Source organism: Phyllobates terribilis, unplaced genomic scaffold (genome assembly GCF_046119375.1).
Source record: "Phyllobates terribilis strain yellow unplaced genomic scaffold, ASM4611937v1 Scaffold_6__1_contigs__length_29720123, whole genome shotgun sequence".
NCBI classification, from domain to species: domain Eukaryota; kingdom Metazoa; phylum Chordata; class Amphibia; order Anura; family Dendrobatidae; genus Phyllobates; species Phyllobates terribilis.
Window position 1 is genome coordinate 22,078,228 of NW_027362766.1, and position 72,089 is coordinate 22,150,316.

The 72,089-nt window shown below is 48.3% G+C and overlaps 4 pseudogenes; all 4 read left to right on the forward strand.

Annotated features, from left to right (window-relative positions):
• The first annotated feature begins 8,940 nt into the window (after nt 1-8,940).
• Nucleotides 8,941-9,141, forward strand: LOC141152792 (U2 spliceosomal RNA; annotated as a pseudogene).
• A 297-nt stretch (nt 9,142-9,438) lies between these two features.
• Nucleotides 9,439-9,644, forward strand: LOC141152797 (U2 spliceosomal RNA; annotated as a pseudogene).
• A 27,549-nt stretch (nt 9,645-37,193) lies between these two features.
• On the forward strand, nt 37,194-37,394 carry LOC141152794 (U2 spliceosomal RNA; annotated as a pseudogene).
• A 298-nt stretch (nt 37,395-37,692) lies between these two features.
• LOC141152799 (U2 spliceosomal RNA) lies at nt 37,693-37,898 on the forward strand (annotated as a pseudogene).
• The last annotated feature ends 34,191 nt before the right edge of the window (nt 37,899-72,089 follow it).

Sequence of the window (72,089 nt, forward strand, 5' to 3'; positions counted from 1 at the left end):
TCCTCATTGTCACCCAATCCACATGGGATGAGATGAGGCTGGGCTGTGTGTAATCACTCTGTATGGTTCCTTGCTCCATCTCATCGTGCTCTGCCTGCAATGCATCCTCTTTAATTGTGAGCAGAAAGCGTTTCAGAAGACAGAGAAGCAGGATGGTGATGTTAATTATGGCATCATCGCCGCTCACCATCCTGGTGGAGTCCTCAAAGTTTTGGAGGACAACACAGATGTCTGACATCCATGTCCACTCCTGAGGTCTTATGTGTGGAGTCTGACCTGAATACTGACGGCCTTGTTGATGCTGGTAGTCAACAACTGCCCTCTTCTGCTCAGAAATCCTTCCCAACATCTGCAATGTAGAGTTCCAATGCATCGGGACATCGCAGATCAGTCTATGAGCTGGAAGCTGCAAATGCTGCTGAAGGACGGTAAGGGCGGCAGAAGATGTAGCTGACTTTCTAAACAAGACACAGAGGTGACGTACTTTGACAAGCAGATCCGGTAGATCAGGAAAGGATTTTAGAAACTGCTGAACCACGAGGTTAGTACATGGGCCAGGCATGGTACGTGTGTGAGCTTGCCTCGCCTCAGAGCCGCTACCAGGTTCCGGCCATTGTCACACATGACCATGCCTGGCTATAGCGTCAGCGGTGTAAGCCACAGATCTGGCTACTCTTTAAAAGCTGTCCACAACTCTTCAGCGTTGTGCCATTTGTCACCTAAGCATATTAGTTTCAGCACAGCTTATTGCCGCTTTGCCGAGGCAGTGCTGCAGTGCTGGCAGCTTGCGACTGATGTGGTAATTTCGAAAATGGAGGCTGAAGAGGAGGAGGTTCAGAAGCTGTAGAATGTGGGGGCAACCCTGATTGACCCAGGGCCCGCAATCCTCGGCAACGGGAGGACGTGTTCTGTCCCAAGGTCCAACTGGGTCCCGGCTTCCACTATATTAACCCAGTGTGCCGTCATCAAGATGTACCGTCCCTGCCCACAAGCACTTGTCCACGTGTCCCTGGTTAGATGGACTTTCCCAGTAGATTCATTGTGGAGGATACGACTAAGGTTGTGGAACATGTGCTCGTGTAATATGGGGACGACACACCGAGAGAAATAGTGGTGGCTGGGGACCGAGTACCGAGGTACGGCCGCCACCATCAGGTTGCAGAAGGCCTCCGTCTCCACGAGCCTAAAAGGCAACATTTTGAGCGCAAGCATTCGGGAAATGTGTGAATTTAGTAGTGTGGCCTGTGAGGATTTGGCTGCGTATTTGCGCTTGCGTTCCAAGGACTGGGGTAGGAGCAACTGAGCTCTGCTTTGGGACAAGGGCGTGACAGTGCGTGCTGATGGTTCTAGTTGAGAGTGTGCAATGACAGGTGCTGGGTGGGAGGCATCTTCCCATGCGCCATGGACAGGGGATTGGCGTGCACGCACAACAGCGAAACAAACAGAGGTGTCACCCGCAGACCCTGTTTCTGGACCCTGGGTTTTGGCCCACTTAGTAGGGTGCATTGCTGCCATGTGCCTGATCATGCTGATGGTGGTAGTCTCCTAGTTTTGCTACCCCTGCTGATGCTGCCCTGGCAGGTGGTGCAAAAGGCCTTTTTAGGGTTTCTGCAGAGTATTTATAAAAACAAGCAGACTCGAGAAGACCTAAAAGTTCTACTGGCAACTTTCGTCGTGTTGGTATTACAGGTAATGCTTTCCCACCTTTTATCTGCGGCCACCACACTGCTTCTTCCTGCCTGTTGTGGTGCTACGCCTCCCTCCCCCTGTGTGCTGCTGTCCTCGCTCTGCATGTCCCCCTGCCAGGATGGGTCAGTTACTATATCATCCACCACCTCGTCTTCCATATGACCGCGTGGAAGACAGGGTGGTAGTGGTGGTGGCAAAGTGACTGGAAGTATTCTATGCTATCAAACCAACAACCTTTTGACACTGCTCTGGGTTCAATAGTTGTGTACTACAGTCCCCTAGTAATTGAGACAGGAAGGTTGATCGACAAGATGTGGGTGTTTGTTGTGGCACAATTTCAGCTTGCCCATGGCAACGTCCTCAGTCTCAGGCTCTGCATGCACCATCACCATCACGGCCACTTCCCCATCCCTTGCCACGCACCTTGCCCATTTTAAATGGAGGACAATATTTTCCACGTTCACGAGAAATGGCAGATTTTGGAACGCAGTTATATGTGATACATCTGACAGCAGGCCTGTAATTTACTAATATTATTCTTCACAGAGAACTAGTGTGAATAGCTTGACCGACACACTGCAAAGTAAGGTAAGGCAGAAATGGCTGATTTTGGAACACTGTTATATGTGACTAGCTATTGAACCCGTTCTATGCCCGGGTGACGAGCAATTTTATTGGTATATGCTCCCTCATCCTCTTACGTGCCACCCCCATCCTGTTACGTGCCGCCCCATCCTGTTACGTGCAGCCTACATCATGTTACGTGCAGCCCCCATCCTGTTACGTGCAGCCCCTATCCTGTTACGTGCAGCCCCCATCCTGTTATGTGCAGACGCCATCTTGAGCTCCCATCCTGTTATGTACAGCCCCCATCCTGTTATGTGCAGCCCCAATCCTGTTATGTGCAGCCCCATCCGGAAGCGGGGGGAGGAGTGTGGCGCCAGAGTACGGGTGAGCCCATACCACGCTTTCCAGCGCTAGCGTGTCTTCACAAAAATGGCACCAGATAGCACGCTATGCGCATGTGCCGATTCCGACGCCGCACTCCTCCCCCGGACTCTCGCCAAAACAGAGGAACCGCGGCAACATTCCTTCGGGTCAGGTATGTACTTAAGGCGCCGGAGCTCGCAGTATGCATTCAGTGTCTATGCATACTGCGATCTCCGGCGCCATATACTTCTCTTACCTGTAACGGCTGGATGCATTCTTCTGTCTGGAGCCAGACTGCGCAGTCGCGTCACGCATGTGCATATAGATGCTTCGGACAGAAGGACACACCCCTGGTTATATTATAGAAGTCCCCCAATTCTGTTAATACTCCCCATACTGGTATATGACACCCCTCCATCCCAGCATGCATGGCACCCCTCCATCCCAGTATGCATGGCACCCCTCCATCCTGGTATGCATGGCACCCCTTATCCCCATCCAGGTTTGCAAGTTACCCCTAATCCTTACATACAAGGCCCCCATCATCCTTGTATGAAAGGCCCACATCATCATCCCTATCCTGGTATGCAAGGCCTCCCTCATCCCTATCCTCTTATGCATGGCACCCCTCATCCTTATCCTGGTATGCATGGCACCCCTCATCCTTATCCTGGTATGCATGGCACCCCTCATTCTTATCCTGGTATGCATGGCACCCCTAATCCTTATCCTGGTATGCATGGCACCACTCTTCCCCAATCCTGGTATGCATGTCACCCCTTTTGCTGGTATGCATGGCACCCCTCATCCCTATCCTGGTATACATGGCACCCCTTATCCCCATCCTGGTATGCAAGTTACCCCTAATTCTTATATACAAGGTCCCCATCATCCTTATATGAAAGGCCCCCATCATCCCCATACTGGTATGCAAGGCCCCCCTCATCCCTATCCTCGTATGCATGGCACCCCTCATCGTTATCCTGGCATGCATGGCACCCCTCATCCCTATCCTGGTATGCATGGAACCCCTCATCCCTATCCTCATAAGCATGGCACCCCTCATCCCTATCCTTGTATGCATGGCACTCCTCATCCTTATCCTGGTATGCATGGCATCCCTCATCCCTATCGTGGTATGCATGGTACCCCCTCATCTCTATCTTGATTAGGCATGAGCGAACATTTGAAAAATTAGTGGCAGACGCCACCAAAGTGGCATCAATTTCACTTCTGTAGAAAGAGTGTAAATAAGACCCACACCTCTTCCAGTACAGCCAACTCAGAAGATGGAGACCTAACCAGGAGTGTTCACATTGCCCTAAATGAGGGCCTAACACCACCAAACTGACATACCTGTCCCACTACAGCCAACCCAGGAGATGCAGACTCAATCGGAAGTGTTTACATTTAAAAAAAAATAGGGCCTAAGACCACCATTTCCATGGCAAACAGATTGGAGATGGTGGAGTTCAACCTTTTAGGTTTGTCATGTGTAGGATGAAACAATCTTTTACGTGATCACAACAGCGGGACTGAGGGCTGGCTAAGGTGCTGAGAGAGGGCAGAGCATGGTGAAACGGAAAAACTGGTGGAGCGTGAGTGAGGTGCAGATGTTACGGTGGATTGAGAAACATGCGGTGTGCTCGGTGAAACAAACACAGCAGGCTTGTCCGCTTCACTTACAGCTGACGGACTGTCACTCAGCCTGACTGGAGCGGGTAAAGAACCAAAGTTTCTGCGATGGGAGACCCGCGTGACAATACTCGGCACAGTAACAGAGGAGGAGGAAGAAGCAGTGGGTGCGTTTGATGGGGCAGCTAATGGTTGTTGAGGTGCGCTGGTCCGCATTTCAGCGCGGTAAGATTCCCAGCGTAAAGAATGTTGTTTGAGCATGTGAACGTTCATGCATGTAGTAGTCAAATTATTGCAGTTTTTCCCTCTACTGAGTTTTTTTATCACAAAGTTTGCAGATAACGTGAGTTGGCTCATCCTTTGCAGTGACAAAAAGGGCCCATGCTAGGCAATCCTTGCTGCCCCTAAAAGCTGCAGACCCAAGACCGCTGCTGGCCACAGCCACGTTTGTGGCTAAGGATGCAGTGCTCATCGTCCTTGCATCACTCCGTGTCTGCGCCGTAGTGCGAAACGTAACCTCCTCGTCTTCTTCCTCCACCTCCTCAGATTAGCTACTCGGCTGCGTGACTCAGGGTTCACACCAAGTAGGATCTTCAACCTCATCATCATCCAATGTGTTATCCCATTCCTCGCCCTCAGAGTGACCCCTCTCCTCTTGTTGCCCTGACAGCACAGTACAGTCCGCAGGAGCCTCAGATATCTGAGTCTCATCGGGATCACCTCTCTCCCCTGCGGTTAATGTCTGGTGATGTGGGTCAGGAACCAGCTCGGACCCTACCTCGCCATGCCCCGAATCCAAGCTAGAAAAATTTGGGCATCGGTGCAGATGCTTTCCTCCCCTTGACTCTGTGACTGTTTGGAGTACACTTCTGAAGCCCATGGTGTAGAATGGGTGAAGAGTTCTACAGAGAGGGCACTGGAAGCAGAGCTTGCCATCCACTGGAGCACCTGATCTTTCTAGGCCTTATCAACAAGGCGTATCGCTGTGCGGCTGCCAAAGGAATGGAGTGCAGTAGGCCGTCCACTAACATAAGTTGTCAGTTGTCTTTGGATAGGACCTGTTTGTGTTTGTTCACTAGTGCTTTCACTAACATTACCATGTACCCCATGTACACCTTGAACACCAAGCTTATTCCCCCTTCCACCACGCTCTCTCTTTTTCCCATGCAAGTTGGTCAGATACAGTGGTAGGAGCACGCAATTAACTAAAGAAAAATATGTTTTTTTCCTATGCAATAGCTTAGCATACACCTGAATTTCAGCGACACTAAATGACAAGGTAAGATATGGCCTGCCGTATAACGTTACTAACAGACAAAAGAAATTTGTTAGTGTGCATGAGGCCGATAAAACCTACGAGATATTCTCCAAACAATTTCAAACTGAGATGTCCCCTGCCGTATTACTTTATTAACAGAAGAAATGTTTTTTTTGAATGTGGATGAGGCCAGTATGACATAGAATATATGCTCCAAAATATTCCAAACTCAGATCTAGCCAGCTGTATCACTTTACTTAGAGCAAAAATATTTTTGGGTTACTCTGCAGGTTACTCTGCATAAGCTCTGCGTCCAGCTGACTTTGACCGCCACTGACGTAGTAGCTGGCTTATAGCACTGTATGACTTTTGGCACAGGAAAAAATATTTTTTTGGACTGGGCGCAGCAAGAGAAAAAATGTATTTTTTTACTCTGAAACCACCTGAAGTTCAACTTCACTAAAATAGTATCTGACACTAAAAAAAAAGTGCACACAGCTTTCAATATCACAATAGCAACAGAAGAAAAACTGATTTTGTACTCTGCAATAAGAAGCTCTGCAGACTGTGCAGAGCACAATTTCAACCCCACTAAATGAAAAGGTGCACTGCGCTTGATCACATTAGCAAGTGCAAAAAAAGATTCAAGGTATAATGAGACATGGAGCTCTATACCAGCGGTGCACAGCACTATTGTATGGCACGGGCCCTCTGTTTCTGTCAGAATCTCCGTACTTGCACAAGAACATCAAAAATATGCTGCACCAGCGGTTGCAGAGGTATACAGGCCAGGAATTATCTACACTATCTGACCACCACACAAGCGCCCATCTATCTAGCGAATATCTCTCATTACACAGGAGAACACTGAGCTGCGTCTATCTCCAGCAGTGACATGGATATAATGGCACTGAGGGAACATGGCCGCTTTTTATATTGAGAGTACATGTGATTTCGGCAGCCAATTGCAGAAGCCCATATGTCTGAATAGTGTAGATGCTTCCTGTGCTATGATTGGCTGGCCGAGCTTTCCTCAGTTAAAGTTACCGCGCACAGGAATAAAAAAACAGTGCACCGCTGATCTGACCTGTTCTAAGCTCTCCACAGCCCCACACTCACCTGGCACGTGTCACCACTCATCATACTATGCTAAAAAAACTGTTCAAAATGCCGTGATTGCCCTATATTCGCTGTCCCGCGCAAATCCGTCAAACTTTTCCGATTTTAAGATTTTTGTTATTGGTGCCTATACATAAAGATCAATCTTTTCACATATTGAATCCAGAGAGCATTATAAGGTGAATAATAAAAAATTCTCCAGCTAGATATGATGTTTATATAAAAAATTCTTCATGAAACAATCGTGGTTTGCGATGTTGCAATTGAGATATAATTATATATGACATGATTTTATTATTGGTACTGTTTTAAAGATTAGTGTCAATACGTGGGGGCTACTAATTATGTGGAGTGAGCATTATGAAATTTTATAATAAAAATTATAAAATTAATAATAAAAAATTATAATAAGTTTTTTATATACAAAAATTATAATAAGTGATGTTCAAAAAATATTCTATAAAATTATATCATATGTGGATGTTCCATTCATACAGTTTAATTAGGTGTATTTGATAATTTAAAATGTTGATAAATGAAAACATTTGGGTTTCTGTTTTTGTAGTGATATGGAGATATTATTTGTTTTCTATAATGTTTCATTATTATTTCATACATCTTGTATTTTGTGTTATATTCTGTTGTAGTCTTTGTATCTTTACAATATTTTTTGTAATATTTTTTTTGTAAAGTTTGTATGATGTCATTTGCTTTAAATTCCTTTATATATGTGTGAAAGTTGTCTTGTTATCCACAATTGAAAAAAGCCTGCAAGGGGCTGAAACGTCTTGTTGTAGTCTTCCTACATGTGAAATAAATGAACTGATCGTATAGACGTGAGTGTATGCTCCCTACAGACTGAAGCTGGCTGCTGCAGCACAGCTAGATAAAAGCAAGGAGCCCATTGTGACACATGCAATGTCTGTTCTGTGGCACCCCAGGGGTCCGGTTGCCACAGTGGCATTGCCTCCCTCACAGGGGGTGATGCCATGCCTGGAAGCAAGGAGGGGTGCCCTAATCAGGTTCACCAGCATACAACACTTTCCTGGCTCCAGACCAGAGAGGGAAGCTACTCCCCTTAGCAACTGGAATCTGGAGGTGGGGTTAGTAAGAGTGAGGAGTTGAAGACAAGGCAGAGAAGAGGAAGGACCTGGGGAAGGGAGCTGTGTACAAGCTCGCCACAGAGGAGAGAAGCGCAAGTGAACCGGACACCGGAGTCCGTGGCTGTGGGGCACTGAAGGCCCAGCAGTAGAATCCCGAGGGCAGGAGACTGGAGGTCTCCTGGCCCAACCAGATGCCCGGCGGCACAGCAGCACCATAGGGCCCAGCACCACCACGGCGTGGGAGCGACACTTGAGGAAGGCTCAAGCTGCCTGCCATATGGGTGAGGAAAAAGACATTTTACTCAGGGACGAGGGCCGCAGCATAGCTTCAAACAGCAGGGCCAAAGAGAATAGTGCAGAGGGAAGACCTACAACTCCACCTGGCGAGGTGGATCCCCAACTTGCTTCCAGGCTGCCCGGACCTCCACTACCAGATAGTACCCGTGCCCCGGTCTGCTCTGCCAAAAAGCAAGTAAAGCTAAGAGGAAAACGCCATTAATGTGCTGTCTGTTCATTACCTGCGCCCTCAGCCCTGCATGACACAGTCCCAGCCGACAGCTTCTACTCTTCAAATCATCTACACTGCCCCGGAGCTTAGTTCTGCTTGTGGAGAGCTGAACCAATTCTGCTGCGTCACCATCACCTCCAGGGGATCTGCACTGCAGCGGCGGCCCCATATAGCCGCATACCACAGGTGGTGTCACGAACATTATCTCTAAAAACTTTTTTCCCCTTTAATTTATCCTTTAATTGACTGCCCTGGGTCAAGGACCGGGTCACTGACACCGTGACATCCCCCAGCATTGACCAACCCGGCTACCGAGTACCCCACGGCCCAGGGGCCGCGTCATGTTCCATTTTTCATTCTTGCATTATTCCATTGTCCCATTGTTAGGGAGCAATGAAACAATGGGACAATGGAATAATGCAAGAATAGAACAGACATTGCACGTTTCATAATGGGCTCCTGGATTTTATCTGGCAGTGCTGCAGCAGCCAGCTTTAGTCTGTAGGGAGCCTACAGACTGCTAAGCAGGGGCACCGCTACTCGTTTGTTCATTAATTAGTTTTATTAGTATAGTTGTGGGTTTTAAGGTGTCTATTGATGAACAACATGTCTTCCTAAGGGGAATCTTTGTCCCTATCCTCACAATGGGTGCCTTCTTGGGGCCAAGGTGCAGCCACAGGCCAAAATCAATTCAGGTAATCGCTTCTCCACCTTTTGGCTATGATCAAGTGTACTATCTTTTCTTATCAGTTTAATACCTGATATGTCCCCTATACGTCCACCTACTTTCACACATTTTCCTTTCCCTCCTAATGTCCCACGTGCTTCAAGACCGGGAAGAGTGGGGGGAAGAGAGGGTAACTAATTATTGAACAAACGAGCAGCGGTCCCCCCTGCTTCCCAGTCTGTAGGCTCTCTACCACTGCTCGTTTGTTCATTAATTAGTTATCCTCTCTACCCCCCCGGTCTTGAGGGGCGTGAGACATTGGCGGGGGGGGGGGGAATGTGTGAAAATAGGTGGACCTATGCAGATTAAAAACATGTGGGGTGCATCTGCAACAAGCAGTATAGTTGTGGGTTTTAAGGTGTCTATTGATGAACAACTTGTCTTCCTAAGGGGAGCCTTTGTCCCTATCCCTACAATTGGTGCCTTCTTGGGGCCAGGGTGCAGCCATAGGCCAAAACCAATTCAGGTAATTGCTTCTCGGCTTTTTGGCTAAGATAAAGTGTAGTATCTTTTCTCATCAGTTTAATACCTTACACGTCCCTAATATTTCCACCTATTTTCACACATTTTCCTCTCCTCTCCCCCCTAATGTCCCACGTGCCCCAAGACCGGGAAGGGTGGGAGGTAGAGAGGGTAACTAATTATTGAACAAAAGAGCAGCGGTCCCCCCTGCTTCCCAGTCTGTATGCTCCCTACAGACTGAAGTTGGCTGCTGCAGCACAGCTAGATAAAAGCCAGGAGCCCATTATGACACGTGCAATGTCTGTTCTATTCTTACATTCTTACACTATTCCACTGTCCCATGGAACAATGGCACAATGGAATAATGCAAGAATGGAAAAATGGAACAGACATTGCAAGCGTCATAATGGGCTCCTGTCTTTTATCTGGTAGTGCTGCAGCAGCCGGCTTCAGTCTGTAGGGAGCCTACAGACTGGGAAGCAGGGGGGACCACTGCTAGTTTGCTCATTAATTAGTTATCCTCTCTAGCCCCCCCCCCCGGGTCTTGGGGCGCGTGGGACATTGGCCTGGTAATGTGTGAAATTAGGTGGACTTATGGGGATTAAAAACGTGTGGGGTGCATCTGCAACAAGCAGTATAGTTGTGGGTTTTAAGATGTCTATTAATGAACAACATGTCTTCTTACGGGGAGTCTTTGTCCCTATCCCTATCCCCTATACGTCTACCTATTTTCACATATTCTCTTCTCCTCTCCCGCCTAATGTCCCACGAGCCTCAAGACAGGGAAAGGTGGAGGGTAGAGAGGGTAACTAATTATTGAACAAACGAGCAGCTGTCCCCCCTTCTTCCCAGTCTGTATGCTCCCTACTGACTGAAGCTGGCTGCTGCAGCACAGCTAGATAAAAGCCAAGAGACCATTATGACACGTGCAATGTCTGTTCCATTCTTCCATTCTTGCATTATTCCATTGTCCCATTGTTAGAGGGCAATGGTACAATGGGACAATGGAATAATGCAACGTTCACACGTAGAGTTTTTGATGCGTTTCTGCACTTTTGCATTGCTTTCAACCAAGAAAAATGCATTCACTGGGAAATGTCATTTTAATATTTTACAACCTTAGCTGACCATGTGGTGTTTGACACATCATCAGACACATGCATACAGTGCTGAAAAGACATGGGATAGCCTGAGGAAGACCCCTGGATGCATCTCTGACTCCCAGGTAACTGCCTAAAAGTGTGCCCATCATAAGTGTTCCTTGGCGCATGCGAAGATGCCTCCCGCCCACTTGTCGTTGCAGACTTGCAACAATCACCGTCCACGTACTTGTCCCAGTAGAGGTGGAAGCTTTACACAATCTTATGCCAGCGGCGGTCGGGTGTCCATACTCGGTCCCCAGCAGCCACTATTTCTCCCAAGATCGTCTCCGCCTTCCACAAGCACGGGTCCCACAACATTATCCATGCCCTCCCCAGAGCACTTACTGGGAAGGACCGCCTAAACACAAACACGTGGACAGGTGAATGTGGCCAGGTGAATGTGGCCAGGGACGGTACAGAGCCAGTCCACAGCTTTTTTTACTGAGAGTTATATTTCACCACAGCCATATTCTTTACCTCGGTGAAAGGACTGGCACAGAGGGAAACCGTATCTACTTCGGCTGTCATTTCTCCATCACCAGGTTCCGCCCATTGTCACACACGACCATGCCTGGCTGTATGTTCAGCGGTGAGAGACACAGATCAGGCTGCTGTGTTACATCTTTCAACAACTCTGCAGCGCTGGGCAGTTTGTCACCTAAGCATTAAGCATGTTATCTCCAGCACAGCCTGCTGCCGCTTCGCCAAGGCAGTGCTGCAGTGCTTTCAGCTTGTGACTGATGTGGTCATTTCGGAGATGGAAGAGGAAGTGCAGGAGATGAATAATGTGATCACATTGCAGTTACATTGGCGACTCTGTTTTTTATACTAAAGAAAGATCCTACTGTGTTTTTTTTTTACGTTATTTTTTAAGACAAATGGATTCACCTGGAAATGTCATTTTAACATTTTACAACCTTATCTGGCAGTGTGGTGTGTGAGACATCATCAGACACATCCTGTTTCATCTATGATGGAGGGACTCTGAAAGTCACAAAGCCTATTTTGATAGGGCCATCAGGCGGCCCTTACTATTCTTAAAAGGCCAGTAGTCGGCCCTTGGTATTGTTAGAGAGCCATCAGCCGGCAATGCTTTGTTTTTCCCATTATTAACGAGTGGGTCTCCTATACTCTTATTGTGTATGCAGTGACTTCAAGGGCTGCCAAACATTCGAACGCAACTCAATACCCCTTTGAAGAGACATAGAGGAGGGTCTCAGTAAAAAAAATGTTCCCATTATAAAGGAGTGGGTCTCCTTTAGTGGTAATGCCCATGCTGTGACTGCAAGGGCTGCTAAAATTTGGGAAAAACCCCACTAAGAATTTAAAGACACATACATCAGGGCCACAATAACGAGTACGACATGTTCCCATTAGAAAGGAGAGAGTCTGCTATACAGTTATAGGGTATGCAGTGAGTCCAACGGCTGACTAAATTTAGGAAAAAACCCACTAACAATTTAAAGACACATAGAGCAGGGCCACAGTAATGACATGTTCCCATTAGAAAGGAGAGAGTCTGCTCTACAGTTATAGTGTATGCAGTGAGTCAAACGGCTGACCAAATTTAGGAAAAACCCCAGAATTTAAAGACACATAGAGCAGGGCCACAGTAACAAGTACGACATGTTCCCATTAGAAAGGAGAGGGTCTGCTATACAGTTATAGGGTATGCAGTGAGTCAAACGGCTGACCAAATTTAGGAAAAACCCTACTAACAATTTAAAGACACATAGAGCAGGGCCACAGTAACGAGTACGACATGTTCCCATTAGAAAGGAGAGAGTCTGCTCTACAGTTATAGGGTATGCAGTGAGTCCAACAGCTGACCAAATTTAGGAAAAATCCCACTAAGAATTTAAAGACACACAGAGCAGGGCCACAGTAAAGAGTAAGACATGTTCCCATTAGAAAGGAGAGAGTCTTCTATACAGTTATAGGGTATGCAGTGAGTCCAACGGCTGACCAAATTTAGGAAAAACCCCACTAACAATTTAAAGACACATAGAGCAGGGCCACAGTAACGACAAATTCCCATTAGAAAGGAGAGGGTCTCCCATAGTGTTGGTCTTTGCAGTGAATGCAAGGGCTGCCAAAAATTGGGAGGCACTCCAATGCCCCTTGGAAAAGACTTAGAGGGCCTCATAAAAAAATGTTCCCATTAGTAAGGAGCGGGTCTCCTATACTTGTAATGCCCATGCACTAAGTGTATGGGCTGACAAACATTTACCCCTGGGGGGTATTCATGAACATACTGTATAAAAAAAAAAAATTATGTGGGTGTTGCATCACGGACCATGGACACCCTGGTGATATGGTGGTGGAGGATGAGGATGACGAGAAGGAGGAGAACAAGAGCAAGTAGCCAAAATCAGGAAGCGTATACCCATGTGTGAGTGTAAAAAGGTGCATGGGAATACACCTCCCAAAAAAAGACACTGGATTGGAGTTTATGGTACGCTGCTATCATTCGGTGGTGTTGAGAAATCTGGCCCAATCCAGCCCTTGTTCATTTTTATAATAGTCAGCCTGTCAGCATTTTCAGTTGACAGGTGAATGCGCCTATCGGTTATAATTCCACCAGCAGCACTAAAAACCCGCTCTGGGGGGAAGTGGCCTGCTACTGAGGGAGAGAGTCACACTTCATAGAAGGTTCCTGAATTAGGCTGATTTTAGCCCATTTAAAGGCTTTTTTTTCCCCCATCTTAATTGCTCAGGGTCACAGTAGAGGTCCCCGGACCCCTCGGTTGCAGATCGGTGCACAGAAGAGGCAGCCTCACTACCCAGTGAACCCGGGCCTACATGGAGGCCCGAAGCCGCGGCCTCTACTCCCTGTGGGATCTGTGGCGTGCCCTGCTTTGACGGCGGAGGAGCGCTTGTGGCGAACTGCGGGGGTCTCGATCTGGATCACCTGCGGCTGCGGACTGAGATGGCAGCATAGAGACAAACGGTGTGAGTCACCGCCACCTCCGTACCGAGGAGACCAGAAACAATGGAGATACAGGTACTGGTGCGGCAGAGTGAAGGGCCAGTTGTGGTCACACACAGACACAAAGAGCTTACCGGCCTGGATTCAGTGCTCACCGTCTGCTGCATGGCTGATGGTGGGACAGCTGTCTTCTCTGGAGGGTGCCGCGGAGGTCCTGAGAGGCGCTGGGCCCTTGTCTTGGAGAGTCCTGCTGGAGCCGCCTCGGCCGCCCTGTCCCTGCCACCAGGGGCTTTCCCGCCACTAGAACAGCCGCCATCTTGCTAAACCTGCACTTCGAAAATAGAGACACTGAAGCAGGAGCTTCAAAAAGACTGCATCTCTACTAAATCTACTCAAAACAAGATAAACACTTCTCCCTTCCTCTGTATTTTTATGGATCACCTATTGAAAGTCACAGATCTCTAACCCCATAGAAAATCACTTGTTTTTCCGCTGATTCACAGCAATTGACAAAAATCTCTTTTGACATTTAAAGTCCCCAATGTGAACTTTTCGTCCTTATTAACAAGAAATAATAGGAGCAACTTATCATAAAAAAGGGGATTTACCTATAGTTGAAAAGCAATTCCTAATTTTACACTTAAACTTGGACATTTGTAATAAAATAGCTACTTTTCACTATTCACTAGAGATGAGCGTTGTTCTACTCGAACTGTTCGCCAATCTCAAATTCGAGCTGTTTTGGGCGGTGTTCGAGCCGGTCGGCGAACACGAACAATTTGAGAAAAATTCGGCTGTTCGAGGTTATGTTCGATAACTGTTCGTGCACCAAAATCATAACTGGATTTTTTCTCAGTAATGATGAAAATTAATGTTAATACGCAGTTTGAGTGTACAGCGGGGCGGGGGGAGGGGCAGGGGATGGATCTCTGCAGGAACAATGAAGATCTCCATTTTTTTTTCTCTTTCCCGCATTTGCAGTGGGGAGGTGCAATCTGTCAGCCTATCAGCAGCGCACACACGGAGCGAAGTGCTTTTTTTCACACAAGCAAGGGCATGTGTGATTGGCAGTGTATGTCACATGTCCTTGCCCTATAAGACCAAGCCATTTTCCCCGTCGCCACCATTTTCTCACTGCTGCAGCTGCGTGTTAGACGGCACCGCTGTTGCTGTGTGCGCTATACCTTGTTAATTTCAAGCCAATTTTCGCACAAATATACAGATAGCTTGGGAGTAGGGAATAGTTGTGATTGCAGTCCTTTTAAGGACTAGGTTACAGCATTTCCTACGACTTTTATCAGGCAGGTCTGTGCTCTTAAATAGATAGATTGTGGGAGTAAAGACTAATTGTAATTGGAGTCCTTTTCAGAACTAGGTTACATCAGTTCCTATCAGTTTTTGCCAGGCAGGTCTGTGCCAGTGCTGTGCAAGTTTTTTTCACAGCATTTGGCTGAATCTAGCAAAGCTAATCCTTTTTGGCCTATTGCAGAGTGTGTTAGTCAGTGGAGTAGCCTATCTGTGTTGCAAGATATACCACCTGTGTATAGAATACCAATTTTTTTACTGCACCTAGTGAAGTAAAATCTTTTGGGCATAGCATCATTCTATTAGTCCATCTATACTGACCTCCATCAGGTTGCAAACTGAATATAATTTTTTTCTGCATCTAGCTCTGAAAAAATATTTGGGCTTCTAGCAGTGTGTGGGACTTGTTCTATTAGTCCTTCTATACTGACCTCCAGCAGGTTGCAAATTGAATATAATTTTTTTCTGCATCTAGCTCTGAAAAAATATTTGGGCTTCTAGCAGTGTGTGGGACTTGTTGTATTAGTCCTTCTATACTGACCTCCAGCAGGTTGCAAATTGAATATAATTTTTTTCTGCATCTAGCTCTGAAAAAATATTTGGGCTTCTAGCGGTGTGTGGGACTTGGTCTATTAGTCCATCTATACTGACCTCCATCAGGTTGCAAATTAAAAATAATTTTTTTCTGCATCTAGCTCTGAAAAAATATTTGGGCTTCTAGCAGTGTGTGGGACTTGGTCTATTAGTCCATCTATACTGACCTCCATCAGGTTGCAAATTGAATAAAAAAATTTTCTGCATCTAGCTCTGAAAAAATATTTGGGCTTCTAGCGGTGTGTGGGACTTGGTCTATTAGTCCATCTATACTGACCTCCATCAGGTTGCAAATTAAAAATAATTTTTTTCTTCATTTAGCTCTGAAAAAATATTTGGGCTTCTAGCAGTGTGTGGGACTTGGTCTATTAGTCCATCTATACTGACCTCCAGCAGGTTGCAAATTGAATATAATTTTTTTCTGCATCTAGCTCTGAAAAAATATTTGGGCTTCTAGCGGTGTGTGGGACTTGGTCTATTAGTCCATCTATACTGACCTCCATCAGGTTGCAAATTAAAAATAATTTTTTTCTGCATCTAGCTCTGAAAAAATATTTGGGCTTCTAGCGGTGTGTGGGACTTGGTCTATTAGTCCATCTATACTGACCTCCATCAGGTTGCAAATTAAAAATAATTTTTTTCTGCATCTAGCTCTGAAAAAATATTTGGGCTTCTAGCAGCGTGTGGGACTTGTTCTATTAGTCCATCTATACTGACCTCCATCAGGTTGCAAATTAAAAATAATTTTTTTCTGCATCTAGCTCTGAAAAAATATTTGGGCTTCTAGCAGTGTGTGGGACTTGGTCTATTAGTCCATCTATACTGACCTCCATCAGGTTGCAAATTAAAAATAATTTTTTTCTGCATCTAACCCAGCCAATAGTTTTGGCCTAATACCACAGTTTGGCCACTCAGCTCTGCTCGGTTACCATCCATTGTTTTTTTGTGCAAACAACTCCAGAGTTGTGAATTAGTTAACCACCAAAATGAGTGGAAAAAGGCCTGCTGCTGGTGGAAAGGGGAATAGGCGTGTTGGGAAGGGGAAAAAAGGTTGTGTCCGTGGGGTAGGTGCAGAAGAAAGACCATCTTCCAGCCAAACTAAAATGTCTACTTCTTTTAGCGGACAATGTGATAAGATCCCTTTCTTACGGCCACGCCAATCGCTACAAATTCCAGATGAGGCACAAAAACAGCAGGTGCTTCAACGGATATCAAGTGCTCCTTTAAGTGGGCTCTCCTCCACATCAACTTCAACATCACAAATACTCCAGTCCTCAAAGGTGTCACCCAAATCGCACTTGCTTCCTCACAGCTCCCAAATCTCCAGCTGCCCGTCTGAGTATGAGGTAGAACAGATGGTTGAGTCTGCAGAGCTGTTTACTCATACTATAGCCTGGGAATCAGAGGTCGACTCCAGCGCTTCTGTGAATCCAGACGAGGAAATGATCTGCACTGATGCCCAGAATCTTTATGAGTCGGATCCAGGACCAGACGCAGAAGGTTCTGACCATAATGTAGACCCTCATTCCCAAACTGTAACTCCTGTTGGTGGAGACAATGAGGAAGACGATGATAAGACTCAAATACCTGATTGGAGCGACAACTTTAGTTTTTTGTCAGGGCAGGAACAGGTTGGCTCTGAGGACGACGGGTGTGATAACGCACAGGGTGATGATGATGAGGTCGGAGATCCCACTTACTGTCAACCCACAGTCAGCCAAGAGATGAGGTCAGCAGTAGAGATGAGCTTTGTTCTACTCGAACTGTTCGCCAATCTCAAATTCGAGCTGTTTTGGGCGGTGTTCGAGCCGGTCGGCGAACACGAACAATTTGAGAAAAATTCGGCTGTTCGAGGTTATGTTCGATAACTGTTCGTGCACCAAAATCATAACTGGATTTTTTCTCAGTAATGATGAAAATTAATGTTAATACGCAGTTTGAGTGTACAGCGGGGCGGGGGGAGGGGCAGGGGATGGATCTCTGCAGGAACAATGAAGATCTCCATTTTTTTTTCTCTTTCCCGCATTTGCAGTGGGGAGGTGCAATCTGTCAGCCTATCAGCAGCGCACACACGGAGCGAAGTGCTTTTTTTCACACAAGCAAGGGCATGTGTGATTGGCAGTGTATGTCACATGTCCTTGCCCTATAAGACCAAGCCATTTTCCCCGTCGCCACCATTTTCTCACTGCTGCAGCTGCGTGTTAGACGGCACCGCTGTTGCTGTGTGCGCTATACCTTGTTAATTTCAAGCCAATTTTCGCACAAATATACAGATAGCTTGGGAGTAGGGAATAGTTGTGATTGCAGTCCTTTTAAGGACTAGGTTACAGCATTTCCTACGACTTTTATCAGGCAGGTCTGTGCTCTTAAATAGATAGATTGTGGGAGTAAAGACTAATTGTAATTGGAGTCCTTTTCAGGACTAGGTTACATCAGTTCCTATCAGTTTTTGCCAGGCAGGTCTGTGCCAGTGCTGTGCAAGTTTTTTTCACAGCATTTGGCTGAATCTAGCAAAGCTAATCCTTTTTGGCCTATTGCAGAGTGTGTTAGTCAGTGGAGTAGCCTATCTGTGTTGCAAGATATACCACCTGTGTATAGAATACCAATTTTTTTACTGCACCTAGTGAAGTAAAATCTTTTGGGCATAGCATCATTCTATTAGTCCATCTATACTGACCTCCATCAGGTTGCAAACTGAATATAATTTTTTTCTGCATCTAGCTCTGAAAAAATATTTGGGCTTCTAGCGGTGTGTGGGACTTGGTCTATTAGTCCATCTATACTGACCTCCATCAGGTTGCAAATTAAAAATAATTTTTTTCTGCATCTAGCTCTGAAAAAATATTTGGGCTTCTAGCTGTGTGTGGGACTTGGTCTATTAGTCCATCTATACTGACCTCCATCAGGTTGCAAATTAAAAATAATTTTTTTCTGCATCTAGCTCTGAAAAAATATTTGGGCTTCTAGCAGTGTGTGGGACTTGGTCTATTAGTCCATCTATACTGACCTCCATCAGGTTGCAAATTGAATAAAAAAAATTTCTGCATCTAGCTCTGAAAAAATATTTGGGCTTCTAGCGGTGTGTGGGACTTGGTCTATTAGTCCATCTATACTGACCTCCATCAGGTTGCAAATTAAAAATAATTTTTTTCTGCATCTAACCCAGCCAATAGTTTTGGCCTAATACCACAGTTTGGCCACTCAGCTCTGCTCGGTTACCATCCATTGTTTTTTTGTGCAAACAACTCCAGAGTTGTGAATTAGTTAACCACCAAAATGAGTGGAAAAAGGCCTGCTGCTGGTGGAAAGGGGAATAGGCGTGTTGGGAAGGGGAAAAAAGGTTGTGTCCGTGGGGTAGGTGCAGAAGAAAGACCATCTTCCAGCCAAACTAAAATGTCTACTTCTTTTAACGGACAATGTGATAAGATCCCTTTCTTACGGCCACGCCAATCGCTACAAATTCCAGATGAGGCACAAAAACAGCAGGTGCTTCAACGGATATCAAGTGCTCCTTTAAGTGGGCTCTCCTCCACATCAACTTCAACATCACAAATACTCCAGTCCTCAAAGGTGTCACCCAAATCGCACTTGCTTCCTCACAGCTCCCAAATCTCCAGCTGCCCGTCTGAGTATGAGGTAGAACAGATGGTTGAGTCTGCAGAGCTGTTTACTCATACTATAGCCTGGGAATCAGAGGTCGACTCCAGCGCTTCTGTGAATCCAGACGAGGAAATGATCTGCACTGATGCCCAGAATCTTTATGAGTCGGATCCAGGACCAGACACAGAAGGTTCTGACCATAATGTAGACCCTCATTCCCAAACTGTAACTCCTGTTGGTGGAGACAATGAGGAAGACGATGATAAGACTCAAATACCTGATTGGAGCGACAACTTTAGTTTTTTGTCAGGGCAGGAACAGGTTGGCTCTGAGGACGACGGGTGTGATAACGCACAGGGTGATGATGATGAGGTCGGAGATCCCACTTACTGTCAACCCACAGTCAGCCAAGAGATGAGGTCAGCAGAGGAGGTGGAGGAAGATGCTAGTGACGACGAGGTCAGGTTGCGCCTTCCTGGACAGAGACGTAGTACTGGAAGCACGTCAACAACTGCATCCTCAAACACAACTCTGCCTCTCACCACAAGTCGTGTTGGCTCTTCAGGTCGCATGGGTGCTAAGCCTTGCATAGCCTGGGCATTTTTTCAGATCGATAAAGATGACCCAACTCGTGTTATCTGTAACATTTGTCAGCAAAAGCTAAGTAGAGGCCAAAAAATACATAGTTTGAGTACTTCATGCATGAACCGGCACATGGACATGAAGCATAAGTTGCAGTGGGAAGCTCAGTGTGCTACAATGCGGTCTAGCCGGCCGGGCCAACCACCGTCTGCCATATCTTGTGCATCCGCGGCCTCTTCATCCTCTGTGACTGGGGGGACAGCAGTCACACCTGTTTTGGGGCGCAGACCTGCCACCTCTTTACCCGCAACAGCCAGCGTGATTGGCAGGTCATCATTTTCTTTGGAGGTGGTAACACCAGCTGGTCTTGAGCGCTGTCCGACATCGATAGCACCACCTTTGGATCAAGGCAACCTAACATGTCCGCCTGCATCTTCCTCACAGACCGGCAGTTTGCCGGGGACACCCTTATCAACCCCGTCTAAGCACAATAGCCAGCCCTCGGTCCCTCAGATGTGGACAAGTAAAAGACCATTTCCTCCTAGCCATGAGAAAGCTAAGAGGTTGAATTTCACCATCTGCAAGCTCTTGGCTACAGAAATGCTGCCTTTCCGCCTGGTGGACACAGAGGATTTTCGAGACCTTATGTCCGTCGCAGTGCCCCAGTACCAGATGCCCAGTCGGCACTACTTCTCAAAGAAAGGTGTGCCTGCGCTCCACCAGCATGTCGCACACAACATCACCGCTTCTTTGAGAAACTCTGTGTGTGACAGGGTGCATTTCACCACAGACACTTGGACGAGTAGGCATGGACAGGGGCGTTACATGTCGCTGACTGGGCACTGGGTAACTATGGTGACAGCAGGACAAGGGGCTGCTGTCCAAGTCTTGCCGTCCCCACGAGTTGTGCGTCAATCCTCTTTATGTCATTTTTCCTCCACTGCTTCTGCCTCCTCAACCTCCTCTCGGTCTTCCACCTGCACCCAAAGCCTGTCTGGTCATGCCACAAGCTTTCTAACTGCGCAGAAGGGATCCTGCACACCTCCTTACTATGCTGGCAGTAGGGCTCAACGTCATCAGGCGGTTTTTACATTGAAATGTCTGGGAAATGTGAGTCACACAGCTGAGGAGTTGTGGTCAGCTCTGGAGAACCAATTTCATGAATGGTTGTCTCCACTGGACCTGAAACCAGGGAAGGCCGTGTGCGACAATGCTGCAAACCTGGGTGCGGCCCTTCGCCGGGGCAATGTCACACACGTGCCTTGTATGGCTCACGTGTTGAACCTGGTTGTCCAGCAATTTTTAGCCCACTATCCCAGACTAGATGGCCTTCTGCAGAGGGCACGGTCGCTGTGTGCTCACTTCCGCCGTTCGCATCCCGCAGCTCAGCGACTTACATCTCTACAGAAGTCGTTGGGCCTGCCACTTCACCGGCTAAAATGCGATGTGCCTACCCGGTGGAATTCAACTCTGCACATGTTGCAGCGACTGTGGCAGCACCGACAAGCCCTGGTGCAATACGTTCTGACGTATAGCCTGGGCCAACGAGATTTAGAGGTGGGGCAAATCACGCTGGAGGAGTGGTCTCAGATCAGGGACCTATGCACCCTTCTGCACAGTTTTGAAATGGCGACGAAGATGTTTAGTGCTGACGATGCCATTATCAGCATGACTATTCCGGTGATTTACATGCTGGAGCACATGTTAAACAGAATTCGGAGTCAGGTGGTGGCACAAGAGGAGGTGGAGGAAGTAGAGGAGGAGGAGTTGTATGCGGAAGGGCTAACATCTGCAAGGTCCAGACGGTCGGCAGCACCAGGGCGGCAGGCATGTGAGGGTGGGGGAGATGATTTTACCAGGGCGCATGGTAGCAGCCAAACTAGTGAGGAAGGTGCAGGAGCCCAGGAAGAAGTGGAGGACGAACTGATGGAAGACTCATCAGATGAGGGAGACCTTGATCACATTTCTGTTGTGCGAGGTTGGGGGGAGAGGACAGAGGAAGGAAGCATGATTGTTACCTCGCCACCAACACAACAGGGACTTGGTGCTCCTGGATGCGCAACACACATGAGTGCCTTCTTGCTGCACTACCTGCAACATGACCCTCGAATTGTGAGAATTAGAAATAATCCTGACTACTGGGTTGCCACACTGTTAGATCCCCGGTACAAAAGTAAATTTGCAGAAATTATTCCTGCCATAGAAAGGGATGCACGCATGCAGGAGTATCAGCAGAGACTGTTGCAGAATCTTACATGTGCTTTTCCACAAAATACCAGTGGTGCACGTAGTGAATCTCACAGTTCCAACTTGCCAACCGTGGTCTGTATGGAATTGTTCAATAAAGGGCCCAAAATTAAGATAACATAGATGGGAGAGGTCTCTATGAATAGGAATTCCTAAGTATTTGATACCCTGTGAGGGCCAGGCAAAGGGAAAGTTGGACTGGATGGAATCCTATATGGATTTAGGGAGGGAGACATCGAGGGCCTCAGACTTTGCTGCATTGATTTTAAAATTTTACCATGTAACAAAGTGATCTATTTCAGCCATAACAGCAGGGATGGATATATGTGATTGAGTGATATATACTAGGACATCATCAGCAAATAGAGAGCACTTGTACTCGGTGCCTCCCACCTCAATCCACCTAATATTGGGGTTATGGCGAATTGATGAGAGCAGGTGCTCCGTCACTAGGATGTATAAGAGAGGGGACAGAGGACATCCCTGCCTTGTCCCATTGGTGATTGTGAAAGGTGATGAAAATGTTCTGACGCACCCCCTGGGCCTTGGGACACCCGGAGCCGGACCCTTTTTGGTGGATGCTGGTGGTTGTAGTCTTCGTGGCGGCGATCCGGTTCCGTGGCTCAGGGCGGTCAAACCAGTGGCGGAACTATTTATGTGGTTTTGATGTTTAAATGTCCGACTACGCCACCCGTGGATTGCGGTCAGAGTGAACCGCCGCTACAGGGCAGACCGCTAAGGCTGGTGTTGTGGGTGCAGCAGAGCGTAGCATAACTCCCCACGGGAGGAGCATAGCCTCAGGGCAGTGTATGCGGAGGATGGGGGTGATGGTGCAGGGCAGCAGCAGTAACGACACGGAGTCAGTGATGCAGTTCAGGGCCTTTACTCACAGTTCTTATTATCCAGACCACGTCTGCAGGTAACGGCTGCCCACGTCGTACTGTGCTCACCAGGTGAGGGGCTCAGACAACTCCCAGATAACTTTGGAGCGCTTCACAGGACCCCCTTTGTGTGTCCTTTGTCTGGCGTTTCTTACCAACACTTCTGTCCGGCTGCCTCGGGCCTCCTCTTGGTAAACTTGGCGCCAGTTTCCCTGACCCTATGTGGTGCCTTCCTAGCGGGTGGAGCAAGGGGCTGCGCCACATAAAATGTCAGAGCCTCCGGTTTCTAGCTGAGGGTCGTTTCCTGCCTCCACTAGTTCGGGGACCGGTCTCCCCCTTTGGCCTGACCCCTCCACGCAGGTGGATTCGGGCGTGCGGTGGCGACTCGCCCGTCCGCACCCCTGGGATCCCTTCATTCCTCGTTCCTGGAGCCTTCTCCGCTCCTCTTCCTTCCTTCTCCCTCTTGCAGGCCTGGGCCTCTGTTACTAGGCCCGCCTCCGGAGCAGAGCTCATGCAGAGCCCCTGCTCCCTGCCACTTCTGCTCAGACTTCTCTGCACTGAACTAAGATGGTGCCCACCTTTTATACTCCCTTCTCAATGCACCCAGGAACTGCTTCCTCCCTGCTCCTGCACTGCAGGGTTCCCCTTCCTCAGTGTTCCCTCCCCCCACTCCAGCCAGGGACAGGGACTGTCGTGCCCATCTCAGGGGCATATTGGTCGCCCTGCCCCACGGCAATGTGGTGTAATGCATGCAGGTGTCGGGTCCTGATCCACACTCCATCCTTATCTGAGAGTGAGATATCACACCTCTGGGTGAGGTGCAATACGTCTGTAGCAACCGAGCCCTCGGTGCTACAGTTCCATTTATCTTCAGCCTAGGTGACGTGTTGTGATACAGGGCCGTGATTTTGGCTATAAAAGGGTCCCCTAGACCCCTACCCCAAGCTTTTTAAGAGAATCATATATGGCGTGCCAGGAGACTCTATGGAATGCTTTCTCAGCATCCAACGAGAGTATCTACTTACAAATTTTTAACTGCATCTAGCCCAGGAAATACTTTGTGCCTAGTAGCAGTTTCTACTAGTCAGCGGATTATCCCGGCTGTTAAGCAAGCTACACCACCTGTAGTTTGGACACTTAATTTTTTCAAAGGAAATGCTTCGGGACCACGGGATACTTAGTGAAGAGCATCAAGAGGCACCCCAAGGCATAGGGGCTGGGACTGGCACTAGGATGCCTTGCGGTGGACAGCCGAGTTCGATCCTTATAAAAGCTTTTTAACTGCAGCAGCTTTAGTGGACGCTACTGGAGCTGGAATTACGCGGCTGCTGGCATGAGACTTGCCCTCCAATAGATCCTTGTAAATGGATTTAAAGTGTATTCATTCAAATTAGAGGGACAATTTAAATTAAAAAGCTTAGAGCTGCCTCCACCACAGGGGGGCTCTCTCGACCCACCAGCGGACAGGCACCAGTATTGGGAGAGGGGGGCTGGCCGTCAGGGTTCACCGCGGCTCTGGCACAAACCCGGCGACACGGAGGTGGCACGGGCAGGAGCGGACTGGCCGTCTCGGCTTCTCACTTTTTGGATTTTAGAAGGGCATGACATGCCTATATCTGTGTCTCCCCCTCCTTTTACTCCTCCACCTCTTTTCTTTTCGCATGACTATATGTACTTGTCACTTTTCCATGTGTTAGTTGTGTCTTCTGAGCAGTTTGTCAGCTTTTGGACACCTTTGAAGGTGTTTTCTATGTGTTTCTATGTGTTTTTGTTTGCCTGCCATTGGTTTTAACGGTGTTCGAAGGTGTTCGACGAACAGTTCGACGAACAGTTCGGCGAACACACGGGTGTTCGACGAACCGAACCGAACTCGGACACTACGGGGGTGGCTCAACACTATTTAGGAGTGATAAGGGAAGAATTTGTTTGTTTGTCAGTTAAACTCATTGATGGTGATGTGTGTCAGGGCTCTTTATATCACTGTAAGCAATTGCAGACACCTGTGCTAATTAGTTTGGCAGGTGTGTCTAATGAAAGGCAAGACTATTTAAGAAGGCTGTCCCACATTATTAAGCAGCCTACATTTTCTGCCAAAATGGGAAAGAAAAAGGATGTGTCGGCTGCTGAGAAGCAACAAATTGTGGAGTGTTTAGGTCAAGGCATGACTACAATCAACATTGTGCGATGATCAGGATGAAGTGTCTTGGCAATCAAGAAGTATGTAGCTGATTCACAGTACACACGTGTGCGTGCTGATAAGGGCAAATTGAGGACTCTTTCCTACAGGCAATTACGTCAGGTTAAAAGAGCAGCGGCAAAAAGCCTTGTCATAGCAGCAGACAAGTTTTTGAAGCTGCTGGTGCCTCCAACGTCCCCCGAACAACAAGATGCAGGGTCCTTCAGAGGTTTGCAGCTGTGCGTACGCCATCCTGTCGACCTCCTCTATCAACTGCACACAAGCAGAAACGGCTCCAGTGGGCCAAACAATACATGAAGACTGACTTCAAAACTGTTCTGTTCACGGATGAGTGCCGTGCAACACTCGATGGTCCAGATGGATGGAGTGGAGGATGGCTGGTTGATGGACACCCCACGCAAACACGGCTACAGCGCCAACAAGGAGGAGGTGGAGTAATGTTTTGGGCTGGAATCATGGGGAGAGAGATTGTCGGCCCCTTTAGGATCCCTGAAGGGGTAAAGATGAACTCCTTAATGTATGTGGAGTTTCTCAAACAGCACTTCCTGCCATGGTTCAAGAAGAAGAACCGTGCATTCCACAGCAACATCATTTTCATGCATGATAATGCACCGTCTCATGCTGCACATAACACATCTGCATCACTGGCTGATATGGGCATAAAAGGGGACAAACTTATGGTGTGACCCCCATGCTCCCCTGACCTCTACCCCATTCAGAACCTCTGGAGCATCATCAAAAGGAGTGTCTATGATGGCGGGAGGCAGTTCACATCTAAGCAACAGCTCTGGGAGGGTATTCTGTCCTCATGCAAAACAATTGAAGCAGAAACCATCCAAAACCTGACAAATTCAATGGATGAGAGAGTTCAGAAGCTCCTTTCGAACAAGGGGTCCTATGTGCAAATGTAACATAACCTAGAATAAAGTTTTGAGTTGAAAACTGTTTGATTTCAGTTTCTAATAACCTGCTAATGCTTATAATTTAAAAAATGACCATTTTTTGGTCTTTATTAAAATGAAAAGGTTGATCGAAGAGTGTGGGGGATCTAAGAGTGTGGCAACCCAGTAGTCAGGATTACTTCGAATTCTGACAATCTGAGGGTCATGTTGCAGGTAGTGCAGCAAGAAGGCACTTATGTGTCTTGCGCATCTCGGAGCCCCAAAATTATTTTCCAGGCTAGATGCAGCTAAAAATTATTATTAATTTTAAATCTGGTGGAGCTTAGTATAGATGGCCTAATAGAATCAGTACTGCACACTGCTACAAAGCCCAAATTATTTTCCAGCCAAGATACAGATAAACATGATTAGTAATTTGAAAGCTTAAACGGTTGGTGAGGTGATTTTAACCAATCATCAAGCTTTTACTCTCCCCAGGATGACACAGGGGTAGAAAAGTTGTTTCGGATCCATGATTTGTTCATCTTTATGAACGTGAGTCTGTCTACATTATCAGTGGAGAGCCGCGTGCGCTTATCTGTCAGCACACCACCAGCAGCGCTGAACACACGTTCAGACAGAACGCTGGCTGCGGGGCATGACAAGATCTCCAAGGCGTAAGTGGCGAGCTCCGGCCATTTATCCAGATTGGAAGCCCAAAAAGAGCAAGGGTCCAGTGACACAGTCATGGCTTCAATGTTTACTTGGAGATACTCCTGTACCATCGTCTCTAGGCGTTGACTATGTGTCAGACTTCTTGTCTCCTGTGGCCTTGCAAAGGATGGGCTAAAAAAGTGATGAAATGATTCCGCAAAATTGATGTTACCAGCAGATACTGTGTTTCTGTTACGGTTTGAGTGCTGAACACTCGACGATCCCACGGTTGGCAAGTTGGAACTGTGAGATTCACTACGTGCACCACTGGTGTTTTGTGGAAAAGCACATGTAAGATTCTGCAACAGTCTCTGCTGATAGTCCTGCATGCGTGCATTCCTTTCTATGGCAGGAATAATTTCTGCAAATTTACTTTTGTATCGGGGATCTAACAGTGTGGCAACCCAGTAGTCAGGATTATTTCTAATTCTCACAATTCGAGGGTCATGTTGCAGGTAGTGCAGCAAAAAGGCACTCATGTGTCTTGCGCATCCAGGAGCACCAAGTCCCTGTTGTGTTGGTGGCGAGGTAACAATCATGCTTCCTTCCTCTGTCCTCTCTCCCCAACCTCGCACAACAGAAATGTGATCAAGGTCTCCCTCATCTGATGAGTCTTCCATCAGTTCGTCCTCCACTTCTTCCTGGGCTCCTGCACCTTCCTCACTAGTTTGGCTGCTACCATGCGCCCTGGTAAAACCATCTCCCCCACCCTCACATGCCTGCCACCTTGGTGCTGCCGGCCGTCTGGACCTTGCAGATGTTAGCCCTTCCGCATACAACTCCTCCTCCTCTACTTCCTCCACCTCCTCTTGTGCCACCACCTGACTCAGAATTCTGTTTAACATGTGCTCCAGCATGTAAATCACCGGAATAGTCATGCTGATAATGGCATCGTCAGCACTAAACATCTTTGTCGCCATTTCAAAACTGTGCAGAAGGGTGCATAGGTCCCTGATCTGAGACCACTCCTCCAGCGTGATTTGCCCCACCTCTGGATCTCGTTGGCCAAGGCTATACGTCAGAACGTATTGCACCAGGGCTTGTCGGTGCTGCCACAGTCGCTGCAACATGTGCAGAGTTGAATTCCACCGGGTAGGCACATCGCATTTTAGCCGGTGAAGTGGCAGGCCCAACGACTTCTGTAGAGATGTAAGCCGCTGAGCTGCGGGATGCGAACGGCGGAAGTGAGCACACAGCGACTGTGCCCTCTGCAGAAGGCCATCTAGTCCGGGATAGTGGGCTAAAAATTGCTGGACAACCAGGTTCAACACGTGAGCCATACAAGGCACGTGTGTGACATTGCCCCGGCGAAGGGCCGCACCCAGGTTTGTAGCATTGTCGCACACGGCCTTCCCTGGTTTCAGGTCCAGTGGAGACAACCATTCATGAAATTGGTTCTCCAGAGCTGACCACAACTCCTCAGCTGTGTGACTTACATTTCCCAGACATTTCAAAGTATAAACCGCCTGATGACGTTGAGCCCTACTGCCAGCATAGTAAGGAGGTGTGCAGGATCCCTTCTGCACAGTTAGAAAGTTTGTGGCATGACCAGACAGGCTTTGGGTGCAGGTGGAGGACCGAGAGGAGGTTGAGGAGGCAGAAGCAGTGGAGGAACTTTGAGATAAAGAGGATTGACGCACAACTCGTGGGGACGGCAAGACTTGGACAGCAGCCCCTTGTCCTGCTGTCACCATAGTTACCCAGTGCCCAGTCAGCGACATGTAACGCCCCTGTCCATGCCTATTCGTCCAAGTGTCTGTGGTGAAATGCACCCTGTCACACACAGAGTTTCTCAAAGAAGCGGTGATGTTGTGTGCGACATGCTGGTGGAGCGCAGGCACACCTTTCTTTGAGAAGTAGTGCTGACTGGGCATCTGGTACTGGGGCACTGCGACGGACATAAGGTCTCGAAAATCCTCTGTGTCCACCAGGCGGAAAGGCAGCATTTCTGTAGACAAGAGCTTGCAGATGGTGAAATTCAACCTCTTAACATTCTCATGGCTAGGAGGAAATGGTCTTTTACTTGTCCACATCTGAGGGACCGAGGGCTGGCTGTTGTGCTTAGACGGGGTTGATAAGGGTGTCCCCGGCAAACTGCCGGTCTGTGAGGAAGATGCAGGTGGACATGTTAGGTTGCCTTGATCCAAAGGTGGTGCTATCGATGTCGGACAGCGCTCAAAACCAGCTGGTGTTACCACCTCCAAAGAAAATGATGACCTGCCAATCACGCTGGCTGTTGCGGGTAAAGAGGTGGCAGGTCTGCGTCCCAAAACAGGTGTGACTGCTGTTCCCCCAGTTACAGAGGATGAAGAGGCCGCAGATGCACAAGATGGGGCAGATGGTGGTTGGCCCGGCCGGCTAGGCCGCATTGTAGCACAGTGAGCTTCCCACTGCAACTTATGCTTCATGTCCATGTGCCGGTTCATGCATGAAGTACTCAGACTATGTATTTTTTGGCCGCTACTTAGCTTTTGTTGACAAATGTTACAGATAACACGAGTTGGGTCATCTATATCGATCTGAAAAAATGCCCAGGCTATGCAAGGCTTAGCACCCATGCGACCTGAAGAGCCACCACGACTTGTGGTCAGAGGCAGAGTTGTGTTTGAGGATGCAGTTGTTGACGTGCTTCCAGTACTACGTCTCTGTCCAGGAAGGCGCAACCTGACCTGGCCGTCACTAGCATCCTCCTCCACCTCCTCTGCTGACCTCATCTCTTGGCTGACTGTGGGTTGACAGTAAGTGGGATCTCCAACCTCATCATCATCACCCAGTGTGTTATCACACCCGTCATCCTCAGAGCCAACCTGTTCCTGCCCTGACAAAAAACTAAAGTTGTCGCTCCAATCAGGTATTTGAGTCTCATCATCGTCTTCCTCATTGTCTCCACCAACAGGAGCTACAGTTTGGGAATGAGGGTCTACATTATGTTCAGAACCTTCTGCGTCTGGTCCTGGATCCGACTCATAAAGATTCTGGGCATCAGTGCAGATCATTTCCTCGTCTGGATTCACAGAGGCGCTGGAGCCGACCTCTGATTCCCAGGCTATAGTATGAGTAAACAGCTCTGCAGACTCAACCATCTGTTCTACCTCATACTCAGACGGGCAGCTGGAGATTTGGGAGCTTTGAGGAAGCAAGTGCGATTGGGGTGACACCTCTGAGGACTGGAGGATTTGAGATGTTGAAGTTGATGTGGAGGAGAGCCCACTTAAAGGAGCACTTGATATCCGTTGAAGAACCTGCTGTTTTTGTGCCTCATCTGGAATTTGCAGCGATTGGCGTGGCCGTAAGAAAGGGATCTTATCACATTGTCCGCTAAAAGAAGTAGACATTTTAGTTTGGCTGGAAGATGGTCTTTCTTCTGCAGATGTTACTGTTGCTTTAACACCTACCCCACGGACACAACCTTTTTTCCCCTTCCCAACACGCCTATTCCCCTTTCCACCAGCAGCAGGCCTTTTTCCACTCATTTTGGTGGTTAACTAATTCACAACTCTGGAGTTGTTTGCACAAAAAAACAATGGATGGGAACCGAGCAGAGCTGAGTGGCCAAACTGTGGTATTAGGCCAAAACTATCGTCTGGGCTAGATGCAGAAAAAAATTATATTCAATTTGCAACCTGATGGAGGTCAGTATAGATGGACTAATAGAACAAGTCCCACACACTGCTAGAAGCCCAAATATTTTTTCAGAGCTAGATGCAGAAAAAAATTATATTCAATTTGCAACCTGATGGAGGTCAGTATAGATGAACTAATAGAACAAGTCCCACACACTGCTAGAAGCCCAAATATTTTTTCAGAGCTAGATGCAGAAAAAAATTATATTCAATTTGCTACCTGATGGAGGTCAGTATAGATGGACTAATAGACCAAGTCCCACACACTGCTAGAAGGCCAAATATTTTCTCAGAGCTAGATGCAGATAAAAATTATTTTTAATTTTCAACCTGATGGAGGTCAGTATAGATGGACTAATAGAACAAGTCCCACACACTGCTAGAAGCCCAAATATTTTTTCAGAGCCAGATGCAGAAAAAAATTATATTCAATTTGCAACCTGATGGAGGTCAGTATAGATGGACTAATAGAACAAGTCCCACACACTGCTAGAAGGCCAAATATTTTTTCAGAGCTAGATGCAGAAAAAAATTATATTCAATTTGCAACCTGATGGAGGTCAGTATAGATGGACTAATAGACCAAGTCTCACACACTGCTAGAAGGGCAAATATTTTTTCAGAGCTAGATGCAGATAAAAATTATTTTTAATTTGCAACCTGATGGAGGTCAGTATAGATGGACTAATAGAACAAGTCCCACACACTGCTAGAAGGGCAAATATTTTTTCAGAGCTAGATGCAGACAAAAAATTATTTTTCATTTGCAACCTGATGGAGGTCAGTATAGATGCACTAATAGAACAAGTCCCACACACTGCTAGAAGGCCAAATATTTTTTCAGAGCTAGATGCAGATAAAAATTATTTTTAATTTGCAACCTGATGGAGGTCAGTATAGATGGACTAATAGAACAAGTCCCACACACTGCTAGAAAGCCAAATATTTTTTCAGAGCTAGATGCAGATAAAAATTATTTTTAATTTGCAACCTGATGGAGGTCAGTATAGATGGACTAATAGAACAAGTCCCACACACTGCTAGAAGGCCAAATATTTTTTCAGAGCTAGATGCAGAAAAAAATTATATTTAATTTGCAACCTGATGGAGGTCAGTATAGATGGACTAATAGAACAAGTCCCACACACTGCTAGAAGGCCAAATATTTTTTCAGAGCTAGATGCAGATAAAAATTATTTTTAATTTTCAACCTGATGGAGGTCAGTATAGATGGACTAATAGACCAAGTCCCACACACTGCTAGAAGCCCAAATATTTTTTCAGAGCTGGATGCAGATAAAAATTATATTTAATGTGCAACCTGATGGAGGTCAGTATAGATGGACTAATAGAACAAGTCCCACATACTGCTAGAAGGCCAAATATTTTTTCAGAGCTAGATGCAGATAAAAATTATTTTTAATTTTCAACCTGATGGAGGTCAGTATAGATAGACTAATAGACCAAGTCCCACACACTACTAGAAGCCCAAAAATTTTTTCAGAGCTAGATGCAGAAAAAAATTATATTCAATTTGCAACCTGATGGAGGTCAGTATAGATGGACTAATAGAACAAGTCCCACACACTGCTAGAAACCCAAATATTTTTTCAGAGCTAGATGCAGATAAAAATTATTTTTAATTTGCAACCTGATGGAGGTCAGTATAGATGGACTAATAGAACAAGTCCCACACACTGCTAGAATGGCAAATATTTTTTCAGAGCTAGATGCAGATAAAAATTATTTTTAATTTGCAACCTGATGGAGGTCAGTATAGATCGACTAATAGAACAAGTCCCACACACTGCTAGAAGGGCAAATATTTTTTCAGAGCTAGATGCAGACAAAAAATTATTTTTAATTTGCAACCTGATGGAGGTCAGTATAGATGGACTAATAGAACAAGTCCCACACACAGCTAGAAGGCCAATATTTTTTCAGAGCTAGATGCAGACAAAAAATTATTTTTAATTTGCAACCTGATGGAGGTCAGTATAGATGGACTAATAGAACAAGTCCCACACACTGCTAGAAGGCCAAATAATTTTTCAGAGCTAGATGCAGAAAAAAATTATATTCAATTTGCAACCTGATGGAGGTCAGTATAGATGGACTAATAGAACAAGTCCCACACACTGCTTGAAGGCCAAATATTTTTTCAGAGCTCGATGCAGATAAAAATTATTTTTAATTTTCAACCTGATGGAGGTCAGTATAGATGGACTAATAGACCAAGTCCCACACACTGCTAGAAGCCCAAATATTTTTTCAGAGCTAGATGCAGAAAATTATATTCAATTTGCAACCTGATGGAGGTCAGTATAGATGGACTAATAGAACAAGTCCCACACACTGCTAGAAGCCCAAATATTTCTCCACTTTAGATCTCACCAGTGGATATTGGCAGGTTACCGTGGCAGAGGCGGACAGAGAGAAGACCACGTTAACGACACCAATGGGCCTCTGCGAGTTCAACTGCATGCCATTCGGGCTCTGCAACGCTCCGGGAACATTCCAGCGGTTAATGGAGTGTTGCCTAGGACACAAAAACTGTGAAACCGTTCTGCTGGACCTGGACGACGTAATCATCTACTCAAAGACGTACGAAGACCACCTGGAGCACCTGGCCGAGGTGTTCGAGGCCTTATCCGGCTATGGCCTGAGAGTAAAGCCGTCCAAGTGCCACCTGTTGAAGCGCAAGGTGCAGTACCTAGGCCATAAGGTAAGCACCGAAGGTGTGCCACCAGATCCTGAAAAAGTCACTGTGATCAAGGACTGGCCAAGACCCTCCACTATCAAGGAAATGCGGCAGTTCCTCGGGCTGGTAGGCTACTAGAGAAGATTCATCATGGGTTTCACCAAGATAGCGGCACCCATGCAGGACCTCTTAGTGGGCCAGTCCAAGAAGGCCAAGAACCCCAATCATCCGTTCAAATGGGGTAAAACAGAAGGCGAATCCTTCACTCGACTGAAAGTGTCTCTTACGGGAGACGAAGTCCTGGCCTACCCCAACAATGGCCAACCCTTTACATTCGATACGGATGCCAGCAACGTGAGGTTGGGAGCGATGCTGTCCCAGGTGCAGCAGGGCAGAGAGAGTGATTGTCTACGCCAGCAGGAAGCTCCGGCCCATGGAAAGGAACCCTGACAACTTTAGTTCCTTTAAGTTGGAGTTTTTAGCAATCGTCTGAGCTGTAACAGAGCGCTTCAAACACTACCTGGCTTCAGGGAAGTTTACAATTTCCATGGACAATAATCCGCTGACCTACCTTGAAACGGCAAAGCTAGGTGCACTGGAGCAGCGATGGATGGCCCGGCTGTGCAGCTACGAGTTTACCATCAAGTATCGGGCGGGGCATAAAAATGCTAATGCTGATGCGCTGTCCAGGATGCCCAACTTGCCAGATGGGGGAGAAGACCCGGAAGAGCAGGAGGAGATAGAGCTACCGGCTTTTCATCATCAAGGAGTGACCCAGTGCTCCCACTGTGTGAGGGACAAGCACTCTGCCAACAAAGAGGCCACATTTAACCCATTGCCCCACCATGGATGGGCAGAGATGCAGGATAGCGACCTGGCTGTCCACCTAGTCAAGGAGTTGCTGACACAAGCTGACTCGCACCCTGGTCCAGATGCTCCACAGGAGACCCAACAGTTGTGGAAGGAGAAGGGCAAGCTATTCATGTATGAGGGAAAGCTGTGTCGAAGAAGCATCAACTCCTGGACACATGAACTGGTCTGGCAGGTGGTAGTGCCGAGGAGGGATGCGCCAATGGTCTTAGAAGCGTACCACGATGGAGCAGGACACTTTGGATGGATGTAGCTGGAAGTCCTGCTACATGAGTGATTCTACTGGGTTGGCATGAGGAAAGCAATCAAGAGATGGTGTCGAGAATGTGGTCCATGCAACCTGAGACGGGAAGACCGTGACAGCCAGAGGGCTCCCCTGCAACCCAAAATCACCAAACAACCACTTGAACTGGTAGCCTTGGACCACGTGAAGCTAGCCTCAAGCCAGTCAGGCTATGTCTACGCTCTCACCATAGTAGACCACTACTCCCGATTCCTGGTAGTAGTGCCATTGAAGGATCAGACGGCTAAGATGGCAGCCAAAGCGTTTCAACAACAATTTTGTCGCCCGCACGGTTACCCTGAACGAGTGCTTACCGACCAAGGTCCAGCCTTTGAAGCAGAAGTGTTCCAGTGTAACTTGTACGGCTGCAAAATAAGGATGACGCCTTATCATACCCAGACCAACGGGTTGTGCGAGAAAATGAACCAGGTGGTAATAGACCTGTTGAAGATGTTGCCCCTTGAAGAACATAGCCTGTGGCCAGAGAAGTTACCGGATTTGGTAGACCTATATAACCACATACTGGTTAAATCCACCAACTGTACACCCGCCTACCTGGTGAGGGCAAGACCTGGCAAGTTACCCATTGACTTAGACATTGGAGTTTTAACACCTGAGACAACATCACCAGTTGCAGATTGGGATACGGAGCGGCAGCAACAATACTGCAAGGTGCAAGAATGTGTGGAGAGAAGTTTGTCCCAGTCGAGACCGAGGCTGGAGAGAACTTATAATCAGCACGCACCTGCAGTTCCCTTGTCACCTGGAGAACAAGTATTCAAAAGGAAGAGACGAGTTCACAAATTAGACGATCAGTGGGAGGTTGAGCCATACACCGTCTTACCTTCAAATTTTGACAACACCAAGGTATGCCTTATCAGTAAAGATGGAGGAGAGACTTCGGCGGCAGTCTCAAGAGACCACTTGAAGATATGCCCTGATCAATTGAGACACCAAGAGGAAGACCAAAACAGCCCCCAGCACACAGAAAATGTGGAAGAGACGGTTCAAACCATCCTTGGTGAATTTCCCTGGTCTTGGACGCAGGTGAACCAAGCAATCGTGGTACCTGTCCTGTCCTTTCCCAAAGTAGCCTTACAGGAAGCCTCAGAGACTCTAGAACAGCAGAGAAATCAGTCGGCCCCAGAAACAGATGCATCATCAGCAGTAGAACAAGTGAATCGACCTACTGCTAGTGGTGAATCTGTCATACCCATGGTGAGTCAAAGAAGTCATAGAAGACTACGAAGCCTACCGGTGTTACCTCAGACTAACCATAGTGTATTCCATATTGAGCCCACCACACCAGCGGTAGACACTAGAGACCCAGGTAGGTCACTGGCAACAAATGTACTGCGCCGATCAACCCGTAGCACCATAGGTCAGCTCCCTGCCCGTTATAGGGACTAAAGTGTAATAAAATAATAGCATATGTTACATGGTTGCAATCGTTAAGTATGAGAGCCTACAAAGACTTCCTGTAAGAACTCTTAAGTAATCATGAGTGTATATACTTATTAAATTTATGGACAAATGGACCACAGGACTAGGTGTGGTCAGGACGATGTTGAATAAAGTTAAGTGTTGGGGTTGAAAATAAACCACAGGTGTGTCCGAAGACCAAGCCCACCGACAGAGTGCCCTGAAGCCATGCCCAGGGACGATACACGGAGTGGGTTGAGGCGGTTCCCACCAACCAACCTTCAGGTATCCGGAAAAAGACAACTCCCGGATAGCGGCGTAAAGACTAAGAGCTGCAGTGACTGCTACCAATTTTTGTTGGGTTTTTGTGATTTTTGCCTTTTTGAGACTTTGTAAATTTTTGGTAATGTGAATTGTTATTGTTGTTAATTGCTAATTCTTAAAGGTGTCCTCAGTCCAGGAGTACTGAAGTTGACTAGGGGGAATGTGGCACCCCAGGTGTCCGGTTGCCACATTGGCATGACCTCCCTCACAAGGGGTGATGCCATGCTTGGAAGCAAGGAAGAGTACCCTAATCAGGTTTACCAGCATACAACACTTTCCTGGCTTCAGACCAGAAAGGGGAGCTCCTCCCCTTAGCAACTGGAATCTGGAGGCAGGGTTAGTAAGAGTGAGAGGAGTTGAAGACAAGGCAGAGACAAGAGGGGACCTGGGGAAGGGAGCTGTGTACAAGCTCACAACAGAGGAGAGAAGCGCAAGTGAACCTGACACCGGAGTCCGTGGCTGTGGGGCACTGAAGGCCCAGCAGCAGAATCCGGAGGGCAGGAGACTGGGGGTCTCCTGGCCCCACCAGACGCCCGGCGGCACAGCAGCACCATAGGGCCCAGCACTGCCAAGTGGGAGCGAAACTTGAGGAAGGCTCGAGCTGCCTGCCATACGGGTGAGGAAAAAGATGTTTTACTCAGGGACGAGGGCCGCAGTATAGGTTCAAGCAGCAGGGCCAAAGAGAATAGCACAGAGGGAAGGCCTCTAACTCCACCTGGCGAGGTGGATCCCCAACTTGCTTCCAGGCCGCCCGGACCTCCACTACCAGATAGTACCCGTGCCCTGGTCTGCTCTGCCAAACAGCAAGTAAAGCTAAGAGGAAACTGCCATTATTGTGTTGTCTGTTCATTACCTGCGCCCTCAGCCCTGCATGACACAGTCCCAGCCGACAACTTCTACTCTTCAAATCATCTACACTGCCCCGGAGCTTAGTTCTGCTTGTGGAGAGCTGAACCAATTCTGCTGCGTCACCATCAGCTCCAGGGGATCTGCACTGCAGCGGCGGCCCCATATAGCCGCATACCACAGGTGGTGTCACAAACATTATCTCTAAAAACTTTATTCCCCTTTAATTTATTGACGGCCCTGGGTCAAGGACCGGGTCACTGCCACCGTGACATCCCCCAGCATTGACCGACCCGGCTACCGAGTACCCCACGGCCCAGGGGCCGCGTCATGTTCCATTTTTCATTCTTGCATTATTCCATTGTCCCATTGTTAGGGAGCAATGAAACAATGGGACAATGGAATAATGCAAGAATGCAAGAATAGAACAGACATTGCACATTTCATAAAGGGCTCCTGGATTTTATCTGGCAGTGCTGCAGATAAATTAGTATAGTTGTGGGTTTTAAGGTGTCTATTGATGAACAACATGTCTTCCTAAGGGGAATCTTTGTCCCTATCCTCACAATGGGTGCCTTCTTGGGGCCAAGGTGCAGCCACAGGCCAAAATCAATTCAGGTAATCGCTTCTCCACCTTTTGGCTATGATCAAGTGTACTATCTTTTCTTATCAGTTTAATACCTGATATGTCCCCTATACGTCCACCTACTTTCACACATTTTCCTTTCCCTCCTAATGTCCCACGTGCTTCAAGACCGGGAAGAGTGGGGGGAAGAGAGGGTAACTAATTATTGAACAAACGAGCAGCGGTCCCCCCTGCTTCCCAGTCTGTAGGCTCTCTACCACTGCTCGTTTGTTCATTAATTAGTTATCCTCTCTACCCCCCCCCGGTCTTGAGGGGCGTGAAACATTGGCGGGGGGGGGGGAATGTGTGAAAATAGGTGGACCTATGCAGATTAAAAACATGTGGGGTGCATCTGCAACAAGCAGTATAGTTGTGGGTTTTAAGGTGTCTATTGATGAACAACTTGTCTTCCTAAGGGGAGCCTTTGTCCCTATCCCTACAATTGGTGCCTTCTTGGGGCCAGGGTGCAGCCATAGGCCAAAACCAATTCAGGTAATTGCTTCTCGGCTTTTTGGCTAAGATAAAGTGTAGTATCTTTTCTCATCAGTTTAATACCTTTCACGTCCCTAATATTTCCACCTATTTTCACACATTTTCCTCTCCTCTCCCCCCTAATGTCCCACGCGCCCCAAGACCGGGAAGGGTGGGAGGTAGAGAGGGTAACTAATTATTGAACAAAAGAGCAGCGGTCCCCCCTGCTTCCCAGTCTGTACGCTCCCTACAGACTGAAGTTGGCTGCTGCAGCACAGCTAGATAAAAGCCAGGAGCCCATTATGACATGTGCAATGTCTGTTCTATTCTTACATTCTTACACTATTCCACTGTCCCATGGAACAATGGGACAATGGAATAATGCAAGAATGGAAAAATGGAACAGACATTGCAAGTGTCATAATGGGCTCCTGTCTTTTATCTGGTAGTGCTGCAGCAGCCGGCTTCAGTCTGTAGGGAGCCTACAGACTGGGAAGCAGGGGGGACCACTGCTAGTTTGCTCATTAATTAGTTATCCTCTCTAGCCCCCCCCCCCCCGGGTCTTGGGGCGCGTGGGACATTGGCCTGGTAATGTGTGAAATTAGGTGGACTTATGAGGATTAAAAACGTGTGGGGTGCATCTGCAACAAGCAGAATAGTTGTGGGTTTTAAGATGTCTATTAATGAACAACATGTCTTCTTACGGGGAGTCTTTGTCCCTATCCCTATCCCCTATACGTCTACCTATTTTCACATATTCTCTTCTCCTCTCCCGCCTAATGTCCCACGAGCCTCAAGACAGGGAAAGGTGGGGGGTAGAGAGGGTAACTAATTATTGAACAAACGAGCAGCTGTCCCCCCTTCTTCCCAGTCTGTATGCTCCCTACTGACTGAAGCTGGCTGCTGCAGCACAGCTAGATAAAAGCCAAGAGACCATTATGACACGTGCAATGTCTGTTCCATTCTTCCATTCTTGCATTATTCCATTGTCCCATTGTTAGAGGGCAATGGTACAATGGGACAATGGAATAATGCAACGTTCACACGTAGAGTTTTTGATGCGTTTCTGCACTTTTGCATTGCTTTCAACCAAGAAAAATGCATTCACTGGGAAATGTCATTTTAATATTTTACAACCTTAGCTGACCATGTGGTGTTTGACACATCATCAGACACATGCATACAGTGCTGAAAAGACATGGGATAGCCTGAGGAAGACCCCTGGATGCATCTCTGACTCCCAGGTAACTGCCTAAAAGTGTGCCCATCATAAGTGTTCCTTGGCGCATGCGAAGATGCCTCCCGCCCACTTGTCGTTGCAGACTTGCAACAATCACCGTCCACGTACTTGTCCCAGTAGAGGTGGAAGCTTTACACAATCTTATGCCAGCGGCGGTCGGGTGTTCATACTCGGTCCCCAGCAGCCACTATTTCTCCCAAGATCGTCTCCGCCTTCCACAAGCACGGGTCCCACAACATTATCCATGCCCTCCCCAGAGCACTTACTGGGAAGGACCGCCTAAACACAAACACGTGGACAGGTGAATGTGGCCAGGGACGGTACAGAGCCAGTCCACAGCTTTTTTTACTGAGAGTTGTATTTCACCACAGCCATATTCTTTACCTCGGTGAAAGGACTGGCACAGAGGGAAACCGTATCTACTTCGGCTGTCATTTCTCCATCACCAGGTTCCGCCCATTGTCACACACGACCATGCCTGGCTGTATGTTCAGCGGTGAGAGACACAGATCAGGCTGCTGTGTTACATCTTTCAACAACTCTGCAGCGCTGGGCAGTTTGTCATCTAAGCATTAAGCATGTTATCTCCAGCACAGCCTGCTGCCGCTTCGCCAAGGCAGTGCTGCAGTGCTTTCAGCTTGTGACTGATGTGGTCATTTCGGAGATGGAAGAGGAAGTGCAGGAGATGAATAATGTGATCACATTGCAGTTACATTGGCGACTCTGTTTTTTATACTAAAGAAAGATCCTACTGTGTTTTTTTTTTACGTTATTTTTTAAGACAAATGGATTCACCCGGAAATGTCATTTTAACATTTTACAACCTTATCTGGCAGTGTGGTGTGTGAGACATCATCAGACACATCCTGTTTCATCTATGATGGAGGGACTCTGAAAGTCACAAAGCCTATTTTGATAGGGCCATCAGGCGGCCCTTACTATTCTTAAAAGGCCAGTAGTCGGCCCTTGGTATTGTTAGAGAGCCATCAGCCGGCAATGCTTTGTTTTTCCCATTATTAACGAGTGGGTCTCCTATACTCTTATTGTGTATGCAGTGACTTCAAGGGCTGCCAAACATTCGAACGCAACTCAATACCCCTTTGAAGAGACATAGAGGAGGGTCTCAGTAAAAAAAATGTTCCCATTATAAAGGAGTGGGTCTCCTTTAGTGGTAATGCCCATGCTGTGACTGCAAGGGCTGCTAAAATTTGGGAAAAACCCCACTAAGAATTTAAAGACACATACATCAGGGCCACAATAACGAGTACGACATGTTCCCATTAGAAAGGAGAGAGTCTGCTATACAGTTATAGGGTATGCAGTGAGTCCAACGGCTGACTAAATTTAGGAAAAAACCCACTAACAATTTAAAGACACATAGAGCAGGGCCACAGTAATGACATGTTCCCATTAGAAAGGAGAGAGTCTGCTCTACAGTTATAGTGTATGCAGTGAGTCAAACGGCTGACCAAATTTAGGAAAAACCCCAGAATTTAAAGACACATAGAGCAGGGCCACAGTAACAAGTACGACATGTTCCCATTAGAAAGGAGAGGGTCTGCTATACAGTTATAGGGTATGCAGTGAGTCAAACGGCTGACCAAATTTAGGAAAAACCCTACTAACAATTTAAAGACACATAGAGCAGGGCCACAGTAACGAGTACGACATGTTCCCATTAGAAAGGAGAGAGTCTGCTCTACAGTTATAGGGTATGCAGTGAGTCCAACAGCTGACCAAATTTAGGAAAAATCCCACTAAGAATTTAAAGACACACAGAGCAGGGCCACAGTAACGAGTAAGACATGTTCCCATTAGAAAGGAGAGAGTCTTCTATACAGTTATAGGGTATGCAGTGAGTCCAACGGCTGACCAAATTTAGGAAAAACCCCACTAACAATTTAAAGACACATAGAGCAGGGCCACAGTAACGACAAATTCCCATTAGAAAGGAGAGGGTCTCCCATAGTGTTGGTCTTTGCAGTGAATGCAAGGGCTGCCAAAAATTGGGAGGCACTCCAATGCCCCTTGGAAAAGACTTAGAGGGCCTCATAAAAAAATGTTCCCATTAGTAAGGAGCGGGTCTCCTATACTTGTAATGCCCATGCACTAAGTGTATGGGCTGACAAACATTTACCCCTGGGGGGTATTCATGAACATACTGTATAAAAAAAAAAAATTATGTGGGTGTTGCATCACGGACCATGGACACCCTGGTGATATGGTGGTGGAGGATGAGGATGACGAGAAGGAGGAGAACAAGAGCAAGTAGCCAAAATCAGGAAGCGTATACCCATGTGTGAGTGTAAAAAGGTGCATGGGAATACACCTCCCAAAAAAAGACACTGGATTGGAGTTTATGTTATGCTGCTATTGACGCGCCCCTGGGCCTGAGTCGCGCAGCGTTGCGCACGCGGGAGCCTACCCGGAGCCGGATCAGATGGGGGGTAGTAGTCTCGTGGCGGTGACCCGGTCCGTGCCCAGGGAGTCAGACTAAGTGGCAGTCTATTAGCAGTGGATGGTGGATGACTACGCCACCCGTTGAATGCAGCTATGGAGCTGCCGCTGCAGGGCAGACCGCTGAGGCCGGTGGAAGGATGGTGCAGCGTGGATGGTATAACCCCCAACGGGAGGGGTATGGCCTCAGGGCAGCCGACGTGGATGATGGGGGTAGCAGGAACCACTCAGAGACGATGCGGTGTAGTTCAGGGTCTTTACTGGTGACAAAGATAGACCCTCCCGGAGTACTTGCTAGCAATCGGGGCCTGGTCAGTCCTTGAGCAGATGGGATCTCCCCTGGCCAGGCGGAGTTGTAGGCCTTCCCAACTAACTGTACTCTTCTGGCTACCTTGCTAGAGGCGGGTAAAAGTAGCCCACGTCCCTGAGTGTACCGTGTGGTGCTCACCCGTATGGCCGGTGACTCGGGGCCTTCTAATGGCTTCCGCTCCATGATGGCGGTGCTGGTCCCACGCGTGTGACCGTGCCTTCGGGTTTCTGGGCCAGAGGACCTGCAATCCCCTGCCGGTCGGTTTCTGCTGCTGGGTAGAGATTAGTCCCCACAGCCTCGGACTCCGGGTCCGGTGATACTTCTCAGTCAGGGCGAGCTCTGCAGCTGCCAGCCCCTGACTCCTTGTAGCACTGTTCCCACAGAGCTCCTGATGTTCTTTTCCTATATCTGCTTCTCTGTCTCTACTTCTTCTCTACTCCCTAACCCTGCCTCAGCCCTAGGTTTATATAGGGGAAGTTCTTCCCCTCCCAGGACTGGGCAGGAGGTGTGGCATGCATAGGATCCCTGACCAAGAGACCTCCCACCTGCTCTCAGATGTAATATCTCTATCACTGTGGCAACCAGACTCCTGGGGTGTCACATTCCCCCCTAGTGAAATTTAGTACTCCGGGACTAAACATATTTTTGGAAAAACATAACAAGGTATAAACAATAATAGTACAATAAGAAAAACATATAAAGATGGCCACGGCGTGTCCGCAACCGGGTGCAGTTTTTGAAGAAAAGCAAGGTGTCCATTTCACCAAAACAGGGAGACGTAACCAGGTAGGGGTCTGTCCTACCCCGAGTCCTTAACAGTCTTTAGTCCGTCCTGGGTTACGCTCCAACTATGTACACAGGATTCCCGGTAAATCCACCAAAGACTCCTATAAAAAACTAGAAACACATAATTATACACAAGCAACAAGAAAAACAGGTAACCACAAATAAAACAATTTATACACTTCAAATCCTCCAACGTGCGGGTAACTGGCCTCTAGTGGCCCTAGTGGACATACGGAGCTGACTGTCTAGCCCTGAACTACAGGGTGTAGGAGCTGTCAAGGGTAAACTGGGCAGCTGTCTACCGGCTCCTTGGCTCACTAGGGGTACGGCAGGCTCACTATAAGCAGAGGGTTGATCCTCCTGTTCTGCTTGTGTGGAGTCTTCTGCCTCCTGGACCGGCTGCTCTTCCAGCTCTACCTGTCGCTCCGTAGGTGCTTGGGATGCTGGTTGGAGGAAGGTGAGTACGGGTACCACAACTGCGCCATTGACTTGAGTCCAAGACCGAGGGAAGTCTCCGAGCACAGTACTAACCATGTCTTCCCTTTTCTCTACGGGTCGAGGGTCTTCTTGTTCCTCTTCAGGGTTCCGTAGCTGTTCGGGACACTTCTTCAGGTGATCCCGGGATACAATGGTCGTGGTTTCCCCTCCGTCTTTACTGATGGTACAGACCTTTGGGTTGTCGTGGCTTGAGGGCAGTACGGTGTACGGGTCCTTCTCCCATTGGTCGTCCAACTTGTGGAGCCGTCTTTTTCTCTTCAAGACCTGCTCTCCGGGTACCAGGGGAACAGCGGGAGCATACTGGTTGTAAGTTTTCTCTTGTCTTTCCCTAGCCTGACAGAGACTTCGCTCCACACTCTCCTGTACTCTCCGGTACTGCTGCTGCCTCTCTGTGTCCCAGTCTGCTTCTGGTGAAGTGTCCTCGGGTGTCAGGACTCCCATTTCCAGGTCAACAGGTAACTTACCAGGTCTCGCCCTCATTAGGTAAGCCGGGGTACAGTTGGTGGAACCTACCGGGATGTGGTTGTATAGGTCCACCAGATCGGGCAGCTTCTCAGGCCACAGACTGCGTTCTTCCAGGGGCAACGTTTTCAGAAGATCCATTACCACCTGGTTCATTTTCTCACAAAGTCCATTAGTTTGCGGATGATAGGGTGTTGTCCTTATCTTCCGGCAGCCATACAGAGTGCAGAATTCTTGGAAGACCTCCGCTTCAAAGGCAGGTCCCTGGTCTGTCAACACTTGGTCCGGGTACCCGTGTGGACGGCAGAAATGCTGCTGGAAGGCTCTAGCTGCTGTTCGAGCTGTTAAGTCCTTGACGGGGACGACAACCAAGAACCGGGAGTAGTGATCCACGATGGTTAGTGCGTAGACGTAGCCACTTCTGCTTGGGGTCAGTTTTACATGATCCAAGGCTACCAGTTCCAACGGCTGCCGGGTGACGATGGACTGCAGGGGAGTCTTCTGGCTGGCACGGTCCTTCCTTCTTAGGTTGCACGGGCCACAGTCTCTGCACCACCTCTCGATGGTTCCCCTCATGCCTACCCAGTGAAACCGCTCGCGTAGCAGGAACTCCAGCTTCTTCCATCCGAAGTGTCCAGCCCCGTCGTGGTATGCCTCCATCACCATGGCTGCGTCTCTTCGTGGCACCACTACTTGCCAGATTAGTTCATGCGTCCGGGAGTTAACCATTCTGCGGCACAACTTCCCCTTGTAAAGGAACAGTCGACTCTTCTCAGCCCATAGTTGCTTGGCTTCCTCCGGAGCGTCTGGGTCAAGGCGAGCCTCTGGCCGAGTCAGCATCTCCTTCACCAGTCGGACGGCAGGGTCACTGTCTTGCGTTTCCTCCCAGTTGTAGTGAGGCAAGGGGTTAAACGTAGCGGCTTGCTTACTCTTTACCCGATGGGAATACTGGATAGTCCCATGACGGTGGAACGCGGGGAGTTCAACTTCTTCCAGTCCCTCTGGATCTTCTCCTACGTCCGGTAGGTTTGGCATCCTGGACAGGGCGTCCGCGTTGGTATTGGAGCGTCCTGCCCGGTATTTGATTGTGAACTCGTAGTTGGACAGACGGGCCATCCATCTCTGCTCTAGGGCACCGAGTCTTGCCGTGTCCAGGTGTGTCAACGGGTTGTTATCCGTGTACACGATGAACCGGGAAGAAGCGAGGTAGTGCTTAAAGCGTTCGGTGACTGCCCACACCACTGCCAGGAACTCTAGCTTAAATGAGCTGTAATTCTCAGGGTTTCTCTCGGTGGGTCGCAGTTTTCGGCTGGCGTAAGCGATTACTCGTTCTTTCCCCTGCTGGATCTGGGACAGCACGGCTCCTAGCCCGATGTTACTTGCGTCGGTGTAGAGGATAAAGGGCTGGCTGTAATCAGGGTACGCCAGGATTTCATCCCCCGTGAGGGCCATCTTCAGCTGGCGGAAGGACTCTTCTTCTAACTTCTCCCATCTGAAGGGTGGCTTCTGGTTCTTGGCCTTCCGGGACTGGCCTATCAGGAGGTCCTGCATAGGAGCTGCCTTTTTGGTGAAACCGGGGATGAATCTGCGGTAATAGCCTACCAACCCGAGGAACTGCCGCACTTCTTTTACACTGGAGGGACTTGGCCATTCCTTAATTGCGGTGATCTTATCAGGGTCGGGAGCCACTCCGTCAGCGCTCACCACGTGTCCCAGGTACTGCACCTTTGGTTTCAGGAGGTGGTACTTGGAGGGTTTCACCTTTAGGCCGTAGCTTGCCAGAGCTTCGAACACTTCCGCCAGGTGTTTCAGGTGGTCCTCATACGTCTTGGAATATACGATGACATCGTCCAGGTACAACAAGACCGTCTCGAAGTTTCTGTGGCCCAGACAGCACTCCATTAATCGTTGGAAGGTTCCTGGTGCGTTGCAGAGTCCGAACGGCATGCAGGTAAACTCGCTAAGTCCCATCGGGGTGGTGAATGCGGTCTTCTCCCGGTCCGCCTCTGCTACAGGAACCTGCCAGTACCCACTAGTGAGATCCAAGGTAGAGAAGAAGTTAGCAGATCTTAAAGCAGCCAAAGACTCCTCTATCCTTGGTAAGGGGTACGCATCCTTGTGTGTGATACGGTTGATTTTCCGGTAATCTACACACATCCTCATGGTGTTGTCTTTCTTTTTGACTAAGACTAGTGGAGCTGCCCAGGGGCTACAGCTATCCCTGATCACCCCAGCCTCCTTCATGTCTCTAAGCATCCCCTTGGCGTGTTGGTAGTGTGCAGGGGGTACGGGTCGATACCTCTCTTTTATGGGAGGATGGTCTCCCGTGGAGATGTGGTGTTCTACCCCCTTGACTCGCCCGAAGTCTAACGGGTGTTTACTAAACACTCTCTCGTACTCTTGAACCACCCGATAGACTCCCTGTTTCTGGTGTGAGGGAGTGGAGTCAGTACCCAAATGTAGTTGCTGACACCAGTCCTCCATCGTTTTCTTAGAGCCGTTACCTTCCTCCGGGGAAGATGGAGGCAAGGGTTCTACGGACTGTATGGAATCTTGATTGATGGTATACAATTTGGCTAGCGTGGCATACCGGGGCAGGTACACTTCCCTCTTCCCGATATTTATTATGCGAACGGGCACCCTCCCATGGCGTACATTGACCACCCCCCGTGCTGTCAAAATGGTGGGCCTACTATCTGAGTAAACTGGTTCTACCATTGCCTGGTAATCTCTACCTCTCAGACCATTAGCTGCCCGGCACCAAATCATCATTTCACTTTTTGGGGGCATGGCAATAGGGAAAGGGTCACACATTCGCACGCTACCAATCTCACCACCGGAGAGTTCTAGCTGTTGCCGTCGCATCAGTGCCCGGATCTCTTTCTGGAGCACTCGCTGCTGGCCGGAGCTGGCGTTCTTGGCAACCTGCTGTAAAAGGAAAATCACCTCTGCAAGACAATTTTCAATTACATTAGTTCCTAGAGTTATCTTTGGGTGACTCTCGTGTTTGTCAATGTCTACAATGATCAGTCCCTGGGCCGCCAATTCGACTCTACCAATTTTAATGGTCACCTCTTTAAATCCAATCTGTGGCACGGGCTGACCATTGCTGGCGATGATACTCAAGTCGTCGTCAGGGTAGCAGGTGATATCCGAGTCATTCCAGTACTGCTTGAAGAGCACGTACGGGATGGTGGTGACTTGTGACCCGGTGTCCAGCAGGGCACTCATAGGAATGCCATCCAGTACCACGGGTAAGACTGGACGTCCTCCCACATATTTTTTGCGCCAGTTCGATGGGCCTGGTGATCTTTTTCCTGGGGGTTGGCCCTCTACCCCAGGTTGTGCCAGTTTAAAGGACAGTACCTTGCCATATGTCCGGGTTGATTGCAGCGGCGGCAGATGGGTCGTCCGTCCTCGTTGTATCGGTCGCTGAGTCTTCCTCTGGCCGGTGGGGTCCTCCTTGGTCGACGCCACGGGATGTCCTCCGGTCCGGATGCCAGCTGGATCTTCCCTGGAGTGGAAACCTGTAAAGACTGCACAGTTCGGGTTAGCGCAGCAACGCTTTTAGCTAGCTCTTGGACCTGATGGTGCAGGTCTGGAGCCGGGTCATTGTTCAAAGCCTGCGCATCAGCTCCCACAGGCCCTGCCGACAAGGGTGCCGCCTCCTGGTGGTAAGTGGTAGTGGGGCGTCTGTGGGTCACAACGCCACCGGGTGCCGGTTCTCGAAGCACCCGGATGGCTCTGTCCTTGAACTGTGCAAATCCCAGATGAGGGTCCTGTAAGGCCATTGCCCGCAACTGGGTTCGGTGGGCATTGCAATATAAACCCTCTATAAATTGTTCAGTCAACAGCCTGTCCTCGTCTCCCACGCCGTCAGGGTCGGTCTGCTTAATGGCTCTCAGGGCCTCTTGTAGGTTCAGGGCATAGTCCCTTATACTCTCATGTGCCCGCTGTTTGCACCCGTAGAATCTAAGCTTGATCTCGGCTGAGGTGCGGGTATCAAAGGTGTCCCTCAGCCGGGTTAGTATCCCCGCGACAGTCCTCCCCCCAGGTGGCCAGGACTTTACCTCCCTTCGGGCTGCCCCGGTTAGTTGGGCCACCAGGATGCTCACTTTTTGTTCCTCTGTGAGGGGGTACACCTGGAAGAGGCTATCCAGCTTTTCTCTAAAGTCATGCAGGGTATGGGACTCCCCTGAGTACTGGGGTAGCCAGGCTGCCCCCGGGATATAGGGCATGGTGAAAGGCATGACCGCAACAGCGGTGGCGCTGGCGGGGGTTGAAGCGGTGAAGCTCTCCTCCGTATCCGACATCCTTCTCCCCCCTAGTGGACCGTGGCCTACCTTGCGATGATCCTCTTCCGTAGGCCGCGGCTCCGCAGTGGATCGTCAGGGTTGAGGACCTTCCGTCGCGCTCCTGTGACGTCGGCGTCTGCTGGGCTCCTTCCAGGACCTTACGCAACGTCCGGACGTGAGGCGGGGCTTCAGTTCTCGCGCGCTTTCGGAGTCCACGCCCCTCTTCTTCCCGCGCGGCGTCTTCAAGATGGCGGCCAACGGCGGGAAAACTTCACGGATGGCGGGAAAAAGGCTGAAGATGGCGCCGGATGGCGGGAAAACTTCACGGATGGTAAGTTTTAAAAGTCTCTTTTTCAGGCACGCAGTACCCGGTGGTTGCGGGCACGAAATCCTGCCGACTACGCCAAAAGTTGACGCGCCCCTGGGCCTGAGTCGCGCAGCGTTGCGCACGCGGGAGCCTACCCGGAGCCGGATCAGATGGGGGGTAGTAGTCTCGTGGCGGTGACCCGGTCCGTGCCCAGGGAGTCAGACTAAGTGGCAGTCTATTAGCAGTGGATGGTGGATGACTACGCCACCCGTTGAATGCAGCTATGGAGCTGCCGCTGCAGGGCAGACCGCTGAGGCCGGTGGAAGGATGGTGCAGCGTGGATGGTATAACCCCCAACGGGAGGGGTATGGCCTCAGGGCAGCCGACGTGGATGATGGGGGTAGCAGGAACCACTCAGAGACGATGCGGTGTAGTTCAGGGTCTTTACTGGTGACAAAGATAGACCCTCCCGGAGTACTTGCTAGCAATCGGGGCCTGGTCAGTCCTTGAGCAGATGGGATCTCCCCTGGCCAGGCGGAGTTGTAGGCCTTCCCAACTAACTGTACTCTTCTGGCTACCTTGCTAGAGGCGGGTAAAAGTAGCCCACGTCCCTGAGTGTACCGTGTGGTGCTCACCCGTATGGCCGGTGACTCGGGGCCTTCTAATGGCTTCCGCTCCACGATGGCGGTGCTGGTCCCATGCGTGTGACCGTGCCTTCGGGTTTCTGGGCCAGAGGACCTGCAATCCCCTGCCGGTCGGTTTCTGCTGCTGGGTAGAGATTAGTCCCCACAGCCTCGGACTCCGGGTCCGGTGATACTTCTCAGTCAGGGCGAGCTCTGCAGCTGCCAGCCCCTGACTCCTTGTAGCACTGTTCCCACAGAGCTCCTGATGTTCTTTTCCTATATCTGCTTCTCTGTCTCTACTTCTTCTCTACTCCCTAACCCTGCCTCAGCCCTAGGTTTATATAGGGGAAGTTCTTCCCCTCCCAGGACTGGGCAGGAGGTGTGGCATGCATAGGATCCCTGACCAAGAGACCTCCCACCTGCTCTCAGACGTAATATCTCTATCACTGTGGCAACCAGACCCCTGGGGTGTCACACTATCATTCGGTGGTGTTGAGAAATCTGGCCCAATCCAGCCCTTGTTCATTTTTATAATAGTCAGCCTGTCAGCATTTTCAGTTGACAGGTGAATGCGCCTATCGGTTATAATTCCACCAGCGGCACTAAAAACCCGCTCTGGGGGGAAGTGGCCTGCTACTGAGGGAGAGAGTCACACTTCATAGAAGGTTCCTGAATTAGGCTGATTTTAGCCCATTTAAAGGCTTTTTTTTCCCCCATCTTAATTGCTCAGGGTCACAGTAGAGGTCCCCGGACCCCTCGGTTGCAGATCGGTGCACAGAAGAGGCAGCCTCACTACCCAGTGAACCCGGGCGTACATGGAGGCCCGAAGCCGCGGCCTCTACTCCCTGTGGGATCTGTGGCGTGCCCTGCTTTGACGGCGGAGGAGCGCTTGTGGCGAACTGCGGGGGTCTCGATCTGGATCACCTGCGGCTGCGGACTGAGATGGCAGCATAGAGACAAACGGTGTGAGTCACCGCCACCTCCGTACCGAGGAGACCAGAAACAATGGAGATACAGGTACTGGTGCGGCAGAGTGAAGGGCCAGTTGTGGTCACACACAGACACAAAGAGCTTACCGGCCTGGATTCAGTGCTCACCGTCTGCTGCATGGCTGATGGTGGGACAGCTGTCTTCTCTGGAGGGTGCCGCGGAGGTCCTGAGAGGCGCTGGGCCCTTGTCTTGGAGAGTCCTGCTGGAGCCGCCTCGGCCGCCCTGTCCCTGCCACCAGGGGCTTTCCCGCCACTAGAACAGCCGCCATCTTGCTAAACCTGCACTTCGAAAATAGAGACACTGAAGCAGGAGCTTCAAAAAGACTGCATCTCTACTAAATCTACTCAAAACAAGATAAACACTTCTCCCTTCCTCTGTATTTTTATGGATCACCTATTGAAAGTCACAGATCTCTAACCCCATAGAAAATCACTTGTTTTTCCGCTGATTCACAGCAATTGACAAAAATCTCTTTTGACATTTAAAGTCCCCAATGTGAACTTTTCGTCCTTATTAACAAGAAATAATAGGAGCAACTTATCATAAAAAAGGGGATTTACCTATAGTTGAAAAGCAATTCCTAATTTTACACTTAAACTTGGACATTTGTAATAAAATAGCTACTTTTCACTATTCACTTCCAGAGCCATCTTGTGGACCACAAGGACATTACAACCCCAATTTATTACAATTATTGTTCACTCACTACTAGTGTTGAGCCACCCCCGTAGTGTTCGGGTTCGGTTCGGTTCGTCGAACACCTTCGAACTCCGTTAAAACCAATGGCAGGCAAACAAAAACACATAGAAACACATAGAAAACACCTTCAAAGGTGTCCAAAAGCTGACAAACTGCTCAGAAGACACAACTAACACATGGAAAAGTGACAAGTACATATAGTCATGCGAAAAGAAAAGAGGTGGAAGAGTAAAAGGAGGGGGAGACACAGATATAGGCATGTCATGCCCTTCTAAAATCCAAAAAGTGAGAAGCCGACACGGCCAGTCCGCTCCTGCCCGTGCCACCTCCGTGTCGCCGGGTTTGTGCCAGAGCCGCGGTGGACCCTGACGGCCAGCCCCCCTCTCCCAATACTGGTGCCTGTCCGCTGGTGGGTCGAGCGAGCCCCCCTGTGGTGGAGGCAGCTCTAAGCTTTTTAATTTAAATTGTCTCTCTAATTTGAATGAATACACTTTAAATCCTTTTACAAGGATCTATTGGAGGGCAAGTCTCATGCCAGCAGCCGCGTAATTCCAGCTCCAGTAGCGTCCACTAAAGCTGCTGCAGTTAAAAAGCTTTTATAAGGATCGAGCTCGGCTGTCCACTGCAAGGCATCCTACCGCCAGTCCCAGCCCCTATGCCTTGGGGTGCCTCCTGATGCTCTTCACTGAGTATCCCGTGGTCCCGAAGCATTTCCTTTGAAAAAATTAAGTGTCCAAACTACAGGTGGTGTAGCTTGCTTAACAGCTGGGATAATCCGCTGACTAGCAGACACTGCTACTAGGCACAAAGTATTTCCTGGGCTAAATGCAGTTAAAAATTTGTAATTAAATACTCTCGTTGGATGCTGAGAAAGCATTCCATAGAGTCTCCTGGCACGCCATATATTATTCTCTTAAAAAGCTTGGGGTAGGGGTCTAGGGGACCCTTTTATAGCCAAAATCACGGCCCTGTAGCGCAATACGTCACCTAGGCTGAAGATAAATGGAACTGTAGCACCCCGAGGGCTCGGTTGCTACAGACGTATTGCACCTCACCCAGAGGTGTGATATCTCACTCTCAGGTAAGGATGGAGTGTGGATCAGGACCCGACACCTGCATGCATTACACAACATTGCCGTGGGGCAGGGCGACCAATATGCCCCTGAGATTGGCACGACAGTCCTTTTCCCTGGCTGGAGTGGGGGGAGGGAACACTGAGGAAGGGTAACCCTGTAGTGCAGGAGCAGGGAGGAAGCAGTTCCTGGGTGCATTGAGAGGGGAGTATAAAAGGTGGGCACCATCTTAGTTCAGTGCAGAGAAGTCTGAGCAGGAGTGGCAGGGAGCAGGGGCTCTGCATGAGCTCTGCTCTGGAGGCGGGCCTAGTAACAGAGGCCCAGGCCTGGAAGAAAGAGAAGGAAGGAAGAGGAGCGGAGAAGGCTTCAGGAACGAGGAACGAAGGGATCCCAGGGGTGTGGACGGGCGAGTCGCCACCGCACGCCCGAATCCACCTGCGTGGAGGGGTCAGGCCAAAGGGGGAGACCGGTCCCCGAAACTAGTGGAGGCGGGAAACGACCCTCAGCTAGAAACCGGAGGCTGTGACATTTTATGTGGCGCAGCCCCTCGCTACACCCGCTAGGAGGGCAGCACATAGGGTCAGGGAAACTGGAGCCAAGTTTACAAAGAGGAGGCCCGAGGCAGCCGGACAGAAGGGTTGGTAAGAAAGGCCAGACAAAGGACACACAAAGGGGGTCCTGTGAAGCGCTCCAAAGTTATCTGGGAGTTGTCTGAGCCCCTCACCTGGTGAGCACAGTACGACGTGGGCAGCCGTTACCTGCAGAAGTGGTCTGGATAATAAGAACTGTGAGTAAAGGCCCTGTACTGCATCACTGACTCCGTGTCGTTACTGCTGCTGCCCTGCACCATCACCCCCATCCTAAGCATACACTGCCCTGAGGCTATACTCCTCCCGTGGGGAGTTATGCTACGCTCTGCTGCACCCACAACACCAGCCTCAGCGGTCTGCCCGGCAGCGGCAGTTCACTCTGACCGCAATCCACGGGTGGCGTAGTCGGACATTTAAACATCAAAACCACATAAATAGTTCCGCCACTGGTTTGACCGCCCTGAGCCACGGAACTGGGTCGCCGCTACGGAGACTACAACCACCAGCATCCACCAAAAAGGGTCCGGCTCCGGATATCCCAAGGCCCAGGGGGCGCGTCAGAACATTTTCATCACCTTTCATAATCACCAATGGGACAAGGCAGGGATGTCCTCTGTCCCCTCTCTTATACATCCTAGTGACGGAGCACCTGCTCTCATCAATTCGCCATAACCCCAATATTAGGTGGATTGAGGTGGGAGGCACCGAGTACAAGTGCTCTCTATTTGCTGATGATGTCCTAGTATATATCACTCAATCACATATATCCATCCCTGCTGTTATGGCTGAAATAGATCACTTTGTTACATGGTCAAATTTTAAAATCAATGCAGCGAAGTCTGAGGCCCTCGATGTCTCCCTCCCCAAATCCATACAGGATTCCATCCAGTCCAACTTTCCCTTTGCCTGGCCCTCACAGGGTATCATATTCTTAGGAATTCCTATTCATAAAGACCTCTCCCGTCTATGTTATCTTAATTTTGGGCCCTTTATTGAACAACTCCATACAGACCACGGTTGGCGAGTTAGAACTGTAAGATTCACTGCGTGAACCACTGGTGTTTTGTGGAAAAGCACATGTACACTGTGTTCCAAATTATTATGCAAAAAGTGTTTAGGAGTGATAAGGGAAGAATTTGTTTGTTTGTCAGTTAAACTCATTGATGGTGATGTGTGTCAGGGCTCTTTATATCACTGTAAGCAATTGCAGACACCTGTGCTAATTAGTTTGGCAGGTGTGTCCAATGAAAGGCAAGACTATTTAAGAAGGCTGTCCCACATTATTAAGCAGCCTACATTTTCTGCCAAAATGGGAAAGAAAAAGGATGTGTCGGCTGCTGAGAAGCAACAAATTGTGGAGTGTTTAGGTCAAGGCATGACTACAATCAACATTGTGCGATGATCAGGATGAAGTGTCTTGGCAATCAAGAAGTATGTAGCTGATTCGCAGTACACACGTGTGCGTGCTGATAAGGGCAAATTGAGGACTCTTTCCTACAGGCAATTACGTCAGGTTAAAAGAGCAGCGGCAAAAAAGCCTTGTCATAGCAGCAGACAAGTTTTTGAAGCTGCTGGTGCCTCCAACGTCCCCCGAACAACAAGATGCAGGGTCCTTCAGAGGTTTCCAGCTGTGCGTACGCCATCCTGTTGACCTCCTCTATCAACTGCACACAAGCAGAAACGGCTCCAGTGGGCCAAACAATACATGAAGACTGACTTCAAAACTGTTCTGTTCACGGATGAGTGCCGTGCAACGCTCGATGGTCCAGATGGATGGAGTGGAGGATGGCTGGTTGATGGACACCCCACGCAAACACGGCTACAGCGCCAACAAGGAGGAGGTGGAGTAATGTTTTGGGCTGGAATCATGGGGAGAGAGATTGTCGGCCCCTTTAGGATCCCTGAAGGGGTAAAGATGAACTCCTTAATGTATGTGGAGTTTCTCAAACAGCACTTCCTGCCATGGTTCAAGAAGAAGAACCGTGTATTCCACAGCAACATCATTTTCATGCATGATAATGCACCGTCTCATGCTGCACATAACACATCTGCATCTCTGGCTGATATGGGCATAAAAGGGGACAAACTTATGGTGTGACCCCCATGCTCCCCTGACCTCTACCCCATTCAGAACCTCTGGAGCATCATCAAAAGGAGTGTCTATGATGGCGGGAGGCAGTTCACATCTAAGCAACAGCTCTGGGAGGGTATTCTGTCCTCATGCAAAACAATTGAAGCAGAAACCATCCAAAACCTGACAAATTCAATGGATGAGAGAGTTCAGAAGCTCCTTTCGAACAAGGGGTCCTATGTGCAAATGTAACATAACCTAGAATAAAGTTTTGAGTTGAAAACTGTTTGATTTCAGTTTCTAATAACCTGCTAATGCTTATAATTTCAAAAATGACCATTTTTTGGTCTTTATTAAAATGAAAAGGTTGATCGAAGAGTGTGGGGGATCTAAGAGTGTGGCAACCCAGTAGTCAGGATTACTTCGAATTCTGACAATCTGAGGGTCATGTTGCAGGTAGTGCAGCAAGAAGGCACTTATGTGTCTTGCGCATCTCGGAGCCCCAAAATTATTTTCCAGGCTAGATGCAGCTAAAAATTATTATTAATTTTAAATCTGGTGGAGCTTAGTATAGATGGCCTAATAGAATCAGTACTGCACACTGCTACAAAGCCCAAATTATTTTCCAGCCAAGATACAGATAAACATGATTAGTAATTTGAAAGCTTAAACGGTTGGTGAGGTGATTTTAACCAATCATCAAGCTTTTACTCTCCCCAGGATGACACAGGGGTAGAAAAGTTGTTTCGGATCCATGATTTGTTCATCTTTATGAACGTGAGTCTGTCTACATTATCAGTGGAGAGCCGCGTGCGCTTATCTGTCAGCACACCACCAGCAGCGCTGAACACACGTTCAGACAGAACGCTGGCTGCGGGGCATGACAAGATCTCCAAGGCGTAAGTGGCGAGCTCCGGCCATTTATCCAGATTGGAAGCCCAAAAAGAGCAAGGGTCCAGTGACACAGTCATGGCTTCAATGTTTACTTGGAGATACTCCTGTACCATCGTCTCTAGGCGTTGACTATGTGTCAGACTTCTTGTCTCCTGTGGCCTTGCAAAGGATGGGCTAAAAAAGTGGTGAAATGATTCCGCAAAATTGATGTTACCAGCAGATACTGTGTTTCTGTTACGGTTTGAGTGCTGAACACTCGACGGTCCCACGGTTGGCAAGTTGGAACTGTGAGATTCACTACGTGCACCACTGGTGTTTTGTGGAAAAGCACATGTAAGATTCTGCAACAGTCTCTGCTGATACTCCTGCATGCGTGCATCCCTTTCTATGGCAGGAATAATTTCTGCAAATTTACTTTTGTACCGGGGATCTAACAGTGTGGCAACCCAGTAGTCAGGATTATTTCTAATTCTCACAATTCGAGGGTCATGTTGCAGGTAGTGCAGCAAAAAGGCACTCATGTGTCTTGCGCATCCAGGAGCACCAAGTCCCTGTTGTGTTGGTGGCGAGGTAACAATCATGCTTCCTTCCTCTGTCCTCTCTCCCCAACCTCGCACAACAGAAATGTGATCAAGGTCTCCCTTATCTGATGAGTCTTCCATCAGTTCGTCCTCCACTTCTTCCTGGGCTCCTGCACCTTCCTCACTAGTTTGGCTGCTACCATGCGCCCTGGTAAAACCATCTCCCCCACCCTCACATGCCTGCCACCTTGGTGCTGCCGGCCGTCTGGACCTTGCAGATGTTAGCCCTTCCGCATACAACTCCTCCTCCTCTACTTCCTCCACCTCCTCTTGTGCCACCACCTGACTCCGAATTCTGTTTAACATGTGCTCCAGCATGTAAATCACCGGAATAGTCATGCTGATAATGGCATCGTCAGCACTAAACATCTTTGTCGCCATTTCAAAACTGTGCAGATGGGTGCATAGGTCCCTGATCTGAGACCACTCCTCCAGCGTGATTTGCCCCACCTCTGGATCTCGTTGGCCAAGGCTATACGTCAGAACGTATTGCACCAGGGCTTGTCGGTTCTGCCACAGTCGCTGCAACATGTGCAGAGTTGAATTCCACCGGGTAGGCACATCGCATTTTAGCCGGTGAAGTGGCAGGCCCAACGACTTCTGTAGAGATGTAAGCTGCTGAGCTGCGGGATGCGAACGGCGGAAGTGAGCACACAGCGACCGTGCCCTCTGCAGAAGGCCATCTAGTCCGGGATAGTGGGCTAAAAATTGCTGGACAACCAGGTTCAACACGTGAGCCATACAAGGCACGTGTGTGACATTGCCCCGGCGAAGGGCCGCACCCAGGTTTGCAGCATTGTCACACACGGCCTTCCCTGGTTTCAGGTCCAGTGGAGACAACCATTCATGAAATTGGTTCTCCAGAGCTGACCACAACTCCTCAGCTGTGTGACTCACATTTCCCAGACATTTCAAAGTATAAACCGCCTGATGACGTTGAGCCCTACTGCCAGCATAGTAAGGAGGTGTGCAGGATCCCTTCTGCGCAGTTAGATAGTTTGTGGCATCACCAGACAGGCTTTGGGTGCAGGTGGAGGACCGAGAGGAGGTTGAGGAGGCAGAAGCAGTGGAGGAACTTTGAGATAAAGAGGATTGACGCACAACTCGTGGGGACGGCAAGACTTGGACAGCAGCCCCTTGTCCTGCTGTCACCATAGTTACCCAGTGCCCAGTCAGCGACATGTAACGCCCCTGTCCATGCCTATTCGTCCAAGTGTCTGTGGTGAAATGCACCCTGTCACACACAGAGTTTCTCAAAGAAGCGGTGATGTTGTGTGCGACATGCTGGTGGAGCGCAGGCACACCTTTCTTTGAGAAGTAGTGCTGACTGGGCATCTGGTACTGGGGCACTGCGACGGACATAAGGTCTCGAAAATCCTCTGTGTCCACCAGGCGGAAAGGCAGCATTTCTGTAGACAAGAGCTTGCAGATGGTGAAATTCAACCTCTTAACTTTCTCATGGCTAGGAGGAAATGGTCTTTTACTTGTCCACATCTGAGGGACCGAGGGCTGGCTGTTGTGCTTAGACAGGGTTGATAAGGGTGTCCCCGGCAAACTGCCGGTCTGTGAGGAAGATGCAGGTGGACATGTTAGGTTGCCTTGATCCAAAGGTGGTGCTATCGATGTCGGACAGCGCTCAACACCAGCTGGTGTTACCACCTCCAAAGAAAATGATGACCTGCCAATCACGCTGGCTGTTGCGGGTAAAGAGGTGGCAGGTCTGCGTCCCAAAACAGGTGTGACTGCTGTCCCCCCAGTCACAGAGGATGAAGAGGCCGCAGATGCACAAGATGGGGCAGATGGTGGTTGGCCCGGCCGGCTAGGCCGCATTGTAGCACAGTGAGCTTCCCACTGCAACTTATGCTTCATGTCCATGTGCCGGTTCATGCATGAAGTACTCAAACTATGTATTTTTTGGCCTCTACTTAGCTTTTGTTGACAAATGTTACAGATAACACGAGTTGGGTCATCTATATCGATCTGAAAAAATGCTCAGGCTATGCAAGTGTGACACCCCAGGGGTCTGGTTGCCACAGTGATAGAGATATTACGTCTGAGAGCAGGTGGGAGGTCTCTTGGTCAGGGATCCTATGCATGCCACACCTCCTGCCCAGTCCTGGGAGGGGAAGAACTTCCCCTATATAAACCTAGGGCTGAGGCAGGGTTAGTGAGTAGAGAAGAGGTCTGCCCTGCAGCAGCAGCTCCTTAGCTGTACTCAACGGGTGGCGTAGTCGTCCAACATCTACCGCTGATACAGCGCCACTTAGTCTGACTCCCTGGGCACGGACCGGATCACCGCCACGAGACTACAACCCTCAAGAGATCCGGCTCCGGGTAAGCTCCCGCGTGCACAACGCAGCGCGACACAGGCCCAGGGGCGCGTCACAAGGCTTAGCACCCATGCGACCTGAAGAGCCACCACGACTTGTGGTCAGAGGCAGAGTTGTGTTTGAGGATGCAGTTGTTGACGTGCTTCCAGTACTACGTCTCTGTCCAGGAAGGCGCAACCTGACCTGGCCGTCACTAGCATCCTCCTCCACCTCCTCTGCTGACCTCATCTCTTGGCTGACTGTGGGTTGACAGTAAGTGGGATCTCCAACCTCATCATCATCACCCTGTGTGTTATCACACCCGTCATCCTCAGAGCCAACCTGTTCCTGCCCTGACAAAAAACTAAAGTTGTCGCTCCAATCAGGTATTTGAGTCTCATCATCGTCTTCCTCATTGTCTCCACCAACAGGAGTTACAGTTTGGGAATGAGGGTCTACATTATGTTCAGAACCTTCTGCGTCTGGTCCTGGATCCGACTCATAAAGATTCTGGGCATCAGTGCAGATCATTTCCTTGTCTGGATTCACAGAGGCGCTGGAGCCGACCTCTGATTCCCAGGCTATAGTATGAGTAAACAGCTCTGCAGACTCAACCATCTGTTCTACCTCATACTCAGACGGGCAGCTGGAGATTTGGGAGCTTTGAGGAAGCAAGTGCGATTGGGGTGACACCTCTGAGGACTGGAGGATTTGAGATGTTGAAGTTGATGTGGAGGAGAGCCCACTTAAAGGAGCACTTGATATCCGTTGAAGCACCTGCTGTTTTTGTGCCTCATCTGGAATTTGCAGCGATTGGCGTGGCCGTAAGAAAGGGATCTTATCACATTGTCCGCTAAAAGAAGTAGACATTTTAGTTTGGCTGGAAGATGGTCTTTCTTCTACAGATGTTACTGTTGCTTTAACACCTACCCCACGGACACAAACTTTTTTCCCCTTCCCAACACGCCTATTCCCCTTTCCACCAGCAGCAGGCCTTTTTCCACTCATTTTGGTGGTTAAATAATTCACAACTCTGGAGTTGTTTGCACAAAAAAACAATGGATGGGAACCGAGCAGAGCTGAGTGGCCAAACTGTGGTATTAGGCCAAAACTATCGTCTGGGTTAGATGCAGAAAAAAATTATATTCAATTTGCAACCTGATGGAGGTCAGTATAGATGAACTAATAGAACAAGTCCCACACACTGCTAGAAGCCCAAATATTTTTTCAGAGCTAGATGCAGAAAAAAATTATATTCAATTTGCTACCTGATGGAGGTCAGTATAGATGGACTAATAGACCAAGTCCCACACACTGCTAGAAGGCCAAATATTTTTTCAGAGCTAGATGCAGATAAAAATTATTTTTAATTTGCAACCTGGTGGAGGTCAGTATAGATGGACTAATAGAACAAGTCCCACACACTGCTAGAAGGGCAAATATTTTTTTCAGAGCTAGATGCAGATAAAAAATATTTTTAATTTACAACCTGATGGAGGTCAGTATAGATGGACTAATAGAACAAGTCCCACACACTGCTAGAAGGGCAAATATTTTTTCAGAGCTAGATGCAGACAAAAAAATATTTTTAATTTGCAACCTGATGGAGGTCAGTATAGATGGACTAATAGAACAAGTCCCACACACTGCTAGAAGCCCAAATATTTTTTCAGAGCTAGATGCAGAAAAAAATTATATTCAATTTGCAACCTGATGGAGGTCAGTATAGCTGGACTAATAGAACAAGTCCCACACACTGCTAGAAGCCCAAATATTTTTTCAGAGCTAGATGCAGATAAAAATTATTTTTAATTTGCAACCTGATGGAGGTCAGTATAGATGGACTAATAGAACAAGTCCCACACACTGCTAGAAGGCCAAATATTTTTTCAGAGCTAGATGCAGAAAAAAATTATATTCAATTTGCAACCTGATGGAGGTCAGTATAGATGGACTAATAGAACAAGTCCCACACACTGCTAGAAGGCCAAATATTTTTTCAGAGCTAGATGCAGATAAAAATTATTTTTAATTTTCAACCTGATGGAGGTCAGTATAGATGGACTAATAGACCAAGTCCCACACACTGCTAGAAGCCCAAATATTTTTTCAGAGCTAGATGCACATAAAAATTATTTTTAATTTTCAACCTGATGGAGGTCAGTATAGATGGACTAAGAGACCAAGTCCCACACACTGCTAGAAGCCCAAATATTTTTTCAGAGCTAGATGCAGAAAAAAATTATATTCAATTTGCAACCTGATGGAGGTCAGTATAGATGGACTAATAGAACAAGTCCCACACACTGCTAGAAGGGCAAATATTTTTTCGGAGCTAGATGCACATAAAAATTATTTTTAATTTTCAACCTGATAGAGGTCAGTATAGATGGACTAAGAGACCAAGTCCCACACACTGCTAGAAGCCCAAATATTTTTTCAGAGCTAGATGCAGAAAAAAATTATATTCAATTTGCAACCTGATGGAGGTCAGTATAGATGGACTAATAGAACAAGTCCCACACACTGCTAGAAGGGCAAATATTTTTTCAGAGCTAGATGCAGATAAAAATTATTTTTAATTTGCAACCTGATGGAGGTCAGTATAGATGGACTAATAGAACAAGTCCCACACACTGCTAGAAGGGCAAATATTTTTTCAGAGCTAGATGCACACAAAAAAATATTTTTAATTTGCAACCTGATGGAGGTCGGTATAGATGGACTAATAGAACAATTCCCACACACTGCTAGAAGGCCAAATATTTTTTCAGAGCTAGATGCAGATAAAAATTATTTTTAATTTGCAACCTGATGGAGGTCAGTATAGATGGACTAATAGAACAAGTCCCACACACTGCTAGAAGGCCAAATATTTTTTCAGAGCTAGATGCAGATAAAAATTATTTTTAATTTCCAACCTGATGGAGGTCAGTATAGATGGACTAATAGAACAAGTCCCGCACACTGCTAGAAGCCCAAATATTTTATCAGAGCTAGATGCAGAAAAAAATTATATTCAATTTGCAACCTGATGGAGGTCAGTATAGATGGACTAATAGAACAAGTCCCACACACTGCTAGAAGGCCAAATATTTTTTTCAGAGCTAGATGCAGATAAAAATTATTTTTAATTTGCAACCTGATGGAGGTCAGTATAGATGGACTAATAGAACAAGTCCCACACACTGCTAGAAGCCCAAATATTTTTTCAGAGCTAGATGCAGAAAAAAATTATATTCAATTTTCAACCTGATGGAGGTCAGTATAGATGGACTAATAGAACAAGTCCCACACACTGCTAGAAGCCCAAATATTTTTTCAGAGCTAGATGCAGAAAAAAATTATATTCAATTTGCAACCTGATGGAGGTCAGTATAGATGGACTAATGTAACGGGTCTGGGAGGCGGAACCTCTGAGCTACTATACAAGGGGGCGGTCCTTGTAAGGGAGCGGGTGGCGACCAGGGTAGACGGGCAGGCAGTCACAGCAGGTGACTGGGACAGTCTCTGAATGAACGGACAGGAGGTCACGGCAAGTGACCGGGGCAGTCTCTGGATGAACGGGCAGGAGGTCACGGCAAGTGACCGGGGCAGTCTCTGGATGAACGGGCAGGAGGTCACGGCAAGTGACCGGGGAAGTCTCTGGATGAACGGGCAGGAGGTCACGGCAAGTGACCGGGGCAGTCTCTGGATGAACGGGCAGGAGGTCACGGCAAGTGACCGGGGCAGTCTCTGGGTAAAGGGTTGGTACGACCTGTGGCGGCTGATGGTAGACGTGAGCTCCCAGGTGAGCAGGCGAGAGTCTCTGAATAAACGGGTGGTCACAGCATGTGACGGCGGAGCCTCCAGGAAGACCAACAGACAGGCGGCAGATGAGCGCTCCCAGGTGAGCGGGCAGAAGTCTCTGGACAGGCGGGTGGTCACAGCACGTGACGGCAGAGCCTCCAGGTAGGCTAGCAGACAGGCAGCAGATGAGCGCTCCCAGGTGAGCGGGCAGGAGTCACTGGACGGCAGGTGGTCACAGCACGTGACGGCAGAGCCTCCAGGTAGGCTAGCAGGCAGGTAGCAGATGTGCGCTCCCAGGTGAGCGGGCAAGCTGGTCCATAGACAGACTGACAAGAGTTGGAAGGCAGACCGTCGGACCTCAGGCAAGCAGGCAGGTAGTTGATGTGCGCTCCCAGGTGAGCGGGCAAGCTGGTCCTTAGACAGACTGACAGGAGTAGTAAGGCAGACCGTCGGACCTCAGGCTAGCAGGCAGGTAGCAGGAATATCAGGCAGGAAACAGACAGCGAACTGGCAGGACTCTGGCAGGAATCAGGCAGGTAACTGGCAACGGGACCTGAGGGCTGAAGCAGAGTATTGAACAGTGCAACAACATTGCTCGGGCACCTCCATTTTGGAGGAGGTGCCTTATATATGGTGAAGTCCTCCGGCCATTGGCCGGGGACTCCTTAGGACGGCGCGCGCGGCCCCTTTAAGAGGGAGGAAGCGCGCGCGCGCCCTAAGCACAGTGGCCGGGAAGGAGCGCGCGCTGCCAGCAGAGCGGGAGGAGGACGCCAGGCTCGGAGCAGAGAGGTGAGGGGAACAGCGTCCCTGCCTAGCAGAGGGCAGGGACGCCGACGCTACAGTACCCCCCCCTTAGGCCCCCCCTTTTTTAGGCCAGACAGAAATTTAGCTAGAATGAGAGGGGCATTGATGTTCTCCCGGGGCTCCCACGTTCTCTCCTCAGGACCAAACCCCTTCCAATCTACTAGAAAAAAGGTCTTTCCTCTTACCCTTTTGGTGGCAAGAATGTTCTCTACCTCAAACTCGTCCTCAGCAGAAACCGGAGCAGGAGGCGTACCTGTAGACTTGAAAAAAGAGTTAAGTACCACAGGTTTGAGGAGAGATACATGGAAGGAGCTAGGGATCCGTAAGTTGGCCGGGAGTTTCAATTTATAGGCCATCGGGTTGATCTGACTGATGACCTCCAGAGGACCGATGAACCGAGGCCCTAACTTATAGGAAGGAATCTTGAGCCGGACATACTTGGACGAGAGCCAGACCTTATCCCCTGGACGGAATTGAGGAGGATCCAGACGTTTTTTGTCGGCATGTCTTTTCATACGCTCGGATGACAGAAGGAGTGCGGACCGGGTACTTTCCCATGTGGAGGAAAATTTGTTAACAAGAGATTCCGCAGCCGGATTGTCCACCGGGGTGGAGACGGGAAACGGGATCCGAGGATGCTGACCGAAGACTACAAAAAACGGGGATTTGGAGGAGGATTCGCTCTCGTGATTGTTGTACGAGAATTCGGCCCATGGCAGGAGATCCACCCAGTCAGAATGGTGGGCATTAACGAAGTGCCGGAGGTAACAGGTCAGGATCTGATTGATCCGCTCCACTTGACCATTAGACTGTGGATGGTAAGCGGAGGAGAAGTCCAGGGTGACGTCTAGCAATTTACAAGTGGCTCTCCAGAAACGAGAAGTGAACTGTACCCCACGATCCGACACGATGTGACGGGGCAGGCCATGAAGACGGAAGATGTGGCGGATAAAGTCTTTAGCCAGCTCGGGTGCAGACGGGAGGCCTGGCAGGGGAATGAAGTGAGCCATCTTGGAAAAGCGGTCAGCGACCACCCAAATGACCGTACAACCGGCAGAGACGGGAAGATCAGTTATGAAGTCCATCGCTATATGCTGCCAGGGGGCAGCAGGTACTAGCAGAGGAAGTAGGCGACCGGCTGGCAGGTGTCTCGGAACTTTGTTGCGGGGACAGGACACACAGGCAGAAACAAAGTCTATTACATCCTTGCGCAGGTTAGGCCACCAGTAGTGCCGGGAAATAAGCTGTAGGGTCTTTTTCTGACCGGCGTGGCCAGCTAGTTTAGACGAATGACCCCAGTGTAGGATCTTCTCCCGATCAGGTACCGATACGAATGTCTTACCGGGAGGGAGACGATTTAGACTCACGGGAGCCACCTGCATTACTCTGGCGGGATCGATGATATGTTTAGGTTCTTCCTCGAGATCAGATACCAGAAAGGATCGGGACAAGGGGTCTGCTTTGATGTTCTTGTCAGCCGGGCGAAAATGTAGAACAAAATCAAAGCGAGCAAAAAACAAGGACCACCGGGCTTGGCGCGGATTAAGTCTCTGGGCATGCTGGAGATAAGCCAAGTTCTTGTGGTCAGTGTAAATTATTACCGGATGAAGAGCCCCCTCGAGTAGGTAACGCCACTCCTCCAATGCCAGCTTGATGGCCAATAACTCTCGGTCTCCTATGGAATAATTGCGCTCAGAAGAGGAGAAGAGTTTGGAGAAGAAGCTGCAAGTTACCATCCTCCCGGAAGAAGATTTTTGAGTAAGTACAGCTCCGGCTCCAGAGGAGGAGGCGTCAACCTCCAGAAAGAACTGCTTGTTGCCGTCCGGACGATGCAGCACCGGGGCGGAAGAGAAGGCCTGTTTTAAGGAAAGAAAGGCCTCCTCTGCTTCGGGCGGCCACTCTTTGGGATTAGTACCCTTACGGGTGAGCGCGGAAATTGGGGCAGTCCGGGAAGAGAAGTGCGGTATGAAGAGGCGGTAGTAGTTGGCGAAGCCCAGGAACCGCTGAATGGCCTTCAACCCCTCCGGTCGGGGCCATTTCTCGATGGCAGACAGTTTCTCTGGATCCATTCGTAGGCCGGTCTGAGAAATAATGTAGCCCAAAAACGGAAGCGAGGTCTGCTCAAAGAGGCACTTCTCATATTTAGCGAAGAGGTGGTTCTGCCTGAGCCTGAGCAGGACCTGACGAACGTCCCTCCGGTGAGTCTGGAGATCCGGAGAGAAGACCAAGATGTCGTCCAGGTACACCACAACGCAGGAGTAGAGAAGGTCCCGGAAGATGTCATTGACCAACTCTTGAAAGACGGCAGGAGCGTTACAGAGACCAAAGGGCATTACCAGATATTCATAGTGGCCGTCCCGGGTATTGAATGCAGTCTTCCATTCATCCCCTTGACGGATACGGACCAGGTTGTACGCCCCACGGAGGTCCAGTTTGGTGAAGATTCTAGCCCCCCTCAGGCGATCAAATAATTCTGGAATGAGCGGAAGGGGATACTTATTCTTCACCGTGATCTGGTTAAGGCCTCTATAGTCTATACAGGGACGGAGAGAGCCGTCCTTTTTTTTTACGAAGAAGAAGCCTGCTTCCGCCGGGGAGGTAGATTTCCGGATGAATCCCCTGGCCAAATTCTCCTCAATATATTCGGACATCAACCGGGTCTCAGCAGCGGACAAAGGGTAAATACGCCCACGGGGAGGAGTAGTACCGGGTAACAGGTCGATAGGACAGTCGTATGGTCTATGAGGAGGTAATGTCTCTGCCTCTTTTTTATTAAAGACATCAGCAAATGACCAATAGGGAATCGGAAGTCCAGGTAGATTAGTTGGGGTAGGAGAAGGACGGATGGGATGAACAGGAACCAAACAAGTCTTATGACAGTCCTGTCCCCAGCGAAGGACTTCTCCGGTCTGCCAGTCAAGCACGGGTGCATGTCTCTGGAGCCAAGGTAGACCTAGTAAGAGGGCGTGAGAGAGTCCAGGCAGAACATGAAAAGAGATGCTCTCAGAATGCAGCATTCCCACCTGCAGAGTTACGGATTCGGTGATGAGTTGGATGGGACGTGGTAAGAGGCCCCCATCCACAGCAGCGACAGATAATGGTACAGCCAGAGGTTTGGTGGGAATGCGGTATTTTTCTACCAGGGACTGTGAGATAAGATTCCCGGCCGCTCCAGAGTCAAGTTGGGCTAGTTCGAAATAACGATTCTCCCCGCAGATAATAGAGACTGACAGTAGCAGAGATGGAGAGGATTTATTCTTGTCTAGGTTGACCTCTCTGAGCGAACCTAGACACAGGCGTTTCCCGACCTCTCCGGACAGGTACAGATCCGGTGCTCCTTACTGCCACAGTAGAAGCAGCTCCCTTCGGCACGGCGTAAGTCCTGACGGGTTTTGACCATCTTGGTCTGGTCGACCTGCATAGGCTCAGAAGAGTGTACCTGGGAAGAGACGGATCTCTGAAAAGTAGGAGCTAGACGTGGAAACCTCCTCTCACGGGTGACCTCTTTGGCACGCTCCTGGAACCGTAGATCAATCCGGGTGGCAAGAGTTATTAGGTCATCGAGAGTGGTAGGAATGTCCCGACCGGCAAGTTCATCTTTAATACGGCCGGACAGACCCTCCCAGAAGACGGATACCAGAGCGTCGTTATCCCAAGCCAGCTCCGAGGCAAGGGTACGGAACCGTATGGCATATTGGCCCACGGTGAGACTTCCCTGACGGAGGCGTAGCAGAGATGATGCGGATGAGGTCTTCCGTCCGGGTTCGTCGAAGAATTTCCGGAAAGCCATGAGAAAGGCAGGCAAGTCGGACACCAGGGTGTCTCCTCTCTCCCATAGAGGATTTAGCCAGGCCAGGGCCTCCCCGGTGAGATGGGACATGATGAAGGCAATTTTGGCCCGGTCGGAGTTAAACTGGTAGGACAGGAGTTCAAAGTGCAGGGTGCACTGATTTATGAAGCCCCGAGCCTGGGCGGAGTCGCCTCCGAAGCGAGGAGGTGCAGAAAGCCGGGGTCCGGGGTAGGATACCATGGTATTGGTGGGCAGCGGAGCTGCCGGGTTGCGAGTCAGGGCACTGGCGGTGGTTGCTGGTGGAGCAGTTAGAGTGTCCAGGCGAGAATTGACATTCCGCAGGTGACCCAGGATGGACTCCTGTTGGGACCTCTGACGGGACAGTTCATGACAGAGGTCCGAGAGCGAGGGAGCTTGGGAGCCACCGGGTTCCATGGCCCGAGCAAACTGTAACGGGTCTGGGAGGCGGAACCTCTGAGCTACTATACAAGGGGGCGGTCCTTGTAAGGGAGCGGGTGGCGACCAGGGTAGACGGGCAGGCAGTCACAGCAGGTGACTGGGACAGTCTCTGAATGAACGGACAGGAGGTCACGGCAAGTGACCGGGGAAGTCTCTGGATGAACGGGCAGGAGGTCACGGCAAGTGACCGGGGCAGTCTCTGGATGAACGGGCAGGAGGTCACGGCAAGTGACCGGGGCAGTCTCTGGATGAACGGGCAGGAGGTCACGGCAAGTGACCGGGGAAGTCTCTGGATGAACGGGCAGGAGGTCACGGCAAGTGACCGGGGCAGTCTCTGGATGAACGGGCAGGAGGTCACGGCAAGTGACCGGGGCAGTCTCTGGGTAAAGGGTTGGTACGACCTGTGGCGGCTGATGGTAGACGTGAGCTCCCAGGTGAGCAGGCGAGAGTCTCTGGATAAACGGGTGGTCACAGCATGTGACGGAAGAGCCTCCAGGAAGACCAACAGACAGGCGGCAGATGAGCACTCCCAGGTGAGCGGGCAGAAGTCTCTGGACAGGCGGGTGGTCACAGCACGTGACGGCAGAGCCTCCAGGTAGGCTAGCAGACAGGCAGCAGATGAGCGCTCCCAGGTGAGCGGGCAGGAGTCACTGGACGGCAGGTGGTCACAGCACGTGACGGCAGAGCCTCCAGGTAGGCTAGCAGGCAGGTAGCAGATGTGCGCTCCCAGGTGAGCGGGCAAGCTGGTCCATAGACAGACTGACAAGAGTTGGAAGGCAGACCGTCGGACCTCAGGCAAGCAGGCAGGTAGTTGATGTGCGCTCCCAGGTGAGCGGGCAAGCTGGTCCTTAGACAGACTGACAGGAGTAGTAAAGCAGACCGTCGGACCTCAGGCTAGCAGGCAGGTAGCAGGAATATCAGGCAGGAAACAGACAGCGAACTGGCAGGACTCTGGCAGGAATCAGGCAGGTAACTGGCAACGGGACCTGAGGGCTGAAGCAGAGTAGTGAACAGTGCAACAACATTGCTCGGGCACCTCCATTTTGGAGGAGGTGCCTTATATATGGTGAAGTCCTCTGGCCACTGGCCGGGGACTCCTTAGGACGGCGCGCGCGGCCCCTTTAAGAGGGAGGAAGCGCGCGCGCGCCCTAAGCACAGTGGCCGGGAAGGAGCGCGCGCTGCCAGCAGAGCGGGAGGAGGACGCCAGGCTCGGAGCAGAGAGGTGAGGGGAACAGCGTCCCTGCCTAGCAGAGGGCAGGGACGCCGACGCTACAACTAATAGAACAAGTCCCACACACTGCTAGAAGGGCAAATATTTTTTCGGAGCTAGATGCACATAAAAATTATTTTTAATTTTCAACCTGATAGAGGTCAGTATAGATGGACTAAGAGACCAAGTCCCACACACTGCTAGAAGCCCAAATATTTTTTCAGAGCTAGATGCAGAAAAAAATTATATTCAATTTGCAACCTGATGGAGGTCAGTATAGATGGACTAATAGAACAAGTCCCACACACTGCTAGAAGGCCAAATATTTTTTTCAGAGCTAGATAGAGATAAAAATTATTTTTAATTTGCAACCTGATGGACGTCAGTATAGATGGACTAATAGAACAAGTCCCACACACTGCTAGAAGCCCAAATATTTTTTCAGAGCTAGATGCAGAAAAAAATTATATTCAATTTGCAACCTGATGGAGGTCAGTATAGATGGACTAATAGAACAAGTCCCACACACTGCTTGAAGCCCAAATATTTTTTCAGAGCTAGATGCAGAAAAAAATTATATTCAATTTGCAACCTGATGGAGGTCAGTATAGATGGACTAATAGACCAAGTCCCACACACTGCTAGAAGCCCAAATATTTTTTCAGAGCTAGATGCAGAAAAAAATTATATTCAATTTGCAAACTGATGGAGGTCAGTATAGATGGACTAATAGACCAAGTCCCACACACTGCTAGAAGGCAAAATATTTTTTCAGAGCTAGATGCAGATAAAAAATATTTTTAATTTTCAACCTGATGGAGGTCAGTATAGATGGACTAATAGAACAAGTCCCACACACTGCTAGAAGGCCAAATAATTTTTCAGAGCTAGATGCAGAAAAAAATTATATTCAATTTGCAACCTGATGGAGGTCAGTATAGATGGACTAATAGAACAAGTCCCACACACTGCTAGAAGGCCAAATATTTTTTCAGAGCTAGATGCAGATAAAAATTATTTTTAATTTTCAATCTGATGGAGGTCAGTATAGATGGACTAATAGAACAAGTCCCACACACTGCTAGAAGCCCAAATATTTTTTCAGAGCTAGATGCAGATAAAAATTATTTTTAATTTTCAACCTGATGTAGGTCAGTATAGATGGACTAATAGACCAAGTCCCACACACTGCTAGAAGCCCAAATATTTTTTCAGAGCAAAATGCAGAAAAAAATTATATTCAATTTGCAACCTGATGGAGGTCAGTATAGATGGACTAACAGAACAAGTCCCACACACTGCTAGAAGGCCAAATATTTTTTCAGAGCTAGATGCACATAAAAATTATTTTTAATTTTCAACCTGATGGACGTCAGTATAGATGGACTAATAGACCAAGTCCCACACACTGCTAGAAGCCCAAATATTTTTTCAGAGCTAGATGCAGAAAAAAATTATATTCAATTTGCAACCTGATGTAGGACAGTATAGATGGACTAATAGAACAAGTCTCACACACTGCTAGAAGGGCAAATATTTTTTCAGAGCTAGATGCAGATAAAAATTATTTTTAATTTGCAACCTGATGGAGGTCAGTATAGATGGACTAATAGAACAAGTCCCACACACTGCTAGAATGCCAAATATTTTTTCAGAGCTAGATGCAGAAAAAAATTATATTCAATTTGCAACCTGATGGAGGTCAGTATAGATGGACTAATAGAACAAGTCCCACACACTGCTAGAAGACCAAATATTTTTACAGAGCTAGATGCAGATAAAAATTATTTTTAATTTGCAACCTGATGGAGGTCAGTATAGATGGACTAATAGAACAAGTCCCACACACTGCTAGAAGGCCAAATATTTTTTCAGAGCTAGATGCAGAAAAAAATTATATTCAATTTGCAACCTGATGGAGGTCAGTATAGATGGACTAATAGAACAAGTCCCACACACTGCTAGAAGACCAAATATTTTTTCAGAGCTAGATGCAGATAAAAATTATTTTTAATTTTCAACCTGATGGAGGTCAGTATAGATGGACTAATAGAACAAGTCCCACACACTGCTAGAAGCCCAAATATTTTTTCAGAGCCAGATGCAGAAAATAATTATATTCAATTTGCAACCTGATGGAGGTCAGTATAGATGGACTAATAGAACAAGTCCCACACACTGCTAGAAGGCCAAATATTTTTTCAGAGCTAGATGCAGATAAAAATTATTTTTAATTTGCAACCTGATGGAGGTCAGTATAGATGGACTAATAGAACAAGTCCCACACACTGCTAGAAGCCCAAATATTTTTTCAGAGCTAGATGCAGAAAAAAATTATATTCAATTTGCAACCTGATGGAGGTCAGTATAGATGGACTAATAGAACAAGTCCGACACACTGCTAGAAGCCCAAATATTTTTTCAGAGCTAGATGCAGAAAAAAATTATATTCAATTTGCAACCTGATGGAGGTCAGTATAGATGGACTAATAGACCAAGTCTCACACACTGCTAGAAGGGCAAATATTTTTTCAGAGCTAGATGCAGATAAAAATTATTTTTAATTTGCAACCTGATGGAGGTCAGTATAGATGGACTAATAGAACAAGTCCCACACACTGCTAGAAGGGCAAATATTTTTTCAGAGCTAGATGCAGACAAAAAATTATTTTTCATTTGCAACCTGATGGAGGTCAGTATAGATGCACTAATAGAACAAGTCCCACACACTGCTAGAAGGCCAAATATTTTTTCAGAGCTAGATGCAGATAAAAATTATTTTTAATTTGCAACCTGATGGAGGTCAGTATAGATGGACTAATAGAACAAGTCCCACACACTGCTAGAAGGCCAAATATTTTTTCAGAGCTAGATGCAGACAAAAATTATTTTTAATTTGCAACCTGATGGAGGTCAGTATAGATGGACTAATAGAACAAGTCCCACACACTGCTAGAAGGCCAAATATTTTTTCAGAGCTAGATGCGGAAAAAAATTATATTTAATTTGCAACCTGATGGAGGTCAGTATAGATGGACTAATAGAACAAGTCCCACACACTGCTAGAAGGCCAAATATTTTTTCAGAGCTAGATGCAGATAAAAATTATTTTTAATTTTCAACCTGATGGAGGTCAGTATAGATGGACTAATAGACCAAGTCCCACACACTGCTAGAAGCCCAAATATTTTTTCAGAGCTAGATGCAGATAAAAATTATATTTAATTTGCAACCTGATGGAGGTCAGTATAGATGGACTAATAGAACAAGTCCCACATACTGCTAGAAGGCCAAATATTTTTTTCAGAGCTAGATGCAGATAAAAATTATTTTTAATTTTCAACCTGATGGAGGTCAGTATAGATAGACTAATAGACCAAGTCCCACACACTATTAGAAGCCCAAATATTTTTTCAGAGCTAGATGCAGAAAAAAATTATATTCAATTTGCAACCTGATGAAGGTCAGTATAGATGGACTAATAGAACAAGTCCCACACACTGCTAGAAACCCAAATATTTTTTCAGAGCTAGATGCAGATAAAAATTATTTTTAATTTGCAACCCGATGGAGGTCAGTATAGATGGACTAATAGAACAAGTCCCACACACTGCTAGAAGGGCAAATATTTTTTCAGAGCTAGATGCAGATAAAAATTATTTTTAATTTGCAACCTGATGGAGGTCAGTATAGATCGACTAATAGAACAAGTCCCACACACTGCTAGAAGGGCAAATATTTTTTCAGAGCTAGATGCAGACAAAAAATTATTTTTAATTTGCAACCTGATGGAGGTCAGTATAGATGGACTAATAGAACAAGTCCCACACACAGCTAGAAGGCCAATATTTTTTCAGAGCTAGATGCAGATAAAAATAATTTTTAATTTGCAACCTGATGGAGGTCAGTATAGATGGACTAATAGAACAAGTCCCACACACTGCTAGAAGGCCAAATAATTTTTCAGAGCTAGATGCAGAAAAAAATTATATTCAATTTGCAACCTGATGGAGGTCAGTATAGATGGACTAATAGAACAAGTCCCACACACTGCTTGAAGGCCAAATATTTTTTCAGAGCTCAATGCAGATAAAAATTATTTTTAATTTTCAACCTGATGGAGGTCAGTATAGATGGACTAATAGACCAAGTCCCACACACTGCTAGAAGCCCAAATATTTTTT